At 50.0% G+C, this 71,856-nt stretch overlaps 1 protein-coding gene across 26 annotated transcripts; it reads left to right on the top strand.

Moving 5' to 3' along the window:
• Positions 1–1,493: 1,493 nt before the first annotated feature.
• Positions 1,494–42,753, top strand: LOC149336551 (uncharacterized). Of its 26 annotated transcripts, none has more exons than XM_089552982.1 (12): positions 10,671–11,681; positions 16,305–16,441; positions 19,064–19,179; positions 19,548–19,665; positions 20,036–20,152; positions 20,519–20,636; positions 21,481–21,597; positions 22,479–22,563; positions 23,225–23,335; positions 25,822–25,898; positions 36,863–36,930; positions 41,248–42,753. In XM_089552982.1, exons 1-12 carry the CDS (start codon positions 11,538–11,540, stop codon positions 41,264–41,266), a joined length of 1,227 nt encoding a protein of 408 aa, XP_089409108.1. In that variant the 5' UTR covers positions 10,671–11,537; the 3' UTR covers positions 41,267–42,753. The 26 variants fall into 26 exon arrangements, 22 of the variants coding, with proteins under 22 accessions (XP_089409109.1, XP_089409108.1, XP_089409111.1 ...); XM_089552985.1 differs by lacking the exon at positions 41,248–42,753 and adding an exon at positions 25,305–25,384; XM_089552983.1 differs by lacking the exons at positions 36,863–36,930; positions 41,248–42,753 and adding an exon at positions 1,494–1,616 and having other exon boundaries at positions 11,578–11,681; positions 22,447–22,563; positions 25,822–26,913.
• The last annotated feature ends 29,103 nt before the right edge of the window (positions 42,754–71,856 follow it).

The following is a 71,856-nucleotide window of genomic DNA, read 5'->3' on the forward strand; positions in this document are numbered from 1 at the left end:
GGTGTTGTACAAAATGAAAAAGTAGGAAAGCTCTATGATGCAGCTACATAGCACAGACGTTGGCCAATTTTTAAAAATAGGCTTTTTGAGTCAAAACAGCCCTTTTTTCGGCATAACAATTCCGGCGGTGTAATGCATCATAGTACAGTCAAGACGTGCTATTTAGAAGGCTGTTATCTAATATTGAGGAGTTAACATTCAAGCTATTCCTGTTAGGCTCCTTAATTATTGAGAGGTGTTTAGCGCTCCGTAAGTAATTTTCATATTAGTTTTTAGAATTTCGAAAACGCGGTTACCCTTGTCGCTGTGGCCCAACAACTTTTGCCGACATCGCGACAAAATACATGCGCTTTCGACGAGCTTGACGACAAAGCAACCTCTCCAGTGCACGTAACTGTTCGAAATAGCTAAAATTCGCAGGACAACAGCGCCGAGGGTAACCGCGTTTTCGAAATTCTAATAGCAGGCTGAGGTGGATGTTACTTACGGTGCGCTAAACTCTCCTCAATAATTAAGGAACCGAATAGTAATAGTTCAAAAAGCTAACTGCTCAATATTAGTTAACCAGCCTGCTCAATATTAGTTAACCAGCACGTCTTCGTAGTACTCTGATGCATTACACAGCTGAAATGCTACGCCTACAAAAAAGCGCTTCTAACACACACACACACACACACACACACACACACACACACACACACACACACACACACACACACACACACACACACACACACACACACACACACGCACACGCACACGCACACGCACACGCACACGCACGCACGCACACGCACACGCGCACGCACGCACGCCCGCACACACGCACGCGCGCACGCGCGCACACGCGCGCACACACACGCGCGCACACACATGCGCACGCACACACGCGCACGCACACACGCGCACGCACACACGCGCACGCACACACACGCACGCACACACACACGCACACACACGCACGCACACACACGCACGCACACACACGCACGAACATACACGCACACACACACACATACACACACACACACACGCGCGCGCACGCGCAAAAATACTTTTAAAAATTGCGGAAGGTCTCAGGTGAAACAGCCTTGTATTTTGTGTTACAGCCCTGCTCTAATGCACGTCGCACCGTCTTAAGTCTGCAGTGAAGCTCCGCCCACATTCAGCCTCCGCGCACAGAATCCCTCCACGACGAAAAAATAGTCCACTGCTTAAACATTTCGCGTTACCTAAACAAGAAGCTTATGACAATAAAAAAAATTATGAGCTCTAGAATTTTGATACGTGGATTGTTTGATATAGTCAAACATTAAAAACCTGAATTCGTTTACTGTTGCGATTAGCCAGCGGAGTAATACAGAACGCCGGGGACCGCGGCCCAGTGTTAGCAACTGCTGCTTTTTTAAGTTGTATCCTACTATAGCAAACCAATTTCCCTGAGTCAATCCGCATCTAAAAAAAGTGGAAACTTCTTTCAGTTTCTTCGTTCGGGGGTGTCGCTGCAGGTGGCCTCGCGGACTCGGCCACCGACATCGCCGCAGGGAGTTCGGCGTGTGATCATCTATCGCCCACTCCGCCGTAGCCTGACCTCATCCTCACTGCAGGCCGGCAAGGTTCGTAGCCCTTCACTATCGGCACAATCCGTTCGTAACAGCGCGTAATATTGGCTTTGACAGAGCGGGAATTAAAACCTCAGTCGAAATCTGGTCGGCATCTTATTTTAAGGCCAAAGCCTTTAATGGCTGATGCTCGCGGTGTCGGTTGGTTGCGACTGAGAGAAGGATGAAAAGAAAATTGCACGGGCCTGCCAACTGGCTCAAGCCGAGCCACCACCGCTGCCTCGTGCAGATAGAAGAGAGTTAGAAAAGACAAGAGGACAGAGTAAAAGAGAGAGTATAGACGCGCGTCGCAACAACCGCGTCCGCCGGGACGGACGCTGGCTGAAAAACGGATTCGCGGTGTCCATGCTCGCGGCGTCCGTTCAGGCTCGCGGCGTCCGTCCATGCTCGCGGTGCCCATCCATGCTCGCGGTGTCCATCCTAGCGCTGGAATCGTGCCAACTGTGGCCTCTCCTCAGCGCAGCGGCGCAACCTCCTCCGTAATTTTTTATCCTCTAATTCATTTTCTTCGCTACGGGCCCTCTTTCTGTTCCTCCCTTCACTCCCACTTCCTCCCTTCCTCTGCGAACGGATGACGGGTGTCCACCGAGAGATGCCGGACAGTTACGGCGCAATTTCCTTCCCTCAAATAGAATTTTCATTTTCTTCACTACGGCCCCTCTTTGTCTTATTCTTTCCCTCCAGCTTCTTTCCTTCCTGTACGGTGCGGTTCGGGTGTCCACCGGGGTGGTTTCTAGGCAACGGCTCTTGCAGCCGCAACAACAACGCAAAAGCACAAATCAGGCGTCCACTGACCCAGGGAGCCAGTTATGAGCGCTTCTTTTCCTTTAAATGATCGGAGTGTAAAACAGCAACGCCAGCGCTAATGAACACAATGAACGCCGAACGAACAACGGCGACGGTGACGCCGCGAAACGGGCGCCAAAGAGCTCGCTTTAAAACACTGCAATCAAAATAGAGACCACAGTCACCAAAGAAAAAATTCAGGGGGGTACTTTGTTGACCTAAAGTGCGGTGAGGCAAAAACCTTAAGAGCGGTGTTGCTGCTTGTGTCACTGATGTGTGGTTAAGATGTTAAGCTTCGCCTCTAAGAGCGGAATGCAACAGCGTCTTGCAACGCTGCCAGATAATTTAACAAAACTTCTGTTTGGGCTAGATGGTGCATAGCTTATTTTGAAACGAATTCAAGCGCACAACAACACGCACACAAGAGAGGAAAGACACAGGACAGGCGCTAACTTCATCTGATTTATTCGCAGGTAAGATAGCAGATTATATACATAAATGGAGACATGCGCAGTAAAGAAACACATCGTCAGTTCACAATGCGTGCTCGAGATACCTGTACTCTGCGTGCAAAATATTAACAGACGTGTTACTCACACAGTCATGCCCCCTCTTCCTGATGTGAAAGGCTTCTAATAGTTCACGTGCCGTCTTATCACCGCCTCTGCCAAGTATCTTTATCTCTATCAGCCGCGGCTCGCACGCTCTGCAGTTCGCACAATGCTCTGCCAAATGTGTCCCTCCGCCCCTTAACGCCCGCAAATGTTAACCCGCCCGGTCAATGACACACCGCCCGGTCTGGCCTATGTAAGCCTTCCCGCAGGTCAACGGTATCTCGTAAACGACACCGGTACAGCAGTCGATATACTTTTTTGAGTGCTTCTTCCTGCAGCCACTCTTCTTTTCCGCGCACGAAATGCGTGAGCAAAGTTGGGCAAGTTTCTTCAGTGCACGGAGAACACCACAGGAACGCCGTGTCGGCCTGCCACTTTTTTCACATGATGGGCAACCTTGTGAATATACGGTACCACAACCGGTTTAACCGAGTGCCTTTCCAGTGTTTTCGCTTTGCCGAACATGACCTTCTTGGTTTTCCGAAGTAGGGCCTCGGCCAGAGAAACAATGACCGCGCAGGGGAACCCGGCCGTAAGTAGCCGGTGTACCTGCTTATTAAAGCTACACTGCATAGCATGCGGGCACGAATTCGAGAGAGCAGACCCAAGGCATTGGCTGGCTATAGACCTCTTGACAGTTTTTGAGTGAGCGGAATCAAAAGGTAAAAGCTCTTTCTGTGCCCGCGCAGCGTACTCCCAACATACATGATCAACCCCTAAAGTAAAATTGGCGTCTAAAAACTGCAACGATCCTTGTAAAGGGAGTTCGTGCGTAAACCTCAATTCCCTCCCGTTCTGCTGAAAGCTTTCCAACACGCTGCCAACCGCTTCGGTGTAAGAAATGTTATCTAGTTTTTTCAAAACAATAAGAAAATCGTCTACGTACCTAAAAACTTTCAGCACTCCCTTCCCATTAAAGCTTTGCTCAAGGGCGCGGTCAATAAAAGCTAAAAACAGGCTACAAAGCACGGGGGCTACGCAGGACCCAATGCAGATCCCTTGTCTCTGACGATAAAACTTATTCTCAAAAGAGATAAAAGTAACACCCAAATAAAACTCAAGAACGCGCATAAAATTGTCCACAGAAAGCCCACATGAGTTCTGGAAATCCACATCTCCGCTTTGGTGATGGTGGCCGCGGCGGCTGAATTTCTTTGGAGGAGAAATTCGAGGCCCGTGTACTGTGCGATGTCAGTGCACGTTAAAGAACCCCAGGTGGTCGAAATTTCCGGAGCCCTCCACTACGGCGTCTCTCATAGCCTTAGTCGCTTTGGGACGTTAAACCCCTGTTGTGTCCCCTTATTGCTTTTGTGTGTGTGCGCCCTCGCATCCTCCTCCTAACGACCACTCGCATCCTCCTCCTAACGACCACCCGCATCCTCCTCCTAACGACCACTTGCCCCTCGTCGCACGCTGTCGCCAGATGCCCCCCCATGGTGCGCCCCCGCATCCTCCTCCTGTTTTGGGAAGCCACTCCCTCCCGTGGACGCTTCTCCGCTCCCTCCTTTCTTCGGGCGGCCAGTTCGGCTCCTGCCTCGGTCGACGCTGGTCGCACCCTCATCGGCTTTAAATAAACGAAGTCTTAAAGTACCGTGTGCGTCTTTCGCTGCATTCAACACAGCGACCGGACACGACAGTGGCGACGAGAAAGTGGATTCGACCCGCGCTACGCAACGCTATTGACAAGCCATGGCTAGGCGAGGGTTTCCCAATCAGATACCAGAGTTCAACGGCTCATCGTGGTCATCGTGGGTTGGACGCCTTCAGTTCTACTTTGAAGCTAACAACATCACAGACCCAGCCTTGAAGAGGGCCAACCTGCTGACGCTGTGCGGGGAGCAGACCTACGATACTGTCTGCGCCCTTATTCAGCCAAGCACACCAGCGGCAGTGTCTTACGACGACATCGTAAAAGCGCTGCAAAAGCACTACGACCCAAGGCCATCCGAGGTCTACAGCCGGGCTCGCTTCCAACGACGAGATCAACTGGGAGGAGAAACTGTGAGCGCCTACGTAGCCGCGCTCAAGAAGCTCGCTGCCGACTGCAATTTTGGAACGCTGTCGACAACAGCTACCGGGCAGGAGGGAGACGCAGCTTCTTCTGCTAACACCACCATGCTTCCCTTGGACGTGATGTTACGCGACAGATTTGTGTGCGGACTGAGTGACGAGTCACTGCAGCAGCGCCTGTTCGCTGAGAAGGACCTCACATTCAGCAAAGCTTACGACATCGCCGTTCGAGCGGAGAGCGCCGGTCACCAGCAGAGAGGGATTCGCCGGAACACCGAGCCGGTACACCAGACAAGCAACCAGGTGCGCAAGCCTTCTGTTGTTGTAAAATCGGTCAAAAAGGCACAACGCTGCTGGCGGTGTGACGACCAACACAACCCCCAGGGATGTCGATTCCAGTCAGCCACGTGTAATTTTTGCCACAAGCGAGGGCATATCGAAAGAGCATGCATTACGAAACGGAGACTTGCCAAGATAAAGTCACCTTCCCAGCCTAATCACAGCGTCAACGCCTCAGAGAATACGCCGCTATCTGATCTCCATGGAACAACATCAGCAACACCATCTGTGTTGTACGACCTGAACACCATGAATCTCGGCACGCGACCGAAGATTTTTACAGAAGTAAGCGTACATCACCAGCTGATTAAGTTCGAGGTGGACTCCGGCGCAGCCTGTACTCTGATCAGTGAGGACACGTTCCGAACTTCATGGCCATCTGACGCACCCGCCCTGCAACAAGACGACACGCACCTGCGAACGTGGTCAGGACAGAATCTGCCACTATTGGGCTCTGCCAACGTGCAGGTTAACTACAACGGCCAGACCCATACGCTACCTCTGCTTGTTGTGAAGGGCACAGGATCAAGCCTTCTAGGGAGAAACTGGTTTTCTCCACTAGGCGTGATGATATGCGGCATACACCAGACGCCGAGCCAGAACATGGTTGAGCAACTGCAAGAGAAATACGAAAGAGTATTCTCGGAAGAGATTGCAGGAAACGAAGGGCCCCCGGTCACACTGGAGTTGTTGGACAACGCGCAACCCAAATTTCTGAAGGCCAGGCCGGTGCCGTTTGCTCTCCGAGATTCAGTTGAAAAAGAGTTGGACAAACTGGAGCAGCAAGGTGTCATCGAGCCGACGCAGCATTCAGAATGGGCCACACCACTTGTCGTAGTTCGCAAGAAGAACGGAACCATACGCCTCTGCGGAGACTACCGGAGCACCGTCAATCTTGCGACTAAAGCGTCCTCTTACCCGCTACCGACACCTGAAGAAGTATTCAGTGTACTACGTGGCGCAAGAGTCTTCAGCACATTGGACCTCACCCAGGCGTATCAGCAGCTGAAGGTGAGCGAGTCAACTGCTGAATTATTGGCAATTAACACACTGAAAGGCTTGTACAAAGTCAAGCGACTGCCTTTTGGCGTAGCTGCAGCCCCGGCCATATTTCAAAAATTCATGGAGACAGTGCTTCAGGGCATCCCAGGAGTTTGTGTCTACCTTGACGATGTCATCATCAGTGGCACTTCCACTGAAGAGCATGCAGTGCGCCTAGAGCTCGTTCTCGAAAGGCTAGCAAACGCTAATTTGTGCATAAGCAAATCGAAGTGCTGTTTTGCGGTGCCAGAGGTGCAATTTCTGGGACACCGAATTGATGCGGAAGGCATTCACCCTACCGAGGACAAAGTGCGAGCGATCACAGAAGCACGAGCTCCAACAAACAAGCAGGAGCTACAGGCTTTTCTCGGACTCTTGACGTTCTACGACCGGTTCTTGGAACAAAGAGCTACCGTGGCCAACGACTTATACCAACTCCTTCGGAAAGATGTGACATGGACATGGTCGCCACGCCATCAGCAGTCATTCGATGCCCTGAAAGACCTGATTCGAAGATGTACAGTCCTCCGCCACTACGACGAAAGGAAGCCTCTGCTTTTGGCTTGCGACGCATCACCGTACGGAGTCGGCGCGGTTCTATCGCAAACTGACGAGCAAGGAAGGGAAGCTCCCATCGCCTTCGCCTCACGTACGTTGTCGCAAGCAGAACGCAACTACGCGCAACTTGACAAAGAAGGGCTAGCCATCGTCTACGCGGCGACACATTTTCACCAGTACATTGCCGGCCGGAAGGTGACCTTTATAACCGATCACCGACCGCTATTGGGCATTCTGGGACCACAAAGGCCTATGCCACCAACTTTGTCTCCGCGAATGACACGTTGGTGCATCAAACTCTCAGCGTACGACTACGCTCTGGTCTACCGCAATGGGAGTAAACATCAAAACGCCGATGCGCTAAGCCGTCTGCCACTAGACGCAACTGTTGACGAACCATTTCCACCAGGAGACGTTCTGATGTTCGAAGCACTGCCAGAACCTCCGCTTACAGCAGGCACAGTTGCAGCATCTACGCAGAAGTGCGCAGCTCTCCGGCTAGTTTACACAGCTGTTCAACAAGGCAACGTGCATAAACTCAAAGGGGACAACTTCGACGCTTACCGCAGGCGAGCTACAGAGTTGAGCACCCATCGCGGCTGCATCATATTTGGGTCCCGAGTTGTGATGCCGAGAGAACTACGCGCACAAGCTATGTCTCTCATCCACGCCGGACATCGGGGCATCGTTGCAATGAAAAAGTGTGCCAGAAGCTACATGTGGTGGCCTGGCATTGACAACGACATCGAAACAGTGGTGCGAGAATGCAAGCCTTGCCAGAGCAGCCGGAGCACCCCGCCGAAAGCTCCTGTCCCAGAATGGGAAAAGCCAGACACACCATGGCACACACTGCACATTGATTTTGCAGGACCAATTGAGGGCTGCACTTTCCTTGTGGTCGTAGATGCCTACACAAAGTGGCTTGAGATAAGGCAAATGGGACAGACGACTTCGGCAGCAGTCATTGACAACCTCCGATCACTATTTGCAACGTTCGGCCTGCCGCGCAAGGTAGTGTCGGACAACGGAACACCGTTTGTGTCTGCGGAGATCCTCAAGTTTTATCGCGACAACGGGATCTCATCAGTTACATCGGCCCCCTACCACCCAGCGACAAACGGACAAGCCGAGCGCTACGTAGCCGAGCTAAAACGCGCCCTTGAAAGAGATCAGACAGGCTCGCTGCAGCGCCGCCTTGCGCGCTTTCTCTTCAAGCAGCACACGACGGTTCAGAGCACAACAGGCGAGACCCCCTCGAAAATGATGTTCGAGCGTGAAATGCGAACCCAGCTCACAGCCATCCTCCCCGAGCCAAAGGCAGAGACGTTCCGGGAAGAAAAAGCAATTCCGCGCTGCGGCACGCTTAATGAGGGGCAGCGCGTCCTCGCCCGACAGTTTCTGAAAAAGCCACGCTGGGAGGAAGCTACAATTGTCAGACGCATAGGCCTGCGCTCTTGGCTCGTCAACATACATGGCACAGTAGCACGCCGACATCTCAACCAGCTGCGTAGATTTACGACGCCGTCTGAGAGCTGTCCGCCAGCGGAGAGAACACGTGCACCATCTTCCCACATAGCCTGGCACCTCTTCCCGGAAGAAGAGACTTCGCCCAGGACAGACCTAGGAGACACAGCGAACAACAGCCAGCCTACAAGTGTTTCTCCCCCGAGCGCACAAAGCCAGCGCGCCTCCACGCGTGAGCGCCGACCCCCTGCACGATACCAGGCAACTTTCTAAGGGGGAAGGAAGTGTTGTGTCCCCTTATTGCTTTTGTGTGTGTGCGCCCTCGCATCCTCCTCCTAACGACCACTCGCATCCTCCTCCTAACGACCACCCGCATCCTCCTCCTAACGACCACTTGCCCCTCGTCGCACGCTGTCGCCAGATGCCCCCCATGGTGCGCCCCCGCATCCTCCTCCTGTTTTGGGAAGCCACTCCCTCCCGTGGACGCTTCTCCGCTCCCTCCTTTCTTCGGGCGGCCAGTTCGGCTCCTGCCTCGGTCGACGCTGGTCGCACCCTCATCGGCTTTAAATAAACGAAGTCTTAAAGTACCGTGTGCGTCTTTCGCTGCATTCAACACAGCGACCGGACACGACAACCCCATAATCAAACAAACAAACAAACATCTCCGCTTTCCTCAATCGCACTCCTAAGAACACTGAACAAATCCTCGTGGGGCACAGAATAAAACAAACCTTCCACATCTACAGAGAACATATAACCAACTGAACAATTACCCTCGAGAAACCGTGCAACCTGTAACGAGTTTTTTACAGTGAAGGGGTCATGGACCTGTAGAGAGCCTAGGTGTTTTTGCAGGTACTTACTGAGGACATGCTGCCATGTACCGTTTTCGCTAACTATACACCTAAACGGTGCGTCTGCCTTATGGGTTTTAGCTGTAAAAACCACAGTGAGGGCATTAAACTTAGTGTCAACAATGCTATTCGCTAAGCCGTTCAGCTCTAATTCCCTGCACATGGCCGCCGCCTTACATTTCACTCTAGTCGCGCTAGATTTCACTGTCCTGAACTTCTTAGCGATAGCCTCTTCCGCTCTCTTCTGGTACTCCTCCTCGGCCACTACAACAAAGCCTCCCTCCTTGTCCGATTGAAGCAGTCGCAGATGATTCTGTTGGAAGAAGGTAACCACTTTTCCCAACCCGTCCTTGGAACGACTAGTGGTGGTCCCACTCGTAGCCTTCATCAGCACATCTACTCCATCAAGCAGACAACGTTCTTGATTTCCATTCGTTGCTTTTCTTGCAATCTGCCGGTTCAAAGCGAGCAACTCATGTGCAGGAACACTTGGTTCTTTGCTGAATTTCGGTCCTTTTTTCAAAATATCGCTAACGTACCCCGGAACAACGTCAGCAATAATTGTCAAATTCTTTTGCGTCAAATTCTTTTGCGTTTGGTTCGATTCCTTAGCTCGACCAATTTCTTAATCGGTTTTATTTATTTATATGGTCTGACTAGAAAGGTTAATTAGGCTAATTGGTTACTTAAGCAATTAACTAAACTCAGTCCAACTTGCTTGGAGCATCCTTTTACGATCCCTTTAATTGGTTGCATGGTTACTAGGCAAAGTACAATTGTCCCCGTTTGAAATTCGCGCACACTGACGTCACGAACATTTCAACCAATTGAAAAGCGTTACATTTCTGTCGAGAATTCCTGCTTACAGCTATGAGGCATTAAAGGCTTTCGCCTTAATAAAAACCACACATGCGGGAAGCCCGCCACGCGCCAAGCGGCTCGGAAAAGAGGCGGTGGGTTGACCACAATGCTTTCGCCAAGCACAGTTTAGAATTTCCAAAGTGTCTTCGCTAATTTTTGGATATCGAGGGATCCTACGAAAGAGTTTTTTTTTTTTTTGCTGGCAGATATGACGCTGATTGCGATTAGAATATGCTATTCGCAACTTTCGCGGCCTTTAGGGGGCGCCACTGGAAATCCAATATGGCGGCCCGAAAGATGAGCCGGTGGCCGCGTTAGCCTTCTTCTGCGCTGCTCGAAGCTGTATTAAAGCGTTCGTGCGAGCGTGCTGTCTTGTGGGGGGGAGGTGGTGACGAGGAGGCGCGGCCACGGCCGCTTATCCGTTTTTCTCAGCCAGCGTCCGCTTCGGCGGCCGCAGTTGTTGCGACGGGCGTCTTTTCTTTCTTATTTTCTTTCTTCTTATTTTTCAAATCTCCTCTATCTGCAGGTGGCAGTGGTGGTGGCTCGGCTTGAGCCAGTTGGCAGGCCCGTGCAATTTCCTTTTCATCCTTCTCTCAGTCGCAAGAACGCAACAACAACAACAGCTGCTTTAATCGAAGCTCGCAGTGCGGACCCTGCTGTGTGCTGTGGCGCGAATGTATGCACGTTATCGTCTTTCGCTGTAAAAGCCCTCTGTGCGCCCGTATAGCGAGTGCGGCAGAAGCCACGCGGCAGGTGTGGCTGGCCTGGTATGCAAAACATCCGGCTGCTGACGAAGTGGTAGGGAGGGTGCGACGCGCAACGAAGCGGCTCTGATCCCGACAAGACGCAAGGACTGCGGGCAAACGCGCGCGCCACGTGCGCGGAGAGCAGACACAGACGCCGAGAAAAATTTCGACTCTTATCCGACTGACGTTACGCGCTGAATAGTATTTAAAAAGCCAGAATGTTGCTATGTACGCAAAGGTATACATATTTCCCTGCAGGGTTACCTCTGCATAATCGCACAGAATTACGAGCAATCGCCTGTACGCCCTTTCGTAACCAGATAGCGTCAATACAACAAGCTTACTGTAGAGCGGACACACGACTTAGGAACACTGACACATGAACTGTTAAAACTAGAATAGCACATCTACTACAGCATTGAAGTGGAGAATTGTCAAAAATACACAACCCAAGGGGTTGGCTTCTTATATGCGTAAAGGGGCTTTGCAGCCTCCGTGGAATTCCTAAGCTGTGAATGGTTGAGGGCGATACCTTCTTTCACCGTCTAAAGAAATCGAACACTAGCAACGTTAAACGAACCACTCTGCATGTTCCAGAAGCGAACTTGGCAGTCCGTTTTCTTCTGAAGAAAGCTGTACACTATGCTCATGGCGTCATTTACATGCCACGGATGGTACGCAGTGACGAACAAGAAGACAACAAGAAGTTCCTGCTGCCCCTGGTCTTCTGCTGTTGTCTGCTCCTGGCAGCGTTGGTCGCAATGTCCAGGGCTGGTGTTTTCAATTGTGAGTACAGAGCTAAAAACAAATTTCTCAGGGGCTGAAGGTCGCACGAACCTTCTTTCATGACTTCATTATTATTGTCGACAGATCGAGCTAACATGAGGCACTCGCACACTCCACTATGGTTCGCATCAAAAGTGAAAACAAAAAAAAAAAATCTCTGCCTCTCCCGTAACCGAGAGTAGAGTGAGCATGAACTGTTTACGGGCATAACACATTGGTTGTGGATATTAGTAGTCAAAATCTTGAAATCGCTCTAGTGTTCAACGCACCACACCACACCACACCACACATACTGTGCACTGGTCCATGTGGACGCAATCGTTTCCTGTGAGTGTCTTCCGCCTTGCGTCGTCAGCTGAATCCGGTTTCTCTTTGCCTTTCATCTTTGTAATCGTTGTTTTCATTCCTCGGTTATTTGTACCAATTTGCCTATGTGACAGTGGTGACATCATCACTGGATTACGTCACAGATAAGCGCTGATGAAGTAATGACAATTTACTAATTAAATTGGTTTATGGTTGGTTTATGGGGTTTAACGTCCCAAAGCGACTAAGGCTATGAGAGACGCCGTATTGGAGGGCTCCGGAAATTTCGACCACCTGGGGTTCTTTAACGTGCACTCACATCGCACAGCAGACGGGCCGCTAGAATTCCGCCTTCATCGAAATTCAGCCGCCGCGGCCGCGATCGAACCCGCGTCATTCGGGTTAGCAGCCGAGCGCCGTAACCACTGAGCCACCGCGGCGGAGCCAATAAACCAGCCTTGCCCTTTGAACGCGACGCTTTTTTAGGAAAGAAAATTACGCAGTAATTCTCTGTCATCTCGGTGAACACCCGAACCGCACCCTACAGGAAGGGAGGAACGCCACCACCCGTTCGGTGCGATGCCTTTCCCTTTGAACGCAACGCTTTTTGAGGAAAAGATTGGATTGGAAAACATTTATTCCGTCAAAAATGCAGATGCAGACGGTCCGCGCTAGATGGCCACGAAACCATGGCTGGCGGCGACCTGAGCGGCCCACTCGGTGGCCAAGGCTTGAATGCCCGGCTCCGAGCTTATCAGCAGGGCCTCCCATCGCTCAACAGAAGGAATTCGTACTAGATCCTCCGGTGGAGGTTCTTCTTTACATTGCCATAGTATGTGGTCATACGTGGCTGTTTCGCCACAGAACCTGCACTCGGGGATATAGTCATCCGGGTACATTTTTGATAATAGATAGGGGGCAAGAAAGGACCTCGTTTGGAGTCTCCTTCCTCCAGGTGGTCTCTTGCGCCTTACCCAACGTTTTGTCAGGTGGTGGAAATTTGTCTTTCCAATTTGTAATGAGTTGGAATATTATGAAAGGATGCATGCCAGCGCCTCCTTGGAGTAATCCATGGATACGGACGACCCACCGACTCCGTTGACGAAACCTCGAGCCATGTTGTGGGCCGCCTCGTTTTCCGGATTCCCCGAGTGAGCCGGCACCCATATCACCTCAATTTGCTTGTAAGGTTCCCTGGTCAGTTTCAGTATTCGCTGTGCCACATTCGAGATTCTGCCCCCCGCAAAACTACGGACGGCCAATTTGGAATCCGAGAAGATCGTTTCCGCGTCAGTGCTAGCTATGGCTAGCTCCACAGCCGCCTCTTCCGCTGTTTCCGAAGATTTTGTTACTACCGGCCCCGAGGCCCGCAGCCGTCCGCGCGCGTCCACCACCGCCAGTGCGGACGCTCCGCTTGATCTGTATTGTGCCGCGTGTACATAGACAGCTCCTGCTTCCGTATCGTATTTTTGTGCAAAGCGAGTGCCCTAGCTTTCCGCCTTCCTTCGTGGTGGGAAGGGTGCATATTCTTTGGTAGTGGTTTGATCCTCAGTCCCTTCATAATGAGTTTGGGTATCTGTGTTTTCGCGGCCGCGGCTGGAGGTTCCACGCCTACGCCTAGGCGCTCTAGTATTGTTCTGCCTGCCTTGGTGCGCTTAGGTCTTTCTGTTTGCATCGTGAGATGGGCCTCCTTGACCTCCTCCAGAGTGTTATGTATTCCTAATCCCAAGAGCCGTTCTGTCGACGTGAAGTTCGGCAGTCCCAAGGCTGCCTTGTACCCTTGCCCAATTATCGCCTCGGCTTTGCCTTTCTCCGCGGCATCTAGCTTAAGGTGTGGTACTGCATACACCATCCTGCTCAGAACAAATGCCTGCACTAACTTGCAGAGGTCTCTTTCTTTGACTCCCCTTTTGCGGTTGGCGATCCTTCTGGTTAACCTAATTGACATATTAACTGATGTTTTCAGCTTTTCCAGGATTTCTTTGTTTTTCCTGTTGGCTTGTAGATACAGCCCCAAGATCCTTATTGACTGCACTTCCTTAATGATAAGTCCCCCAACGCACACGTTAAGTGGGGGTGCGAGCGCTTGTCGCCTTGCACCGGGACCTCTGGGCTTGTCTCTGATGACCAGTAGCTCCCATTTTGAGTGTGAGCATTTTAGACCTGGCTGACCTGCCAGCTCCGCGATAGTGTCTACCGCGCGTTGCAACGTTTCCTCTATCTGACCGTCGCTCCCGCTGGTGGTCCAGAGGGTGATGTCATCTGCGTAGAATGTGTGTCGCAGCCCGTGTATGGCCTCTAGTCTGGGCGGAAGTTTTATGAGACAGACTGAAGAGAAACGGAGACAGTACCGATCCTTGCGGCGTCTCTCTGCCCCCTAGCCGAAAAGGCAATGACTCTGAAAAATTATGTTCTATTGGTTTACACGAATAATTGTGTGAGATTAGTATACAGGACATTAATATGGTTGAACCTCGTAAAGAGGTCTTTTTTTCTCGGTTTTTCGGGCCTCTGCTACTTTGGCGGAAGTAAATTCTTCTTGTTCAAGGTAAATAAAATTACCATAGGACAGTATGCATTTCAGATAGAAATATTGAGTAAGAATGTGAGATTTTAATTCTGTGACACAAACTTTCGCGAACACTGTGGTACATATTTTTATATTTTGGGCTTATAACACAAAGAGAAAAGGTATCCTGAAATTCTAACTGTACAAAAAGTTGCAACTTTGAATGCATGAAGTACGTGAAAATTTCAGTGCTTCTAGTGACAAACACGTCGAGCTTCAACGCGTTTTTTTTCTTCCTGATATTATCTATTTTTGCTTGTGAGTGATTGAAACTAATAAATGGCGAATTATGAAAAGAACAAATATTGCAAATATTGTGAAAAGAACAAATATTGTAAAAATGAAAAATCTAGTAAGATCAGCGCGAAACTTGAAGCGAAATTTTCATATAAGGAAAGAAAAATATGGACTAATATGTATATCTGCGCAAAATAGTTTCGAACTGAAGTGATCCAAGGATACGTGTAAAAAGGGAGTTGCTCTCAAGTAATGTTTGCGGTAACAAAAGGAAACCCTCCCTTAGCAAATGCGCACACGTTACTACGCGAAACAACTCCTAAGTGTTGAGAAATGCGTTCAAACACCCAGCTAGGAAAAAGGAGCAGGACAAAGCCTTTGGGACATCAACGTGCGAAGAAAAAATTGGCAGCGGTTTAGCTCTGGTTAAACCACAAGGATTGCTAAAGCAACGAGGAGAGAGAGAGGGACGTCGGAGAGCGCGCGGCATCGGCGGCGGCCCCAGCACGCTAGCTATGCGCCGCTACTGCGCATGCGCAACTGGCGAGCGCGGCGGCGGCTCCTCTGAGTCACCCGTGCAGTGACGATGGCGCCGCGCCAGTTGTGCGCCATGTGACGTCACTGCTCCTCGCGCATGCGCAGTATGGCCTTTCGTCAGCGCCGCGAAATGGCTCGGCGACTAGCGTAGTGTTGCTTTTGCAAAAAAAGTCTAGAAAGCTAGAACGAATTTCTCCGGTGGCGATGACGTCATGTGACCTCGACGGCGTCCTTGGAAATTAGCAAGGCATGGTATGACACGCCGATATTGTTGTGGCTTTTTTTATGGGCCATCGAATTAATCGAGAAGTTTTCTCTTGAATCCGGGCGCACTTGTTCGTGTTGACTGAAATTTTATTGCCGCTGTTGAGGAAAAAGAGCCGGAAAACTTCGTTGAGTCTCGTCACCTGTATGCTTCATCGCATCAGTTCTATTGGCTTCACTGCACAGCGAACTACTACGGGTTCTTTTTCAGAGCACAACGGCTGTATCTATGAAGATGGCGATGCCGAATCCTGGCCACATGATGTAGACGTAGAGCGAATAGTGTCCATATGTATAGAACATCCTTATTACGTCTTAGGTGGCACAAAAGATTAGTACAGTGACAGCAGGTAGAAAACAATGCTCCCTAATGAGCAGCAGTTGAAGTTTTAAGCAGGTTTCTTAAAGAAGTCTTAGTTAAAACTTAAAGAAGACTATCTGACATCATCCTGAGGCTCACTTATACTACTAGAGTACAAGAATGTGTCGCGGCGGGGAATAAAAAAACCACAAAGTCACACCATCCACATAAAATGGAGTTTTCGTGCTCACTAAAAAAAACTGAATCTCTTCCAATACGGAATAAACAGGTTCAGCTTCCTTACAAGAATCAGCGGCGCTGTCGGCCGCTGTTCACTTGTTCCTCTTCTCTCGAAGCTGCTACTGTGACTCGTGTGCAGCTCCACCGCTAAACTGGATCGCCCTTTCAGTCGACCTTCAGAAAATTCCTTCTCTTCTCCCGCGGCAGCCATCCCGAGGCCATCCGTCGTCACCTGCGCCCGCTGCAGCCTCTGTTGGGCAACACACACCGAGAGCAGCGGAACGCCCTGGCCAAGCAACAAAAGGGGTGAGCCTTTTGAAAAAATGGCCTGGCTTAGCTTATGGTTAAGTCTAGGATGCGAAGCATAGTCGGCATCGGTGAGACATTCTTGAGTCTGCAGTAAAACCATTTCTTCTGCGCGCTGCTCCTTTCGTTTCTCACGTTGCTTCTTCCGGTAAGCACGCTCCTTTACAAGGCGCTGTTCCCGCTTTTCAGGAGTTTCTTCTGCACGCATTTTCCGTTTGGTAGCATTTCGCCGCTCGAACCGAGTAGAAGTACTCGAAGCTTCATCCTTCACCTCGGCATCGGTTGTAGAACGCTGCCGTCTAGCTGCATACTGTGCACGTCGCTTGGCAAGCCGTATTTCTCGTTCTTCTCCCGTTCCCGTGGCTCTTTGTAACTTGCGCTTTGCGGTCTGGCGAGCCGCCCTCTCCCTGGCCGACATCTCGCTGCTCAACTGACTCAACGAGTGCGTCGCCTTTTGCGTGACGTCAGTATCTCCTAGCGGTAGGAGCGGCAGTTAGGCCGCCGGCGGCGGCTGCGCGTCCGCAAGCGAGCGCACGAGGCTTCGGCTTTCACAGCTCTTGTGACGTCATATCACGTGGCGCGCCGATGAAGGTCAAGTGGTAGCTACGCGGCCGTGCGCGGCGCAGCAAGGAAGAGCTCGGTTGTGCGAGTAATATGCTTCGCATAAAAGCGCTCCACAGAAAAGTGAACGCAGCAGCCAGATAACTGACAATGCTAATCGGACCACGATTAATCCTTTCCCCTATTATGAATCGGTTCCTTACCAGTGCTCTGCTTTGCGATCTTCATGCTGTGGCACTTCACTGTTGTATTGGAAGCGGTTTTATGCGAAGCATATTACTAGAGGTACACTACAGCCCTTCGCCGTGGTTACGCGCCGTGCACACCACGTGCTACAGTGACGTCACACCACGTGACATACCACGTGACACATGACGTCACGACAGAGGAAGACGGAGGTACACTACAGCCCTTCGCCGTGGTTACGCGCCGTGCACACCACGTGGTACAGTGACGTCACACCAAGTGACACATGACGTCACGACAGAGGAAGACGGAGGTACACTACACCCCTTCGCCGTGGTTACGCGCCGTGCACACCACGTGGTACAGTGACGTCACACCACGTGACATACCACGTGACACATGGCGTCACGACAGAGGAAGACGAAGGTACCCTACAGCCCTTCGCCGTGGTTACACGCCGTGCACACCACGTGGTACAGTGATGTCACACCACGTGACATACCACGTGATACATGGCGTCACGACAGAGGAAGATGGGGGTCCACCTCGCGCCGTCGTCGTGGTTGCACGCCGTGCAGACCACGTGGTACAGTGACGTCACACCACGTGACATACCACGTGACACATGACGTCACGACAGATCGCCGTCACGCGCTGGGAGAGGGAGAACGATGCCATCGCACAGACACCGGAATGTCCTCGAGCGGCATTCCCGCGCATTTCGAACGCGCGTTCACACTCGGTGTAGGTGAAACGCTCGCTCCACCAGGCAGGCGGACGCGGCTTCCGTGGCAATCCAGGCGCCCACCCAACGCGCGTCTCGGGGTTAGTCGGCGTTCCGCTGTAGCCATGCCGTTGTCTTCCCCCAGGACGAAGGCTTCTAGTGGTTGTATTAAAATTACCAAGTATTCAACCAAGGAAAGCCATGTATTACCAAGCCTAGCCATCAATATGCTTCGCATCTGACCAGGGTTAACCAAGTTAAGCCTCAGCCATTTTTTTATTTGTTTTATTCAGAAAATATTCCTGGACACTGTCCTGCAAGAAGTGAACACAATACTCATACAGTGTGCAGGGTGCTTCAACTAAGACTGTACATAATATTTAAAAATATGTTCTTTTAATTAGAAGAGCGCTTTTTTCGGTATAGCATTGCCAGAGGTGTAGTGCATCAGAATACAGCTAAGACGTGCTAACTAGCGGGCTGTTCAACTAAAGTTGAATAGCTAACTTTTAAACAATTGCTATTACGCTCCTTAGTTTTTGAGAGGCGTGTAAGCGACCGCAAGTGATGTCTACATCATTTTTTATAATTTCGAAAATGCGGTTACCCAGGGCCTCAGTGGTTTGTAAATATGAGCAGATTTTGGGGACGCTTATCGAACAGTGCTTGCAGCCTCTACACGGGAAAGTCAAAGCGTTCTTAGTGATGTTCGGTGTGTTCTAAAAAAGAAAATCACTACAAAGAAGTTCTGCTACACACAGTAAGTATGACAACGTGACCTGTGGGGTGGCTGCGCGGTCTGTGCAGAAATATATTGGCACGCATTTTTACTTTTACAATTTACAAAGGACTGGATGTAAGCACAGATTCTGTAAGCTTTTCGGAGCCCTTCAAGATGGGGACGGACGCGACGGTGGAGGAGGGGGTTGCTAGCAAAGTGCAGTCTTGGGCCAGTTGGTGATTCATGATTTGCACGTTGGCTTAGCGCGAGACAAACCAGGAAAAGACACACGGGGAGGGATGTTGCTTGGTGTTCGTCAGTTGTGTCACCCTTCTGGGAATTACGCACCCTTGCCCCCCTGCTTTCCCTGCCTCCTTCTGTTTCCCAAGAAGTGTGTACACTTGTTTAATTTCCTTGTTCTGGGGTGTAGATGCAGGTGGACAAACAGCCTGCGCCATGCAGGACGCCGCCCGTCTTCCGGCCAACACCTGAGGCGTACCGGCCGCTTCGGCGCAGCCTCAGCACGTCAGCGGTGCAGCCGGCAAAGGTTCGTAGCTCTTCGGCGGGAGCACAACACAATCGTAGCAGCGCGTTTTCCTAGCATTGAAAGAGCGAAAACGAACAGAAAAGCCAAACCTGGTCGCCACCATTGTTTAGTTTGGAAGCAGATGTGACGCTGGCCGCGTATAGAATTTACTGTACGGCGCTAACACAATGTGCACTGTTATTAGCAGTTGAAAGTGTGACTCTTCCAAACGGCCACTGAAGTGGTTTTGGAATTCGGTGAGCTTAAAGGGAAACTTGCACGTGCATGTGCAGTCTATTTGTGCCGACTTGTCCCCCTCATTTTTTCCTGCCTCCTTCTGTTTCCCAAGAAGTGTGTACACTTGTTTAATTTTCTTGTTCTGGGGTGCGTTGCAGGTGGCCAAACAGCCTGCACCATGCAGGACGCCGCCCGTCCTCAGGCCAACAACTGTGGCGTACCGGCCGCTTCGGCGCAGCCTCAGCACGTCAGCGGTGCAGCCGGCAAAGGTTGGTAGCTCTTGGACGGGAGCACAACGCATTCGTAGCAGCGCGTATTCCTAGCATTGAAAGGGCGAAAACGAACAGAGAAGTTAAACCTGGTCGCCACCATTGTTTTGTTTTGAAGCAGACGTGACGCTGGCCGCGTATAGAATTTGCTGTAGCGGCGCTAACACAATGTGCACTGTTATTAGCAGTTTAAAGCGTGCCTCTTTCAGACGGCCACTGAAGTGGTTTTGGCATTCGGTGAGCTTAAAGGGAAACTTGCACGTGCACGTGCAGTCTGTTTGTGCCGAATTGTCCCCCTCATTTTTTCCTGCCTCCTTCTGTTTCCCAAGAAGTGTGTACACTTGTTTAATTTCCTTGTTCTGGGGTGTAGTTGCAGGTGGCCAAACAGCCTGCACCATGCAGGACGCCGCCCGTCCTCAGGCCAAACACTGTGGCGTACCGGCCGCTTCGGCCCAGCCTCAGCACGTCAGCGGTGCAGCCGGCAAAGGTTGGTTGCTCTTGGACGGCAGCACAACACATTCGTTGCAGCGCGTATTCCAAGCCTTGAAAGTGCGAAAACGAACAGAGAAGTTAAACCTGGTCGCCACCATTGTTTTGTCTTGAAGCAGATGTGACGCTGGCCGCGTATAGAATTTGCTGTAGCGGCGCTAACACAATGTGCACTGTTATTAGCAGTTGAATGTGTGCCTCTTTTAAGCGGCCACTGAAGTGGTTTTGGAATTTGGTGAGCTTAAAGAGAAACTTGCAGGTACATGTGTAGTCTTTGTGACGAATTGCCCCCCTGTTTTCATTGAATCCTTCTGTTTTCCAAGAAGTGTGTACACTTGTTTAATTTCCTTGTTCTGGGGTGTAGTTGCAGGTGGCCAAAGAGCCTGCACCATGCAGGACGCCGCCCGCCCTCAGGCCAACAACTGTGGCGTACCGGCCGCTTCGGCGCAGCCTCAGCACTTCTCCGGGTGCAACCGGCAAAGGTTCGTAGCTCTTGGGCAGGAGCACAACACATTCGTAGCAGCGCGTTTCCCTTGCATTGAAAGAGCGAAAACGAACAGAGAAGTTAAACCTGGTCGCCACCATTGTTTTGTTTGGAAGCAGATGTGACGCTGGCCGCGTATAGAATTTGCTGTAGCGTCGCTAACGCAATGTGCACTGTTATTATAAGTTGAAAGTGTGCCTTTTTTAAACGGCCACTGAGGTGGTTTTCGAATTCGGTGAGCTTAAAGGGAAACTTGCACGTGCATGTGCAGTCTATTTGTGCTGACTTGCCCCCCTGTTTTTCCTGCCTCCTTCTGTTTCCCAAGAAGTGTGTACACTTTTAATTTCCTTGTTCTGGGGTGTAGTTGCACGTGGCCAAAGAGCCTGCACCATGCAGGACGCCGCCCGTCCTCAGGCCAACTGTGGCGTACCGGCCGCTTCGGCGAAGCCTCAGCATGTCAGCGGTGCAGCGGCAAAGGTTGGTAGCTCTTGGACGGGAGCACAACACATTCGTTGCGGCGCGTTTCCCTAGCATTGAAAGAGCGAAAACGAACAGAGAAGTTAAACCTGGCGCCACCATTGTTTTGTTTTGAAGCAGATGTGACGCTGGCCGCGTATAGAATTTGCTGTAGCGGCGTTAACACAATGTGCACTGTTATTATCAGTTGAAAGTGTGCCTCTCTTAAACGGTCACTGAAGTGGTTTTGTAATTCGGTGAGCTTAAAGGAAAACTTGCACGTGCATGTGCAGTCTATTTGTGCCGACTTGCTTCCTGTTTTTCTGCCTCCTTCTGTTTCCCAAGAAGTGTGTACACTTGTTTAATTTACTTGTCCTGGGGTGTAGTTGCAAGTGGCCAAACAGCCTGCACCATGCGTGACGCCGCCCGTCCTCAGGCCAACAACTGTGGCGTACCGGCCGCTTCGGCGCAGCCTCAGCACTTCAGGGGTGCAGCCGGCAAAGGTTCGTAGCTCTTGGGCAGGAGAACAACACATTCGTAGCAGCGCGTTTTCCTAGCATTGATAGAGCGAAAACGAACAGAGAAGTTAAAGCTGGTCGCCACCATTGTTTTGTTTGGAAGCAGATGTGACGCTGGCCGCGTATAAAATTTGCTGTAGCGGCGCTAACACAATGTGCACTGTTATTAGCAGTTGAAAGTGTGCCTCTTTTAAACGGCCACTGAAGTGGTTTTGGAATTCGATAAGCTTAAAGAGAGACTTGCAGGTACGTGCGTAGTCTTTGTGAGGACTTGCCCCCCTGTTTTCCCTGCCTCCTTCCGTTTCCCAAGAAGTGTGTACACTTGTTTAATTTCCTTGTTCTGGGGTGTAGTTGCAAGTGGCCTAACAGCCTGCACCATGCAGGACGCCGCCCGTCCTCATACCAGCAACTGTGGCGTACCGGCCGCTTCGGCGCAGCCTCAGCACTTCAGCGGTGCAGGCGGCAAAGGCTCGTAGCTGTTGGTCGAGAGCAGAACACATTCGTAGCAGCGCGTTTTCCTTGCATTGATAGAGCGATAACGAACAGAGAAGTTAAAGCTGGTCGCCACCATTGTTTTGTTTGGAAGCAGATGTGGCGCTGGCCGCGTATAGAATTTGCTGTAGCGGCGCTAACACAATGTGCACTCTTATTAGCAGTTGAAAGTGTGCCTCTTTTAAACGGCCACTGAAGTGGTTTTGGAATTCGATAAGCTTAAAGAGAAACTTGCAGGTACATGCGTAGTCTTTCTGAGGACTTGCCCCCCTGTTTTCCCTGCCTCCTTCCGTTTCCCAAGAAGTGTGTACACTTGTTTAATTTCCTTGTTCTGGGGTGTAGTTGCAAGTGGCCTAAGAGCCTGCACCATGCAGGACGCCGCCCGTCCTCAGGCCAGCAACTGTGGCGTACCGGCCGCTTCGGCGCAGCCTCAGCACTTCAGCGGTGCAGGCGGCAAAGGTTCGTAGCTATTGGTCGAGAGCAGAACACATTCGTAGCAGCGCGTTTTCCTTGCATTGAAAGAGAGAAAACGTACAGAGAAGTTAGACCTGGTCGCCACCATTGTTTTGTTTGGAAGCAGATCTGACGCTGGCCGCGTATAGAATTTGCTGTAGCGGCGCTAACACAATGTGCACTGTTATTAGCAGTTGAAAGTGGGCCTCTTTCAAACGGCTACTGAAGTGGTTTTGGAATTCGGTGAGCTTAAAGGGAAACTTGCAGGTACATGTGTAGTCTCATTGTGCCGACATTTCAATCAAACTATGTCGTAATTGTCGAATAAATTTGCGACGACATTCAGGATTTTCCGCAGCGCGTAATGAGAAGAAGCATAAATGTCGCAGCGGCTTTCAGCGCTGATTACTTTACCACCTTTAAGTGTAACGCCAAAATAAAAACAAAAATTGTTATGCTTTAGCTACATGTGTTATATATTGGAATTCTGCGTATTGGGGAGTAATCGATAAAGGGTTCATTTTCCCTGCAAGGAGCGACGACACTGACTACATATGTTCACGTGTTCCTCTTTCTGGAAGCGTGGAACTCTGACTCGTGTGCAGCTCCGCATTTGAGATGAATCCCACATTGGGTTAACCTTTTACAAACTCATTCTGCTCTCAAGCTGCAGGCAAGCCGTGCCCGGCCGCCGCAAACGTCCCCTGGCGTCGCCCGGCGGCTGCCAGGACAACTGACGCAAGAAGCGAGGTGTACGGAACGCCTCATGGAAGACTGGGTGAGCCTTTTCAGCCTACTCCTACAGTCGCCGTATTGTGCACCCCATTTTTGCTTTCCCTAATCTTTGCCGTTTTTTTCACAACTGTCCTGCTTGGCGGTCTTTGCAGCGTGCCGCTGCACTGGGGCAATGGCGGCAGTTATATATTGATTCGTAATAACAAAATAGTTCCCGTCAAAATGTCCCCAACGCAGGAGTGAACATCATATTATCGAGACAATGTATTTTGATTTCCCCGAATTAGAATGGAAGCGCGAAACAGCAAAATTAAGAAAACCTGCGGTGTGTTATTTAGAACCAGAACAACGTTTTCTAACTGCAAGTATTTCAGAAACACAGCATAAACATGGTTTTCCAAATGAAGATGCCGTTCTGAGAGCAGAAGCAGAAATAAAAGTATGAAAAATTTTAGGAAAGATAATTGGGATTGTTTTGCCACCGGGTGGGGCACTACAAAGAGAGTAGCGGCTGTGCCTTTTTCTGTTAAGAAAGAATGCCCGGCGTCAGCAAAGGCTCCATCTAAGGGCATGACGGCTTGGCTTTTGTGCTACTTACACGTGTGCGTGCACGCACTGGCTTGTAGCTCTGCAGCCTTTGAGAGGGTAACCGTTGTGAAAGTCACTTTTGGAGAAACTTTCTGTTCGACTCGACAGACAGTGGCATCAAACAACAGAAAGTTCCTGTTGAATCTGAAGCTGCTAAAAAAAAACTTTATCCGCCGATTTACCTCGTTAAACTAAATGCGTCGTAGGTGCGCTAGTACAGCCACTTTACTTAACTTTGTGTACCTTCGATAATCTTGGTGATTGTGCTGCCGGCGTTAAATCGGGGGTTAAATTTATAGCAATCAATTTTATTGATGCAGTGGAAATGCAAAATCGTGCACCCTCACGGATCCACTTAAGCAGTAATGGGGCTCGCATCAAAGACGCGTTTTATCCAGGTTTTTCGTTTTATCCGTTTTTTTTTTCATTATATCTTAGTCTTTTGTCTCTTCTACCGCTCTCCTTCAAGACAAAATGAGAGTTTTCCCTCTCTCTATATATATTTCTCCACCTGCCAAATGTGATGGGTTCCTGTTTCGTTAATTAACCCCAAAAGAGGACTGCTATTGTGATAGCGAGGAACATGATCCAAATACGAGTTCAGTGCTCATGCACTTCGTTTTTCACTTCGGTGTAGGTTTTTGGTTCCAATGTGCACAGATGAAAGTTGGTGAAGGCGGCGACGGGTAAAGCACAGCGCAAGGGACTATCAGATAGCACGCGGGATGTTAGGCTACGGCGATAGTCAAGAGGCAGCGCGCCTGACTAGCATCGCGGCGATATTGAAGTGTAATAAAGAAATAAAAAAGCGGCTATGGGGCCGTAGTCAAACGCAAGGGCCAACAATGCGGATCTGTTTGCGCCGTCCCGGGTGCGTAACCTACTCGCGGCCGTGAAGTGTTTCATTTTAGTGTTTTTCTCTCCGAGGATTCATCCCCAGACGAGGCAAGTGCAAGCGCACTAAAAGCAATTCCAGCTGCAGACTGTTCAGAAATCACCACTCAAAAAAGCTCCAGGTTTGGTTACTTGCATAGACGTCCATAGTTTGAACTTTGAATGGTTTTAGAACAAAAGTTATTCAAGGCATCGAGACGAGGCTACCTTTGATTTGTGCGAGAGACCACATATAAAATCTAAATGCAGTGAAAAAAACCCGTCTGTTATTTGTACCGTAAAGAGCAAAATGGGCAGTGCGGCAGGTACACCAGCAGCGCACGGTGCGAGATTGTTGGGTTGATGACCGGAGCTCAGGCTATCATTGTGGCTAGCTGTCTTTTGGCTGTTTTTTCTGCAAATCTTGTTACAATTTGAGGGAGGCGCTGGGCACGTCCTGGAGCTTCGCAGCAGAACCATCGCGTCAACTTTATCCATCGACGCTGTCCACTGATCTGCCCCTTCGCCTACGCCCGTCGTTTTCCCTGCAGCTCTCCGACAGCGGGACCCTGCCATCTTTAGCGAGTCCGATGACCACGACGTGGAGGATTGGCTTGCCTCCTACGAGCGGGTAAGCGGCCACAACCGGTCGGACGAAGCCATGAAGCTGAACAACGTTTTGTTTTACCTGTCGGACGTTCTTAGCACCATTATTTGCGAAAATTATTCCTTGATCCAAAAAACCATCTGGCATTCTTGAGCTGCCTTAACACGCTCCAAAAAAACCCCGTAGATCCACATACGGTGGTAGATACACTACAGGCACTATTTTGAAAGCTTGTATGAATCCACTCCTTATTTCTTGAGATGTCTTGAATTGGTGCGTTTCCATAAAATGTCCGCGTCCTGTGTGTTATTTTAACATCAACCTTATTGAGAATTATTGCTCGATGCAAACAACAATCTGGCATGATTGAAACAACGAAAAAAAATATTGCGGAGAGAGCAAATCGAAAAATAAAAACTGAATTTCCCTAACGGCACACATTCTACTAAATTTATTCGCAGGAGCGGTGTGCTTTCCTGACTGCCATGACAGAAGCTGTGTTCTCGGCTCATTGACGGACAACGACCATTGTGCGAAGGTGATGAACACTACCAGAAAAGATCGATATCGAACACAATTCGTTCGGGCGGCAGACACGTGCATTAAAAGGAGATGCTCCGAGGTCCCAGCGGCGTCTGCGAATAACTACAGTAACAGAGAGAGGCGGAGCCACACAGGAGGATGACAGTGTGAGAGTCCTATGCGCTCTTTTACAACTGAAGACTCTCCAAGGTTAACTAGGCACAAGCATACGCGCTCTGGCGAAATTCCCTTCAATCGCGACACGTGTACTTTTACGCCTCCAGAGTCTGGCTGTGTCGCTCCACACGGTACTATGCACACTGGCGGAAGCCCGTTAAATCGCGACACGTGTATATTTGCACCTGCAGAGTCTGTATGTGTCACTACACGCGATACTTGCACACTGTCGAAGGCCCCTTCATTAGAGACAAATCCGCCTCTGGCCCAGATTCAGTATCCAACAAGATCCTCCGCAACCTAGATGAAGAGTCGCTACAATCACTGAGTATATGCAGAAATGCTGGTCGGAGGGCTCAATAACACAAATATGGAAAACGGCAGAGATCATTCTCATTCCAAAACCCGGGAAGGCACTCAGCCTTGAGAACCTCAGGCCAGTTTCGCTCAGGTCTTGTGTAGGTAAGCTAATGGAGCACGTAGTTCATACCCGCCTCAACCGGTTTATGGAGGAGAATGAGCTTTACCCCCCAACCATGATTGGATTTCGACCAAAACTTTCTACGCAGGATGTAATGCTTCAGCTCAAACATCAGATTATTGAGGCAAAAACGCGGGACACCAGAATGATTCTTGGACTCCACCTGGAAAAGGCTTTTGACAATGTCAGACATGATGCGATTTTGGAGAACCTTCATGAACTCGGGGTGGGAGCCCGCACCTTCAACTATATCGGCGACTTTCTCTCAGGTAGAAAAGCGCATTTTCAAGTAGGAGGTCTCCGCTCGCGTGACCTTCCCCTCGGCAACAAGTGCACCCCGCAGGGATCAGTCCTATCACCCTTTCTCTTCAACGTTGCAATGCTGAAACTTCTACATCAATTAGCGCAGATCCCGCTACTCCACCACAGCCTCTATGCTGATGATATCACCTTGTGGACCGCCGAGGGCAGTGATGCCGAAATCGAGGAGAGACTCCAGCGTGCCATCGATATCGTGGGGAACTATGTAGACCCCAGGGGGCTGCGGTGCTCTCCAGCCAAATCTGAATTTCTCATATTCCGCAAAATCAGATCCCTTGCGCAACCCACACCGGCCATCGAACTCAGTATTCGCGGAGTCCCCATTCCTCGAGTACCGAAAATTAAAATCTTGGGCCTAATTCTACAAGAACACGGCTTCAATGATAACGTAATTCAGAAGCTTCAGCGAACCTCGCAGCAAATTATGCGACTCATTCGCCGCATTAGTAACCGCCACTCGGGCTTGAGGGAAAGCAATACTCTCCGTTTAGTACAAGCCTTTGTGACCAGCCGCATTGCTTACGTATGCCCTTACCTACATCTTAAGTCAGCTGAAAAAGAGAAAGTGAAGGCCATAATCAGAAAATGCGTCAAACAGGCAGTTGGGCTACCCATGCACACAGCGACTGAGAAAGTGTTAGGTTTCGGTCTTCATAACACCCTAAGTGAGATTATTGAAGCGGTAACCGTCTCGCAGTACGAACTACTGACGGCCACACCAACTGTCAGACAAATTCTGTCCACACTAGGCACAACATACGAACGACAAGGCGGACCAACAACTGACCTTTCCAAGCATATACGCCAGCTTCTGGTCATTCCTCCAATACCTCGGAACATGCATCCAGATTTCGACGCTGAACGTCGTGCAGAGAGAGCCAAATCATTGGGCAAACGCTTCCTTAATGATACCTCTGTGGTATATGTTGATGCAGCAGATTCTTCGGCTGACAAGATGGTAGCTGTGGTCACCACAGAATGTGGTACACTCATAACTGGGGGAACTATACGCACTCAGCACACACATGTTGGAGAAGAAACAGCCATTGCTCTAGCCATTGCGGGATCCTAGGCAGGAACCATTGTCAGCAACTCAAAATTGGCGATACGTAACTACACGTTTGGAAGAATGTCTAACGGATTCTGCTAAATCATCAGCCCACGCGGCGCATTCGCCTATTCTGGGCACCTGCTCATGCCTCCCTTGCTGGTAATGAGGCGGCTCATAACCTAGCTCGAGAACTGTCCCGCCGAGCTGGGAAGTGCAGTCCACCCTCCCTATACTCCGGCAAGGACAGGTTGTTTTCTTACAGAGAAATCCTGCAGCACTACAGGCTTGCAAGGCTCAGATTCCCCCCAGCAGATAAAACGCTTTCCAAGCAACAGGCCAAAGCCTGGCGTAAATTTCAAACTAACACCTATCCAAATCCCCAATTGTGTAGCTTCTATTCCGATGGACTCTACTCAGACAAATGCAAAAATTGTGATGCGAAAGCCGATCTAAATCATATGATCTGGAACTGTCCGCAGTCCCTACCCGTGAGTCGATTCATTACCGACTCTGATCATTGGGAGGCTCTATTGCTCAGCCCCGACCCGGGGACACAGATCAAGCTCCTCCAGCTGGCTGAAGAAGCCGCCGCTGCCCAAGGGATAGCGGCCGCCGTTTAAGCGGGGGACGACTTCGGGTCGCTCCTCTATATCCGCTGGAAATAAAGTTCCACGATCACCACCTGTCCTTTTACAACTGCAGAGTGTAGAAATGTCACACCACACGATATTCAGGACCATGGCGAAAGCCCCTTCAATCGTGGCACGTCTCCTTCTAGACATGCAGAGTCTATAAATATCGCTCTTCACGATAGTATGCACTCTTGTGAGAAACTCTCAATACTGCGACATGTGCCCTTTTACAACTGAACGCTCTGAAACCTTAACTCGACACAAGAGTGCGCACACTGGTGAAAAACTCTTCGCGTGCGACATGTGCACTTCTACAACTGCAGTCTCTTCAAACTTAAGTCGGCACAAGGGAATTCACACTGGGCCGAGACCCTTCAAGTGTGACATATTCCCTTATGCAGCGTCAGTGCGGCACAGTTTAAAGCGTCATATGCTGACGCACGCTATCGCAGATGGATATCCCTGTACCCTGTGCTCATGCACGTGTTCAGATAAGGAGAGCCCCAAAGAGCACCTGTGTGGTCACGGCCATTGAAATCTTCAGACAGACGTGCCGATCTCAGGAATATGCTCCTGCCTGTGGTGTACAATCCCGTGCGCCATACCACATAATTAAGCGTCCACGATTAGCCGTCAGGCGGGACATATTGATTTTGGAATCAGAAGGACATCCAATATTAACGTCTTGGTTCCTATTGCAAGGAGATAAAGACAAGGTCTCGTAGATTTTATTCATTATAGCTGCATTGCTGGATTGTCTTGCTCATAAGTGACATATTAGAATAGGACTCAGCATCAGCGCTTCGATATTTGTCCGAAAAATCACTGCATTCAGTATTTGTATACTGAAGGAGGTATGCCGCAGAAATTGGGGAGGGCACTTAGGTCTACTTTTGTGCTATGAATGCCAAAGCATTGTTTGGTACTTTAATTTCTTTCAAATTTTATTTACCTTGTTATTATTTTCTCTTCCTTTGTAAAGACACACCTACTCATTACCACACAGTCGCAAGGCAACTAATAGAATACGTTCACCTTTGTTCGCCGAGCTTGGTTTTATGGCCGGTAGTTATTTGCTGACTTCGCAGTCTGAAAGACCTAGGTTCAATTCCCAGCACCTTGGGAAGAAAGTTTGTCTTTGATATTACGGTGACGTCATCGGAGCTTTTTGGTAGTACTCCTGATTTCGTCGACACCGCATTTGGTTCTGGATGAGCCATATAATCCTTTCGCAATGATAAACTGCAGACTAAAGCTGGCTTGGCCGCTCAGCGCATGCCCTGTCTCTAAGGGGGCGCCACTGGGTGTATAAGATCCATGACCACTGCAGCCGAAAGGATTGTCGGTAGGCAGCGCTCACTTCGAAATACTTGCTTACAGTGAGAATGGGAATGTCGGGCTGCTGACATTATACATGTTGGAATAAAATTGCCACAGCAGTTGGCCACGAGACTCGTGTGTTGAGTTCATCCTCTGTTGTCTGCTCTTGTATCTAAGCTGCTCATTTGCACTTGGACATTCGAATAAAGAACAAATTCTTCAGTACATGCCTCAGGAATGTGTTGAACTAAAATCTTCTGACCACTCGACATTGGTTGGATGTAGAGCACAGTTCTCAAACTTGCTTCAGTACACTATGCGTGTCCAGAACATCTATCTGCTAGCTTATGCGGGGAGCCAGTTGAAAGTGTAACAGGGATTCCCCATTGAAGCTAAATGAATAAGACCACAAAAATTGACAGATGACTGCTATAATCGGTAATGCGAAGTATGAGCTCAGCTCTTTACACGCAACCCGCCACCCCTGGAAGGTGGCCTATTGCGCTGCTAGCCACCCTCCGGGATCTTCCCGTGGCAGCCACCTTCGGGTTGTCCGTTCCTCCCCTTTCGCCGTGGCAGGTGGCGTTTCGCTCTGCTGCCTCACATATGCGGGTGGACACCCGAAACGCACAGTGTAAGGGAGGGTTAAGGAGGTAGCGAAAAAAGAAAGGAAGAAAGAGGTGCCGAAGTCGAGGGTTCCGGAAAAACACATTAAAGGCCACTGCGGAAACCCCATTGGAGTAATGCGAAAGTATTGATGCCTCTCCGCCGCCTTTAATTCTCCTCATTGCCTCTGTCTATTGTGACGTCGCGTCTAACCATCGAATCACATAGTTCACATTAAAATACAGTTAACTCATCTTCCTGCATAATTAATTCGCATTTAATTCACAAATTAATCAATTTAAATCACACTAAATTCATCTAATTCGCCATTTTGAGCATATTTCCTAATTTATTCAATTTCATTCACACTTACTTCGTTTATTTGAAATTGATCCATATAATAACTCATTTCCCAATTAATTTACTCTGATTCACCTGTAATTCATTGCATTGTATCATTAAGTCTCATTATAAAACCCCAGGTGATCGAAATTTCCGGAGCCCTCCACTACGGCGTCTCTCATAGCCTGAGTCGCTTTGGGACGTTAAACCCCGTAAACCAAACCAAACCAAACCAAACATTAATGCACCTTAACTAACTGATAATTAACTCACTCTAATGCACCCTAATTCACCTTCATTTACTAATGGCGTTTCTATAATTGTTATCATTGATTAGATTTCTATTAACGCCAAAGCCCCCATCGTTTCACCTAGGTATTCATTTCGGACATTCCAACTTCGCGCCGCGCGCTGGCTCTGCCCATCTTTCCGGTCACGTGGGGGCGACATGTGGTACGACGCTTTCGGCGATTCAAACTTCCCGCCGCTCGTGGCCCGACCACGCTCAGTTTTGGTCGCTTTTTTGCCTCTAATAAATTAAAAATTGATCCGATTCGCACCAAATTTATTGCCTGGCATCCTCACATCACATCACTAATATTATAACCACTTATAGGATATCTCTCTATAGATCCCCGCAACTGCTGCCGAGACGTTGTGTGGACACGAAATCGTCGACATATCCAAAAAAGGCTTTCGCCTTAATAATTTCGACCACATGGGGACCTTAACCGTGCACTGATATCGCACAGCACACGGGCGCGCCTCCATCGAAATGCGGCCATCGCAGTCGTGGTGGTGGTGGTGAAAACTTTTAATTTCTGAAATAGAGTTTGGGAGCCACAGAGTGGCCCCGCTACATGGTCGGCGTCCCTAGTCCGGGACACAGCAAAGGCCCCGTCTCTCGCCCGTTTCACCAGAGCCCTTTGGGACTCAAGCGAGGAGCAGTTGAGGAGGGCAGTCTCCCATGCCTCTCTGGAAGGGGTAGGGTAAGGGGGGAGGTGGGGATTTTGAGTACATGACCACACCATGTGGAAGATATCACAGGTCTCCCCACAGTGCAGGCATCGCCCACCCGTGTTAGGATCGTAATGCTTTAAGATTGCAGGACAGAGTAGAGTGCCTGTCTGCAGGCTCCTTAAAGTTCGCTCCTCCGTCTTACTCAGGCCCTTTGCAGGGGCCGGGGAAGATCTGCGGTTTAAAAAAAAAGGAAGCTGAGCAGAATTCGTTATGTGATCCTCACATTGCTTGGGATATTACGTTTGGTAAAGCGCTGCGAAGCCGGCATCATCATGCCGCCGGAAAAAAGATGGGCCGTTGCGTAGCATTTTGATGAAAAAATACTCGGGCAAACCGGTGGTTATTGCGCTGCTCTGTTTCTCATGGCATCAAAATACCTTCCTTACCGCACCTGCTGCTACTAGGATCAACTCCGCACTCCGAAATGGAGCACTGAATAAGGTGCTCGGTTTGTGAGCCCGAGGATTCGGCTTTAATCCCGGCCTTGACGGCTGCGTTTCTTTGCAGGTGAAACGGAAAAAGACCGGTCGGGTGTGCGATGTTTATTGTACGTTAAATATATCCGCGTGGTCCAAAATATTCGGAAGCCCTCCACTACGCCACCTGTTTGTTTCTTTGTTTTTGCACCGAATGCATTGTCTGTGCAAGTCAAATACAGAAATATTGTTTTTACTTCATTTTTATTACGCACTTTGCTGTACTTTTAAGCACAGGAACGAGAACATTTCGGGAGAGATCTGCCTGGTCGTGATTTGATTATAAAAGACTAACACTCCGACCGAATCGCCATGAAACGACTCCCGTCCGGTGCCGACTCGGCGTCTTCTTTAGAATAGGTAGGGCAGGAGCGGAAGACTGACTTTTAATGCCAAAGTATTCCTAATCCCATTACAAAAAAAGCTAGTGGTGTGTGCGCGTGGGTGTGTAGCGGTGGCTCAATGGTTATGGCGCTCGGCTGTTGGACCGAGAGAGACGTGCTTGATCTCGGCCGCGGCGGTCGCATTTCGATTGAGGCGAAATACTGGAGGCCTTTGTATAGTGCGATGTCAATGCACGTTAAAGAACTCCAGGTGATCTAAATTTCTGGATGCGTTCACTACGGCGTCTCTTATAGCCTCAGTCGCTTTCGTACGTTAAGCCCCATAAACCATAAAAATTCCCAACTGCAGCAGTAGATCTGAGTTCGGGTATGCCGGCAGATGTAGGGACGCCTTATGTGCTATTCTAATGATGCTGTTAAGTGCCTCTTTGTGCATGCAACGCAGATGATAGTACGAGCAAGCGTAAGTTATTCTACTTATCATGAAGGATTGCATGTTACTGCACAGGTCGGCTTCTCTCATGCCCCTGCGACGGGTGGCCATGCGCGTCACCAGCCCGACAGAGTGGTGCGCAGTGAGGGGTGGCCGGTGTATCGCATTCATGTGGTACTGAAGCGAAAGGTTCACTACGGCTCCTCATGCTTCGATCGCCGGGTGCCTAGTTTTGACCTTCAGCTCAGCTAGAGCTCAAACGATTAAAAAGAGAAAAAGAAATTGAATAAATATCCATGGCTGGGAGTCGAACCCGCGGCTGCGAGAACTGACCTCCTTTAAGGGCCGCTGAGCGAGACCACTAGGCGATCGCCGCTTTTTTTTTCTTTCATAGTATTTATTTACATGGTTTTGTACAGAAAGTATATACATATGTGTGTGTGTAAACACACACACACGAAAAAATCTATTTACAGAGAACCTAGGTAGGCACTACAGGACAAACATTATAGTAAACATATTAGAACTAAGAGGCCGGTAAGGATATACAGCCCATCAGGAGAGGAAACCAATCCGGTAAAAAGTCCAATTCTTTGTAAATGTCCTTTACCTGCAGCAACATTCGGCTAAAATGAATTCTGGGCGAAACAACAGGTTCAACGTTGTGGTCTTGCATGCGCGTTTTCCAAAGGCTATGAAGTCCGATGAGACGAATCATATCATAGGGCTTTGAGTCAGGTTGTGAAACAACAAGGTAGCGCACACTGCAGGAATTTAGGAGAAAATCTTTCTGTAGCATCCTCTGCAACACATCTCTAAACAAAATAGTGTCTTTTCAGTCTATAGAACAATGTTCAATTGTTTCAGGAACATTGTACAAGCGGCAGTTTACACAAGACACAAAAATGTTTTTACTATCGAGCCACGAGTTGACAGGTAGAGCTTCGGTGTGTAATTTATAGAAAAATCTTTTGGTGCAAGGATACATTGGCATTTTACGCACTCGCTTTAAAACATCATGACCCATGAGCCCAAAGTAGACAGAACGATACAGTGGGGGCGGGAAGAGCGTCGATATCAAATCCCTGTACAGATTTTTGCGCGGAACAGAATATAAGTACTCATTTCAAAACCGAACTGTCAAAAAACGCAGGAAGGCATAAACTTCCTGCATAAAGCCTAGTAAACGGGCGCGTTCAGTAAAATTGGAAGAAGCTACTGAGTTCGGAAGTAGAGTCATGAAAACCTGCAAGAATGCTCTAATAATCGGATGATATCACGAAAAAAGAAGGAACGGGCAACCAACTGTCTCACATACAGGTGCTCTAGGCCCAGCCCTGCTGCACAAACAGGCTTGAAAAGGTTATCACGCAGCATGGGCTCAAATTTGGAAGACCAAATAAAAAATCAAGTGCGCATTACTGGGGAGAGTGAGTTCCGGCCGTTGAGCGTTATGCTCAGACGTTTCTACCGCATCGGTTTTCAATTTTTGGTCGAGCCAAGTCCTGCAACATCTTTCTGGCAACAAGAATTTATTACGTCCTCCATATCCTTCACTGCGCCAGACATTACATACAGCGTTTCCATCGTATATTTGCGACGTTTATTTCAACTAGGCGATCGCCGCATCCGACGCGCCTAGAGTTAAACAGCACCACACACTTGATGATGATGCTGCTGCTGCTGATGATGATGATGCCTCAGGCTGAATGGCACATACCAACGGCGAGGGATTGGCCAGGGTGCATAGGGACACACTTGCGCTGTGCATTGGGAGCGTCGTCTTTGTCAACTTCCATCTGCTTCGTCCCGTGGCACTGCCTGCTCACCTTCGTGTTTTACGTGGCGAAAATCCGTGCTTTCGCTCCGATTCGAATGAAGCAAACATTCTCAATTTTTTTTTGTAAATTCTGTACCAACATGATAAGAACCTTGATCGCGGCTATCGGGGGTATCGGACGGTTGTCAGTGTGCAACGCGATGGCTTCCCGATGGTCGGGTTCTGCCTGCGAGGCTTGTTTGTTCCTTAAAACTAAGAGTTCCGATTGAGCAAGTGAAATATCTAGGCCATTGTCCTGCCCAAAAGATTGTACCGTCTCAGTAGTTGGTTGTAATTACTCCGCTATCTCCGTCGGATCCGGAGTTGGTCGATACGGTGATATCATTGGCGTATACAGAAAATACGGAGAAAGAGGAGCCATCGAGGGGAAGCAAAGCAAAGGGGTCAGCGCGAGGCGAGTCCCCTCATCTCCCATCCGTGCACAATAGATCTGGAACACACGCCCATTGGAATGCACTCTTAAGATGCGTTAAACGACCCCATAGTCCTTTTGTAGTCTTCACTATCTTTCTTGCATTGTTTATTGAGAGGATATTAGCTGCCTCTAGAATATGTACCTGTGCACAACACTGTGCAGACGTAATAAGAGACCCACACGCGAAAACGTACATTATAGGGATATCAAGGGGGAAGCACTTCGATTTATATACTTCCCCTACGGAATACAGGTATCGGTATCTGACCTTCTCAGCCACTCCGGTTTGCCCACCTTGGAATCTCGTCGACAATTGCATCGTTTGATACTGTCGTTCGCCGACATCAATTATTGTACGAAAATAGAATTTCAGGTTTATATGCAGCACAACTGAACGCGACATACTCAGCAAGAACATGACGTAAACAATACTAATGCCTCAGTCAAGAACTAATGCAAACAAGCGGTCGTTTTTTTTCCAAGAACGATTGCCGCCTGGAATAAGTTATTTCGCGTTGTGCTCACCTTATCATCACCCAAAGCATTTTTATCTACAGTCAGATCAAGGCAGTAAGTTTTCTGTACTTCGTTTGATTCTTCGAGTGTAGGTTCGCGGCGCTTTCGACGCTTACGTGGGAATAAAACGCATTTTTATTTACTTTATGCGTTGGTTTGCTGCGCCGTAGCTTGACAGTTTGCTCTTGTGCTCCCTTTTCTAGTTGTTGTCTGTGATGAACCAAGCATTTTTACACATCGTGTATCCACAACTGCATTGGTCACCAGAACGCAACCGGCAGTATTGAATAAAAAAAATAATAAAAAAACGCAACTCACAGCCGTGTTCCTAGCGGTTGCCACGTGGTGCCACCACATGAAAACATGCGGGACGGTGGGCGTGGTGTTCAGACAAGCAGTACGGGGCGTAATACAGAAGCAGCGAATTTTTTAACACTTGTGACGGTGTCTAGCTGCTACACTAGCTGCTTAGTTGCGCAGTTTTAGCCCGGTGTGTGGTGTCCATATTACACTGGATTTCCTAGCCGGACTAGAACGCTGATGACCCAACTCTAGGAAGAGCCTGTGTGAGTAAAACTTATTTTGCGCATTGACGCTTCCCATTTTTTTTCCTTTTTTTACAGCCCGAGTCACGTTATAGGTTTTTTTTTCAGCGCCAATGTGTATTCCAGGTCGAATGGCGAATGAATGGCTTGGTCGAACTTACTGTGATTTCTCTCTATTCCTTCGTATGCCGACTGCTTTTCGCTCTCTTTTTTGAAGGAATAGCACCTATGTATAAAAAATTTACATCTGCAAAACGAGGCGTGGCTTAAAGCCCATCCCGCAATGTTGTTTCTTATTTCTTGGCCCTGGTTTGGTGCCACACAAATAATCGGGAGTGTGTGAGCATGCTTATAAGGCAACGCACTCGGTGCAGAAGACAAATAGTGATCTTTTTCCCTTTAGAGACTTATCTAGACACTTCACTGGCTGCCAACTCAAGCTGTTCTGCCTCGCTGTGCAGCGTCCACTTTACCTTGAACTACCAAGCAGGACTGAGACGCTGACGACGCAACTCTGGAGAGACTCTACGTGAGTACATTTCTTCTCTTGCTCATAGCTCGGCTGATGTTTTCCTTTTTTTTGTGCGAGTGACGCGGAAGCTACACGCTTTCTTACTTGCCCATAACTGGAGCCTATGTTCTAACTATATCCAAGCAACCTTCGTCAAATGTTACATTATCTGCACAAAATATTCCCCAGAAGTATTGTGGGGGAATTGAAGTTGAAAGTTCATGAAAATGCATTATTTCACTGTAGAACTGGCGCATCAGCTGTCGCTCAGCGAAGTCGGCGCAAATTTTTAGCTGTGGCTTGTCGAATTCAGGGGCGCGAGTGAACAGAAGAAAGAAGCTCCGTTATTATTAGTGCATCGATTACATTGCCGTCATGTTTTGTAATGTTTATTGGTTGATATCCCTCGTACGCGATGAACGACCATATTTATCGCGAATTATCACATTTACGCGCTGCTAGATACACATCATGCAATATTTTCGCCATTGCATTTTGCTCGTTACCTAGAAAGGTATCTCACAGCTTTAGATTTAGCACGGCTGAGACCAGCTGTCATTGTGTTCTTCGACCACTACAAAACGCGTTTGTTGCTATCCCCGCCGCCAAGCTGTTAACTACAGTCGCGATCATAATATTGCGGTGCTTGTGAAGGTGTCGCAAAACAACGTTCTCTGCCACCTAACGGCGCAAGCGCGTACTTTCTCCCCGTACAGTCATGTCTGTACCGTCACTCCTAAATTATGCTCCTCGTATACGTAGCGACTGAGGAACCTTTATGCCCGTAAACATAGAGTACAGCTCACTTATAACGACCTGAGTTATAACGAACGCTCACTTATTACGAACGAGGGTAGTGCTACAGTCAAAATGTGCGTTAGTGCAATGGGGACGGCATATCAGATACGACGAACGACCGGGACAGCGTAACTAAGAAAGAACGAATGCAGAGGCGCAGCTAATTCCGCTGCATGTTCGAAAAACTCGCTTATTTTGTAAGCGCGGAGTTTGAAGAGTGCCTCCGACCACTCAAGACAGCCGCCCCCTCTGAACAAATGCGGGAACGAAAAAATTCTCTAGGAAAGGCGACGCATTGACGACGAAGTGGCAGTTTTACCGAAACGTGCCGTCAAAAAAAATTGCCTTGAAAGGCCGCAACAGCGCTGGTGGAAGGCCGCGCAAACTTCCACGTTAACGAGGAAGAACGCTAGCGACAGGCGGCTCTCCATTCTCAACGTAGTCCAATCGACTGATACTTTGTGCAGTGCGCATTCGTACGCTACAGGCCGCATTGGGTGTCCTGCATAATGCCTTACTTTTCGTTCTAACCCGTGGAGTGTGCAATCAAGCATGAGTTTCATAAAGGCAATGCATGATTATCTCGTGGAGTGGCTTGTGGATTCATCCATGACATGGCAAAAAATATAGGAGCTTTTGCTCGTTCTCGACAAATTTGCGATGCACCACGCATTGTCTGAATATGGCGCCAATGCTCTCCCCGCAACTGAATTAAAAGTGCGAGATTCAGCCACCGGAAATGGGCGTCATTCACACACCCTTAAGGTGTCCCATCATTGGCGCTATATAGTGCGCATGCTCATACCAAAATGACGCTGAAGGCAGCGACGTTCACTTTGCATATCTTTATTCGCCGCTGTGGAAATGAATAAGGCCGTGTGGATGCGGCTTGCGATTGAGTGCGTAGCAAATTGCTTTCCTGAACCACAGTTCATGGGCCAAGAAACGACAGAAGACGCTCTTCAACATTCGCGTGATTTGAGACATGTGGTATCAAAACAACGCGTCGTTGATGGATAGATGCCGGACAAGACGTCGCCTGCGATTACTTCGAGGGGTGCGGATCATGACGACGACATTGCAAAGCGATACTCTGACGAAGACATTGTGCGCGAAATACGACCACTCCCCTAGGGCCAAGAATCTGCTGACGAGGATGCCGAGCTGCCACCGGTTGCCATGAACGCTTTCATCGAGATTAGTTTAATCGTGTTCTTAAATCTGCTTATTGCTTGGCCTTGCACGTAAACATACGTATGCCCGCTCTGCAGACGTTGGAAAGCGCCCAGATATGGTCTGCTTCGAGAAAGCCGACATGCATAACCAACGTTTCTGAGAAAGAAATGTTTGTTTCGTCGTACTTCGCATTCCTGTCTGAAAATGAAAGGTTCGTTCACTACGAATCTCGGATACAAAGAAGCGGAATCCGTGCTACCATCAGATCCGTTATAAGTGGGCTGGACTGTATTGTTCTCTAGAAGCTGCCGCACATGGAAGGCACGCAGCATGGAAGGTCCTGTCGGAAGAGAAAGCTCCGTCGCCCCAGTGGAATTTCTCTGTGAAGCGAAGCCAACCCCCGGATTTGCCGGAAAAGTAGTCCACTGAAGCGTGCCGACATCATTCAATCGAGCTGTGGTCATTGCACTTTTTTTTTAGAACGGCTGGAATTTACACGTTTAACCCAAATTGAGATTGAGTTATCCAAACTCGATCCCGGCATCGGTGGTTGAATTTCGATTGAGGCGGAATTTTAGAGGCCCGTGTGCTGTGCGATATCAGTGCACGTTGAAGAACCCCAGGTAGTGAAATTTCCGGAGCCCTTCACTATGTCCCTGCAAGCCTGAGTCTCTTTGGGCCGTTAAACCCAAATAAACCAAACCAAACCAAAGCAAGCTCGAGCGCGAGGTACTTTTTATGACCTGCCGCTACCTCCCCCGTGTAGCGTACCCTGCCCCTACGCGCTCATGACGGGAATGCGGCTCCATCTGGCGGCAGCGCCCAGTGATCCTCCTCAAGCTGCCGATGTGCACTGGTAAATGTGAAACAAATTACTTTTTTTGTGTCCATTCATGGGACGGAAACAAACGCTTGTACAATGCAATGGCTCGATCAGATCCATTCCGCCAAGCCTTTCTCAGATACGCAGAGAGTAGCCTTAAGTCCCGTTTCCTATTTCATAGATGTGTGCAGAGAGGTGCAAACTCCTCCGATGCAGATTAATAGCCAGAGCTTCTGGTGGTGCTAAAACTTCTGCGCCAGCCAGCTGCTCCCAAAACACCACCGCCTTTTGCCCCACCACAAAAATAAAAGCGCGCGAAATAAATCCTCATGCTAGAGACGCTATAGTCGGAACGTAGCATGTAATGGCGAGGGTGCCTAAATATGGAGCCACCATATCACAAGTTCCAAAATGTTAGCACACCTGAGCGGAACCCACTACCACTTTTGTAGAGGCGATATTATTCAGAAAAGGAATGCCCTCCTTGCTCACAAAACATGACGGATTGTTACCAGTTTTCAATCCGTTATGTTTGAATACTTACTTTCACAAGCAACTTAACGACATTCACAAAGAGCCAAAGTTTTAATTCTGAAGTTCTTTGACAGTGGCTCTTGATACCCTGATAGCGCGCATGCTTGCTAAAATGCTAGATGAATGATCTGTGTTTTGTACCTTCAGTTCCTTCTTCCTTAATCTTTCGATTCTTCCTGATAAGTTATAGCCACTTTTATACCTGCTCATTACTCAGATTTGCACAAATTTTTCCTGTGTGCTACTAATGCTGACTAGTTGTAATATTTTATACCTCTTGAATATGACTGCCAAATATTTTATTGGAGAGCTCGTGTTTAGTTTACGTAGTATATAAGCCTTGCGGGCATGATCTAAGTTTTGTGATGAGCAGATAGGTATCTCTAAGTACTCATTGTAATGGTGTATCCTCTCCTGAAAGAATGCTTTTCATCCTAAATGGGAAGTGTTCTTTTTTCGCGCGGGGGGCAAGGTTAGGGTTGAAGTGCAAGAAGAAAAATAATTCAAGTTCGTCGTATCAATGCTCCATATCATTGGTATGACACAACATCCTGCTCAACCCATGAACATTTAATCAGTTCAATCTTGAAGTGCTACAACCGTTACAAAAGACGTCCACGTCAAACTACAACATACTGCGGTACATTCGAGCACAATGTCAAGGATAGCGTTGCCTACATTGGGTATGGTATCAGTGCTACCTTTACACACAGCAACAAACCCCGTACATCAGCATACGTTGGTAAATACACTGCCTGTACTATTTTGAAAGCTTGCATGAATGCACTGCTGAATGCTCGAGATGTTGACGTAGTGCATTTCCTAAAAATCTCGGCGTCCTGTGTGCTATTTTAGCATCAATCTTTGCGAGAACTATTCTTCGGTGGAACTAACAATCTGGTATGTTTGAACCATCGCAAGAAAATATTGCAGATGGAGTAAGCGCGACAAAAAATAAACACTGATTTTCTCTAACGCCACACATCTATTTATTTTATCCGCAGAAGCGGTGCGCTTTGCTGACTACCATGACAAGTTTTCTTCTGGGCTCAATCGAAGACAACGTCCAGCATGGAAGGGCGGTGAACACAACTAGAAGAGACCCGTAGCGCCGTATCCAGTCATGGAACAGAATTCCTCCGGGCGGCAGACACCTGCATTGAAAGGAGATCTGTTCAGCTGCCCCTCCTGCGGCTACGCTTCAACAAACTTTGCCGATGTTACGAGACATATGCACCCTGAGACAGAAGGAGAGTCATTTAAATCCTCCAAGGACCCAGCGATGTTTGCGAAGTGTGACTCTAAGGGAGATATGCGGCGCCAGTCAGGGGGACGACCCTGTGAGTGTCTTATGTACCCTCTTACAACTGGAGGCTCTCCAACGCTAACTCGGCACGACCATACGCAAACTTGCGAAAGCCCATTAAATTGCGACACGCGCCATTATACAGCTCCAGACTCCGGAAATGTAACTCCACACGATAGTACGCACAATTGCAAAGCCCCCTTCTCTCAAAAAACGAGGCCTTTTACGATTGCAGACTCGGAAAATGTTACTGCACTGGGCAGTACACAAACTGAGGAAAGCCCCCTAAATTGCGACACATGTCCTTTTACAGCTGCGAACTCCGTAAATGTCACTCATTACAATAGAACGAACGCCGAAGAGAAGCCCTCAGAGTGCGATATGGAAATTCTTACAACTGCAGACACGTCAGCATTAATTCTGGACAAGCATATGAACTCAGGGGAAAGACCCTTCAAGCGCGATGTGTGCACTTTTGCAGGTGGAAGCTCTACAAAACTCGCTCAACGCAAACGTAAGCACACTGGAGAAAGACCCTTCAAGTGCGATGTATGCCCTTTTACAAGTGTGTACTATTCAACCTTAACGCGGCACAAGCGTACGCATACTGGCGAAAAACCCTTCAAGTGCGACATGTGCCCTTATGGAGCTGCAACCTCTACCAATCTCTCTATACATAAGCGTATACACACTGGCGAAAAGCCGTTCAAGTGCGACAAGTGCCCTTTCACTAGTGCATTCTCTTCAAGCTTAATTCGGCACAAGCGAATTCACACTGGGGAGAGGCCCTTCAAGGGTGACATATGCCCTTATGCAACGTCTGATCAAGGGAATTTAAACCGGCATACGCTGACGCACGCTAACGCACAGGGTTATCGCTGTACCCTGTGCTCATTCACATGTTCAGATAAGGATAGCCTCAGAGAGCACGTGTCCGGTCATGGGCAGTGAAATGTTCAGATGGGTGCGTGAATGTCAGAATTATACTTGCCGCTGGAGTCCAGTCCTACGCGCCTTACCAGATTATTAAGCTCCCTCGATCAGTCGTGACGTGAGGAGCATTGTCTTTAAATCTTACGGGTATACGTATTGTATGACTTGGTTCCTAATGCAGGGAGATCAATGCAAGATTTTTGCACCTTTTATTTTTTATTCAGTTCTGCGGATTGCTGCATCGTCTTGATAAACGATATTTTAGAATGGACACAGTGTCAGTGCTTTGATTTTTGTGTGATGTGTAGAAGTTTGTATAGTGTAGGAGGTATGAAGCAAAAATTATGGAGGGCACCGAAGACTACTTACGGGCTTAGATTTTGTGGGCATTGTTTTTATTCTTATTTTATAATTTTTATATATATTTGTTATTTTCCCTTCCTTTGTAATTTTACCTATTCGTCACAATAAAGTCGTCAGGAAATGCGTACTCTACACGCGCCTATGTTCGCCAAGAAGCAGTGTGGTTTTGCGACCTATGGGTTGTATTCTCGCCTCGCAATCTGAACGTCCGGGGTTCAATCCCCTGCACCTTCGGAAGAAATGTCATTTTTCTGTGCACACCACGCTGATGTCATCTGGCAGTTTTTTGACCACTGCTGCTGGTGAACGCAGATCCCGCGTTCCATTCCCAATGTGCGGACGCCAACGCCCGAGCAAACGCCAATCGGGAGGCGCGCACAGAAGAAGAACTAGACGCAGTCACTAGACGATATGGAGCCATCTTAAAACACTGACGAGCCCTCCGGAGAACCTACCCTCCTCCCCACAAAGACCTTAGTAGAGAGCAGTCGGTTGCCTGGAGACAACTGGAGACTAATACGTACCCCAATCTCAGTTTACTCAGCAAAATCTATCCTTCCACATATGGCAACAAATGCACGCTATGTGGTCAACACCCAACGCTTTACCACGTTACATGGGCCTGTCAGAAAATGCAGGCAGCGCCGATAAACGACACACCAACACCGGAGCAGTGGGAGGCTGCGCTGTCCAGCTCGAAGCCTGAAGAGCAGCTCGAGCTGATCGACAGGGCTCGCAAGACTGCAAAGGCCACTGGGGCCCTGTATTGAGGGCTCCACCTACGCTGCGAGAAAGAACCCTTCTTGTACAATAAAGTTTTTCATTCGTTCCTGATGAGTCACATAATGCTTTCGCAATGATAAACTGCACACTACAGCTGGCTTGGCCGCTGAGCGCTCGCCCTTTTTGTACGAGAGCATAACTTGATGCAAAACATCCAAGACATCTGCACCCGAATGGAGTGTGGCTACGCAGCATTCGCTTCCAAATACTTGCTTACAGCGACATCGAGAAACTTGGACTGCCGACGTTTTGCATGTTGCAAAAAATTACCACATCACTTACCAAATTACAACGTGGCTCATGCGTTGACTTTGTCATTGATTGCCTGCCGTTTTATCTTCACTGCTCATTTCCACTTCGACATTCAAATAAAGAACTATCACTTCATGTGTCAGGAATGTGTTGCGATAAAATCATCCGACCACTCGACACTGCTTGAACATGGAGCAGTTTTCCAACTTGCTTCAGTGAACTATGCTTACCCAGCACATCTGTCTTCACAATAAAGTTTCTATGATGATGGTCTGTCTTCTGGCTTATGCGGGGAGCCAGCTGAAAGCGTACAAGTGATTCGCCGTTAAAGCTAAATAAAAAAAAATGCAGGGGGGCACTTCGTTGACCTAAACTGCGGTGAGGCGAAACCCTTGAGCGCGGTGTTGCTGCTTGTGTCACTCATGCGTTGTTAAGATGTTAGGCCTCGCCTCTAAGAGTGAAACGCTACACCGTCTTGCAACGCTGCCAGGCAGTCCATAGGACGCCATCGCCCGTTTGATTCTACGCCTTGCTCGTCGGTAAATTGGTTTTTGAGGAAAGGAAATGTATCTGTCCCGCACATCTGGGTGGACACCTAAACCTCGCCGTAATGGGAAGGGAGGAAGATGGGAGTGAACGAAGACACCGTATTGACTAGACGCGCCTTTGTTCATTCCAAACCATTGAGCTGGCATGGCAGAGTGGTAAGCATGCTCGTCTCTCAGGTGGCCTCGGATCGGGGATTCACGAAGGAGCGCATGCACACATTCAGTGAGCTGACCCAGGCATACAGAGCCTCACGCCAGCTCTACCCCCCGCCCCACCCCTCCCTAGATAACAAACACGCAACACTCTGGCGCAGACTACAGACACACACGCTCCCCTCACCTGTTAACCTAGCCCACTGTCATCCATCCTTTCCCACTCCCGCATGTGCCATATGCCCAGAACCCTTCGCTTCTTCCCTCCACATCCTTTCCCTCTGCCCGGCGGACCCTCCCCCGCGGGACCTAGAGAACCTCAAGACCTTGGAGGACTGGGAGACCCTGCTGCGCTCGGAGGACCCGGCCGTGCAGACCATCGCCACCGGCCGTGCTGCCGGTTTTATGGACCTCAGGAACATAAACACTTTTCAGTGGGGTCGTGCGGGGACCCTGGGGCGTGCCCCGATTTCCTGTGTAAATAAAGTTTTTTCTCTCTCTCTCCTGTCGCACTGCGGAGACCGGGGTTCGATTCCTGAACTCGACCAATTTCCTACTGGGGTTTATTTATTGATCTGGCCAGAATAGAAGGGTTAATTAGGCTAACTGGGTAATTAATCAATTACCTAAACCCAGTTCCACTTACTTGGAGCATCACTATACGATCCCTTTAATTGGTTGTATGGTTACTAGCCAAAGTACAATTGGCAGCGTTTGAAATTCGCGCACTGTGGCGTCAGGACCATTTCGACGAATTGAAAAGCGTGACATTTATGTCAACAACTCTTGCTTAGAACGACGAGGCATTAAAGGCTTCCGCCTTAAAATTGACGGGCGACTGCGATAGTCGGTAATGCGAAATTTGTGCGCAGCTCTTCACACGCCACGTGCCACCACTGGAAGGTGGTGTGTTACGTCGCTAGCCACCCTCCGGACTCGTCCCGTGGCAGCCACCTTGCGATTGTCCATTCCTCCGCTCTCGCCTGGAATATAGCTGTCGATGCGAAGATCCAACTCCACGCAACCTGATTTGGGCCCCCGGTCACCAGGGACTCCAGGGAAACGAGCAGGCCGATCAGGCCGCCCGCTTACTCTCTCCCCGGGCTACCTCCCTGTCCTTGCAAGGGCACTCTCAATCAGACAATCTGGCCCTTAGATTCAAACAAATCACCGATTACTACAAGGAGGAGCACCGGCGCTACCAGGCCCCTAGTAAGGGTCTGATCGCGCTGACGAGCGCCTCCTCATCAAAATTCTTACTAACACTGTACTCTGCCCGGCGGTGCTTAAACATTTCAATACGTCCTTTGATGGCGCGTGCCAGTTCTGTGGGGAGGTGGCTGACACCTTCCACATGGTTTGGGCGTGTCAATCAAACCCATCTATCCCCCCAACCTCACAAGAGAGGACTGGGAGGCGGCCCTTCTCGGCTGTCAAGACCTAAAGAGCCAAAAGGCTTTGGTTCAACGGACGCGGGCGGCGTTGCTTGCCAATGGGGCACCGGAATAGGGGCTCCACCCAGTACTGTAAGAAGAAAGGGCCAATAGGGTCCTACCCCAATCACCTTTCTTTAAAAAACTTTAATTTACCATAAATGTTTTTCACCACCACCACCGCTCTCGCTGTGACGGTGGTTTTACGGTCATTATACTACCTGCCATGGTTTCAGGTGGTCTGTTAAGCCAATGTCGACTCAAACGACTACGATGACGAATCCAGGAACAGCGGTCAAAAACCTTCGGGCTCAAAAAGCATGTTGAGCATAATTCCTTAGGCATGCCTCGCATTGGTTGGGCTTTCGGTGAAGCGTTACGAAGCAGACGTGCATCATTCCGTCCGCACCAAGAAGGGCCCGATTTGTGCAGCATTTTCATGAACAATTGTTTGCGACAGCCGTTGGTCATTGCGCTGCCGGGTTTCTCATAGCGAAAAAATACCTTCCTTGCCGAACCTGCGGTGGCACTAGCATCCCTTCCGCTCTTGTTTTAAGCATCCCTTCCGCTCTTGGAAGCCCTCCACTACGGCAACTGTTTGTTTCTTTGTTTTTCCACCGACTGCATTCTTTGTTCAAGTCAAATACAGAAAAGTTGTTTTATTTAATTTTTATTACGCATTTTGCTGTACTTTACAAGCACTGCAACGAGAACATTTTGGGAGAGACCTGGTCAAGATCTGAATTATTAAGAGACTAACACTCGGAGCCAATTGCCATGAAAGAACTGCCATCCGATGCGGACTCGGCACCTTCTTTAGGATTGATTCGGTAGGAGCGGAAGACGCACACTTAATGTGAAAGTATTACTATTCCCATTGCAAGAAAAGCTCGCAGTGTGTGCGTGTGTGTGTGTCACGGTGGAGCTACGGTTATGGCGCTCGGCTACTGGCATGAAAGACGGTGGTTTGATCCCGGCTGTGGCGGTCGGATTTCGATGGATGCGAAATGCTGTTGTAATACCCGCCGCGGTGGCTCAGTGGTAAGGCGCTCGTCTACCGAACCGGAGTATCCGGGTTCCAACCCGACCGCGGCGGCGGCGTTTCGATGGAGGCGAAACACAAGAGGCCCCCGTGTGCTGTGCGATGTCAGTGCACGTTTGTGATGTGCACACTTAAAAAGGGTTTTTGGAACGCTGCGTGTCGGCAGTGGTGATGATGATGTCCTCGGGCAGTGGTGCTTCGGACAGCGGAGCGCGGTGTGTGACAGCCCCGCGTTGCGCGTGTGCGCGTGCGAGTGGTGTGCGCGAGGCAGGCACGAGGAGCGTAGAGCTACGTGTCAGCAAACCGAGGTGTTGAGGAAGACACCGCAGCTCAAGTCTGGTTGCTCAAGCGTGGAAGTGGCAGCGGTCGGACGTTGGGTTCGAGCTGCCAAGGCTTCCCTTGAATCATCGACGCAAGACCATTAAGCCTCATTCAAGCGTCGAGGTGGCAGCCGTCAGACTTCGGGTCTGTGCTGCCAAGGCTTCCTTGGATAGGCTGCACAAGCTTACGGCGTTTTGGAACGCCATCGAGAAGACCTGGCCACGGTTTTCCTGCTGCTGCTGCCCAGTTCTTGGGGGCGACTGACAAGAGTTCGTCAGAGTCTCCCGTGTCCTCTCCGTTCCTCCTCTCCTGGCTCTCTACCACCGCCTCCCTGGACACAACGCCAGCGACGCATCGCAACTCGCCAACCCGCGTCTGTGTCACCTGCAAGGCCTTCCCGCTCGAACTGGGACGCTTTGTATCCGGTGAACTCTCTCCTTTCTGTCTCTAGTGTTGTACGCGTTTCTAGTGTGTGTTTTCCTTGATGTTTTTTCTTGATGATCTTTTATTGGCTCCTTTCCTTTAAAATATAAACACGGCTTCGTTTTGTTTTGTTTGATTTCTTTGTTCCTTTCCTCGAACCTGCACGTGAAAGCGTTCCCCTTCAGCAGTCGGGGACGCGTCCACCCGATTCGCGACAACGTTAAAGATCCCCAGGTGGTCGAAATTATTCCTGAAACCTCCACTACGGCACCACTTTCTCTCTTTCTTCTCTCACTCCTACCTTTCCTCTCTTCCCTTACGGCGCAGTTAAGGTGTCCGCTGATATATGTGAGACAGATACTGTGCCAATTCCTTTCCTCAAAAAACCGATTTACCAATTTTAAATGCTTTAAGCCCGTGTATTGTGCGATGCCACTGCACGTTAAAGAACTACAGGTGATCGAAAATACCCGGAGCCGTCCACTACGGTTACCCTCATAGCATGAGTTTCTTTGGTACGTTAAACCCCCATAAACCATAAAAATTCCCAACAGATGAAACTCCTGATCTATCACCTCTATTCCATTGACCTCTAGATTCCGCAAGCGTCGAAAACTAGAAAATTTTCAAAGAAAGCCATGATATGCAAACTCAAGAATCCTGCAAGTGAAAGAACAATCAAACTGACTGTAGATGCACATGCCACAGAATGAATTAAGAGCAAAATTCCAGGGTGATTTATTCTGCCCGTGATCTTCGAATACGCGTCCTGAATACCTGGCCCCTGTTACTTTGCTCTCATAACTATGCTGCGAAATGTCACCGGTGCAATGCTGTTAGTCTCTTTATGCTTTCTGAAGCGTAAATACGAGGGGGTACCCAAAAGAAACCGGACTAATTTTTGTTTGAACTTATTTGTTCACATTTTCAGCACAGACCTTCAATATCCTTCAAAGTACTCTCCACTTACGTTTGTCGAATATTTCATTCCATTTTTCAAAACATTGTTTAAATTCATCTTTTGTGATGCTTGACAGTCACTCCGTCGTTTTTTTCTTCACCTCAGCAACATCAGCGAAACGCTTCCAATCACCTGTCTTTTCATTCTACGAAACAAAGAAAGTAGCACGTGGCAAGGTCGGGTGAGTATGAGGGTTGAGGAACAGAGGTGATGCCATTTTTGGTCCGAATTTGTCGTAGAGACAGGGCTGTGTGAGCAGGGGCATTGCCGTGGTGGAAGAACCAGTCACCCGTCTGCCACAAATCAGGCCGCTTCCACCGAACACTGTTGCCCAATCTTTTCAAAACATACAAGCAGAAAGCCTGGTTAACTGTCTGACCCTGCGGAAAAAATTCTGAATGGACGACTCCTCTCACGTCGAAAAAACAAATCAGCATTGTTTTGAAGTTTGATTTCACCTGACGAGCTTTCTTGAGGCGAGGTGAATTTGAAGTTTTACATTGGCATGACTGCTGCTTTGATTCAGGATTTAATTCAGGAACACTTGAGTTGTCCCCATAGCATCGTCCTTGAACGTCTTTCTGAATATTTCAAGTTTCCGTTCCACTTTTTTCGAGAAAAAATCTTACTTTCACCGGCGCATGCTGTTCACGAAAATCAGCCATTGCAAAAACGACACTCACACAAAACAGTCGTCACTCTAAAACTCTGCCTAAACTAGTCTGACCTCCATTAGCGACGGGACTCGGCTTACTGACTTTGAAATGTTCGTTCTATGCACTCCTAGCGGCAAAATGCGGTACCACAGAAGCTGTGCCGATTCAAAAGATTATTCCGGTTTCTTTTGGGTACCCCCTCGTAAACTACCCACATTCGTGCAGGGCAGAACTTATTCGCACTAATTAGCGCAAACTTAGCGCGCAGGTAAGGCGTGGACATATTGGGAACGTTTCGCGTACACGCGCATGGCACAGGTGAGATCACGCTGGCGGGGTGGGTGGTTAGCGCTGATTCGTGGACCGTCAGCTTTCGTGAACGCACGTCGCCTTAAGAGCCAAGGCTGCCGGACAAGAGGCACGCACCTTGCTTGCCGGCAGGAGAGCTCGTATTTCCCTAGTAACTAATAATCCATCAAAAATTCAGCTGAAGTCCAGAACGTTCCGGAAACCGCGCTGCACACCACTCATGGCGCTATGTCGCGGTGCTACACAATACGCTCAGACTGCATACAATGCAGGCAATAGAAGCCCGCAGAAGCTCGTAAACGTGGCCATTAACCAATGACGTGGAACTTGTCAGTCCGTTCATTTACCAAACGTTACAATAGTCGGATGCAGCTCATATGCCCTTAATGGAGGTCCTCCAGCCAATGGTGTCGGCCGGTATGCCATCACGGTTAACCACATTTCACGGAGGCTGGAAATGACGAGCGGTGATAGGGGCCATCGTATATCTTATTGGACTGACGCACTAGACTCGTGACTTAATCAGCACTATCAGGATATTTTATCACTGCATCATTGCATCGAGACAAGAAGAGCAGTTATCATACAAACCCTTCATCGCAAACATTGGCACTAATCCCCTGCCAATATAAAGCGTCGTGTGTCTCCTCGCATCAGCCACGCAAGAACCTGTCTGCCCGCGCCCTTCTTCACGCCAGCACGGCCATCAGCCGTCCATGATTTCTCCCTCTTGTAATATTCTTTCGCAGGGTCATATTTGAATTGTATCACAAGCAGAAAAATAACCATTGCAATTTGTATTTTGATAGCAAACAAATATTCACACTTTAATAGAGGTCTTCAGTTATCGAAAACAGCCTTCCTTTGGAGTTGTCGGAATCACCGACAGCTACCGCAACGCAAAAACCTTTCTAAAATCGCCTTTCCTGGGAGCAAGAAATGATCTCGGGTGATTATTTAATCTGCTCCGGCTTATGGGGAGCAATCCTACGCACGCCGTTCCCGAGTCGCCCGAGTGACGCGTTTTTCCACGCGTTTTTTAACATCACAGCTGCGATTGTTTAAAGAGTTCTGTCAAGTTATGCTGACGGCATGTAAGGCAACAGGCGTAAATAACAGACAACCATGTTGGCGCAGAAGTCGAACGAACTAATCCTTAGGCGTAGTTGAGCCCGCAAAAAGCAGGTCAGCGGGTGAAGCAAATGAAACTACGCGCTCCGTATATACACTCTGTGTCGGCGCAGGTGAAAGGATTAGGCAGGCACTAACCGGGATGCAGCTGCGGCTCCTTCTGTGCGCCGGTGTCGACCTCCACGGGCCCTCTTTATTTTTTGGCTGCGCCCTCCGCGGTTGCTTCAGGAGCAGTAACCTCTTCCGGTTGTGGAGCAGCCTTCCTGGTTGCTACTCCCTTAGACCCCTTCGCCTTCCTGCACGTGATGTGGACGATGGGAATGATGGTTCACATGAGGTGCCATCGCATGCCTGACGGGCTTTCGTTTATCAGAAAAAAAATTAACACTTCGTGTCAGTTTGATTCGTTGCTGCTGAAGTTGAACCTCTGCAGTCAAACTTCAAAGTTTGGTTCATTGCTGCTGAAGTTGAAAGCACTTTGGCTATACATTCGAGTGCCTATGATGTAGCTGCTGGAGTGTGCTGGAATGATGTAGCTGCTGGAGTTCCCTGGAGGAGCGACCACCAGAGTTACTTCAAATGTGCTAATCATTTCTTCCCCTACTACTTAAAAATCTGCTTTCTTCAAAAGTGGCGTTTCATATATTTCTTCATTCTGATAATTTCTTCATATTCTTTTTGCAGCATGCATTGTCATAGGAATATATACATACACACACGAGCCTGAAATTCTCAAAGAAAGAGGGGAGGCGCCTTTACCATACAGGTCACGAACAATAAAAGCCAGCATGTTTGACTATTGGCAGGTTGTGTTTGTTACATATCGCGTCCCTATACACTACGCAGGGCTGGCATATGTGAAATAATTGTTTTCACTGACTGCATCAGAGTGTTTCCACCCGCCGCTCGCACTTGTGGCCCCGGCGATCACCAGGGCAAGGCGACTACCGAGGTCGTGATAAAGGACGAGGAGGGATGGAATCGGGGGTGGATGGTTATTTTACCACTGATTACATATCGGAATGCCTTGGTGGTTGTATCTCACAAGGCAATCATCATCTTGGAAGTCTTCTTCTCTTCTACGGCTGCCAGAAAGTTTCCAATTTTGTAACTTTTGAGGAAAGACAATGCAAGAGCGGTGTTGGACGAAGTTTTAGCGTATAGCACCAAACATATTGCTGTCTGTGGATATCTAATGTACAGGGTCTTTTACATAAGGATTTACGCAATTTTTATAAATAGGCTTTCTGAGGCTTTTTTTTGGCATAGCATTGTCGGTGGTGTAGTACATCAGAATACAGGTAGGACATGCTAATTAGCAGTCTGGTTTACTAAAACTGAATGGATAAGTTCTGGACTTTGTGGGGTTACTGGCACGGTTCGGACCCTGAACTCAGGGCCAACGCCACTCCGCTAGCTCGACCACACCTGTGGCCGCGAAGAACACACCTCCGAGGAATAAGCCCGCAGGCAAAACCTTTAATTGGGATGTCCCAATGTCTTTCCTCGGTCGCGCGCAGGCAGCAGCGGCAGGCAAGAGGCACAGGACACAGGCACAGGAGACAGGCACAGAGCAGTTCAAGTCACCTGGGCCGCCGCTGGGGTCGCGTCCGCTCTCTCTCAAGGCTCGCTGTCAACTCTCCGTCAGACTGTCCCGTGTGCGCGGCCCGCGCGGCAGCCGAAACCGAGAGGGGTGGGTAAGGAGGGCTGCCCACGTGACGACGCGTAATCGCGGGCGCCTCCCCTCCGCTCCCTCCACCGCTGCGCCTAGTCGGGGGCCATGTCGGGGACCGCCAGAGGAAGAGCCGCGGTAGGCCACGAGAGAGAGAAGGGTGCATCCGGCGGGCGAGGGGCAACGTGGATCCCCACACCCTCCCTCTCTCAATAGTGACCTCCACCCGCTGAAGCGAACTCGGCGGATCAGCAGGTCCATGCCGCCTTTCCGGAGACTGGGCCCCGGGATGGTAGCTCTGCGCCTGGGGCGCGGGCCAGACCAGGATGGCGCCCGCGAAAGCCGGCCTGCTCCGCATTCAGGCCGCCCATCGTCAGCTCGCCCCGCGCTGTTCCGGAACCGCCGCCGAGGCCCCGTGCGATGGTGTGGGGGCGAAGTTCGGCGGCTCGACCCCGGCCGCGCGCCGCTCTCCGTGCCGTCGCTGAAGCCAGGGCCGTAAATCAGGGCAGCCGGAGGGGGCTCAGCTCCTCCGAGAGGGCGTCTTGCAGTGTTCCGGGCACAGGAACTACACCGTCTTGTGTATCCACACAGGCAGGGTGGGCACGAGAACTCTCGCACCAGGCTTTGCCGTGGTCGGCATGGGTCACATTCGGCGATCTCGCCCAGTTCGGATATTGTGACGTCGGGGGCAAGGATCTCCTTGCATGAGGTCCACCGTGCGCGATCTCGCGCGTCTGGCGTTCCTTCGCCGTTTGCTCGATCTCGAGCTGTTTTGGCAACCGACGCCGCCGTGTGCGTGATCTCACGCTTTCGGCATTCTCCCGTTGCCCCAGCGAGCTCGCTGGCTTCGGGTATTATAGCGATGCCTGTAGAGATCTCTCTGGGCTTCTGCACAATCCTGCGCGGGTGGCGTTTCTGCTTCCACAGCAACCTCCCTCTGGAAGTACTGTTTCAGCTCTCCCACGTGAATGGGTCCGCTGATTCGGCCCGATCTCGGGTCTTTCAGCCGGTAGTTGAGCCGCGAAAGCTTCTCAGCGATCAGGAAGGGTCCCACCCATTTGGGCGCTAGACTGGCCGCGAAACCTCCGGTTGCATCGCTGAGTGCGTGATTGCGCTTGAGAACGAGGTCTCCCATCTGAAAGTCCACGTCTCTGTGTGCGCGATCATAAGTGGCCTTTTGACTTGCCCTGGCCTTCGCGCGGCTGCGGTTCGCCTCCTTAATGGCATTTGCCAAACGCTCGCGCAATCGCCTTGCGTAGTCGTCAACATCTGCCGTGACTTCGCGGACACTCTCCCCAGGCAGCATAAACCGTTGGCCCAATATTGGGAGTCTGTTGGCTATGTGTGGCCCTATACAGGGCCAATGTTGCCTTCATTGTCCCCATATTGGCACTGCCACAATGTGCCATTTCCAACATTGGCCCTACTTGTCCGATGTTTTCCCCATATTGGCAATGCCGCTTAGTTACACCTCCAACGATGACCCTACTTGTCCGATGTTTTCCCCGTATTGGCAATGCCACTTAGTTACACCTCCAACGATGGCCCTAAATGTCCGCTGTCGTCCCCATATTGGCAGTGCCGCCTCATTACACCCGCAACGGTGGCCCTACTTGTCCGCTGTTTTCCCTGTATTGGCAGTGCCGCTACACGACACACCAAAGGATGTCCCTGTGATTATCTGTGGTTTTTTCTCTCAATCCGTTTTTTTATATTCAAACTTGCTTATTTATTTATTTTTTATGACCAACAACAGCGCTAGCGTCGAACTCTGACGCGAAATTACAATAAAAAGCGCGATGTAATTGATCGCGCGAAAGTGAGCAGAGGTCAGATTCATTCACCAAGGTATACGAATTTTGAAAAGCGGCGTCTTTTGTAATTATGGTATGCAAAGAAAAAAAGGAGAGAAAGAGGTGCCACAATCAAGAAAATGAAATTTTGATTCGAGGAATGGTATAATAACGCACTAATTAACATACTGCCTCGCATATCTCTCGCATACCTCGCATACCACAGCCCCCGATTATAGGTTGCCGGTTAAAATTCGTGTCCCAAGATATAGGCTCAACTTAACTAATAAGTTTATGCTGCACGAAACGCTGAATCGTATGACACAATCCGGAACAGAATGCCTCACCCACAGGATGCTCACCCTAGAAAAAAACAAATAAATCGCCTTTTCCTCTACTACAATTGAACTAGGTCTCAAATTATTGCGTGGCGCATTTGGAGAGAAGCAACGATCTGAGTAAAACGGGATTTTGGTTTTATCGCAAATAAACAGTTGACGTGAACAACTTGCTGCACATTTACTGCGTGAAGAAGCAGCAGACGGGAAAGAAAATGTAGATGTATGTTAAATTTAAAAAAAAATAAGCGTACAAACGGCTCTGCTTCCTGAAGCCGCGAAGCTAAGGTGGCTAGGTTTTTTTAATGTCGCAAATTGTTTTGTTATTCTGCTGTGTTTTTTGGGTATTCTATAACGACGGCTCTAGCATACGTTCTTGCTTTAAATTATCACGTTTATCAAATTAAAGATCGCAACTTTTTCCCGGTCACATTTCCACTAGTTTTTTTTTGCCTTTTGTTTGCGCGTATCCTTAGTACCAATGAGCCACAACAGGTGCATTGCTGAAAAGAGCACCGCGTCATTTCGAGCTAGCGCAGACACGCACGGGTGGGCCGCATGACTATGGCTTAGACCGACCTGCCTACACTGGTGTGTATTAAATGTAGGGTATTCGTCGCTCTAGAAGCGAATCATTGGATTATATTGATGAATGGTGTTGCTTGGACGTATGTCATCCTACTTTGTCCGCCACACGTATCATATATGAAACACTCAAAGAACACGCATTGTTCCCGCTAATTTTATTTATTGTTTTATATTTTCGGTATTTTCATGGTAACACATTTATCTCAGGATCTGAGTATATGGATCTGAGTATATGGATCTACGGGGTTTTTTGGAGCGTGTTAAGGCAGCTCAAGAATGCCAGATGGTTTTTTGGATCAAGGAATAATTTTCGCAAATAATGGTGCTAAGAACGTCCGACAGGTAAAACAAAACGTTGTTCAGCTTCATGGCTTCGTCCGACCGGTTGTGGCCGCTTACCCGCTCGTAGGAGGCAAGCCAATCCTCCACGTCGTGGTCATCGGACTCGCTAAAGATGGCAGGGTCCCGCTGTCGGAGAGCTGCAGGGAAAACGACGGGCGTAGGCGAAGGGGCAGATCAGTGGACAGCGTCGATGGATAAAGTTGACGCGATGGTTCTGCTGCGAAGCTCCAGGACGTGCCCAGCGCCTCCCTCAAATTGTAACAAGATTTGCAGAAAAAACAGCCAAAAGACAGCTAGCCACAATGATAGCCTGAGCTCCGGTCATCAACCCAACAATCTCGCACCGTGCGCTGCTGGTGTACCTGCCGCACTGCCCATTTTGCTCTTTACGGTACAAATAACAGACGGTTTTTTTTCACTGCATTTAGATTTTATATGTGATCTCTCGCACAAATCAAAGGTAGCCTCGTCTCGATGCCTTGAATAACTTTTGTTCTAAAACCATTCAAAGTTTAAACTATGGACGTCTATGCAAGTAACCAAACCTGGAGCTTTTTTGAGTGGTGATTTCTGAACAGTCTGCAGCTGGAATTGCTTTTAGTGCGCTTGCACTTGCCTCGTCTGGGGATGAATCCTCGGAGAGAAAAACACTAAAATGAAACACTTCACGGCCGCGAGTAGGTTACGCACCCGGGGCGGCGCAAACAGATCCGCATTGTTGGCCCTTGCGTTTGACTACGGCCCCATAGCCGCTTTTTTATTTCTTTATTACACTTCAATATCGCCGCGATGCTAGTCAGGCGCGCTGCCTCTTGACTATCGCCGTAGCCTAACATCCCGCGTGCTATCTGATAGTCCCTTGTCGCCGCTACACAGAGTAGCGGCGACAACGATTCGGTTGTGAAGCGAGAGGCCCCGCTTCGAACCCGCCGCGGTGGATCAATGGATACGACGCTCGCCTACCGAGCAGGAGTACCCGGGTTCGAACCCGACCGCGGCGGCCGCGTTTCGATGGAGGGGAAACGCAAAGCACGCCCGTGTGCTGTGCGATCTCAGTGCATGTCAAGGATCCCCAGTTGGTTGAAATTATTCCGGAGACCTCCACTACGGCACCTCTTTCTCTTTCTTATTTCATTGCAACCTTCCTCCCTTCCCTTACGGCGCGGTTCAGGTGTCTACCGAGATGTTCGAGACAGATACTGCGCCATTTCCTTTCGTCAAAAACCAGTTTACCAATTCACCCCACTTGAACAGGCGCCGCCAGGCTTGCTGAACATAGAGCGGCGTTGCGTTGAGGCGTTCGCCGCTAACGTTGATGAAAGGTGCGCTTTGCGTTCTGCGCATGCGCATTTCGGCACCCCAGACGTCTTAGGCGGATCCCAGCGCTTGAGGCCCCCGATTCTAAAGCTCCGTTGTATCGCGAAACTTGCACTAAAAAATTAGGTTTTGGCTTAGCTCTAGTTAATCCTTGATGTACAAGCGAAAAGCTGCAGTTTTGCTCGGTTTGACTTCATGGCTGTCGCAGTTGGCGCACAATGCATTGGGAGCAAGCACCACTAAAACGGTAGAGGCGTTCGGCCGTCCACACACTGCCTGTACGGAGGCGGAGGAGGAGACGCGCATGAAGCGAATACGGTGCTGGTTTGGTTTGGTTTAGTTTATGAGGTTTAACGTCCCAAAGCGACTCAGGCTATGAGAGACGCCGTAGTGAAAGGCTCTGAAAATTTCGACCACCTGGGGTTCTTTAACGTGCACTGACATCGCACAGCACACGGGCCTCTAGAATTTCTCCTCCAAAGAAATTCAACCGCCGCGGCCGGGATTGAACCCGCGTCTTTCGGGTCAGCAGCCGAGCACCATAACCACAGAGCCACCGCGGCGGCTGTGTTCACCTATGCTCTTGAGTTTTGCTATAGTAGAGTCCGGCCTAAGTTTGTTATTGATGAACAAACCCAGGATCCGGAGCTCTGCCACTTCTCTGATGGGACCGCCCGACAGAGATATGTGTAGAGACGTGTTGTCCTTGTGGTTTGTCCTGACGTGTAGAAGCTGTGATTTGGCGGGAGCACATTGGAGACCACAGTCGGCAGCATATGCTTCGACTATGGAGGCGGCCTGCTGAAGGCGGTCCTCCATCTCCCCAAGGCTCCCCTCGGTGGTCCAGATTGTAATATCGTCTGCGTAGAGTGCGTGTTTTATGCCCTCCACCTGAGCCAGTCGGCCGGGCAGGTGCATCATGGCGATGTTGAAAAGGAGCGGTGATAACACCGCCCCCTGTGGTGTACCTCGTGTACCCAGAGAGTCCTCGATCCGGAGTAGTGCCTGACGCGCAAAGAGGAAGTCTCTGACATAGGCGAAGACCTTCGCCCCGCAGTTAGCGGTGTTCAAGTTAGAGAGTATGGTGCCATGTTTAACATTGTCAAACGCCCCCTTAAGATCGAGGGCGATAATGGCCTTGTCGTTTTGTTGCATGGCTGTGGGTCGTATTATGTCCCTGTGTAGTTGGAGTAGGACATCCTGTAAAGACATGTGCGGGCGGAACCCGAACATAGTGTCTGCAAAGAGGCCCTTACCCTCCATGTATGAAGAGAGGCGATCCCGAACCATCGTCTCCATGAGCTTTCCCACACACGAGGTTAATGAGATGGGTCTCAAGTTGTCCGTAGTCACGGCTTTACCTGCTTTCGGGATGAACGTTACAAGCGATGTTTTGCATTCGAGTGGGAGCGGACACCCATCCCAGATCTGATTTATGTATTGTAGCAAATGGAGGTATGCAGAGTCGGAGAGGTTCGCCAACTGTTTCACTGTTATGCGATCCCGACCCGGTGCCCCACCTCGGCGCATTTTAGCCACGGCCGCCTTAAGGTCATGCAACTCAAAAGGGGCGTCTAAATCCTGATTTGGCTTGCCGGAGTACGTGTATGGTCCAGGGTTGCTGGTCCAGGCTATCGCTGGTCAGGGCCTCCTCCCACTGCTCGTGCGGCGGGTGTGGCACTATTGGTTGGTTCATTGGTTTAGGGGGTTTAACGTCCAAAAGCAACACAGGCTATGAGGGACGTCGTAGTGAAAGGCTCCGGAAATTTCGACCACCTGGGGTTCTTTAACGTGCAATGACATCCTTCAGCACACGGGCCTCTAGAATTTCGCCTCCATCGAAATTCAGCCGCTGCGGCCGGGATCGAACCCGCGTCTTTCTGGTCAGCAGCCGAGTGCCGTAACCACTGAGCCACCATTAACTTTGCGTCCGGTTTGTCCTGCCATTCCCAAGATCTATGGCAGAACCTGGTGCTTGCTCCGCACCGAGGACAGTAACTTGTGTATTGTGTGGGCTCTATATTACGTAAAAATTACGAGGAACTTTAGCGGCTAAAGTGGTGAAAGGCGAAAGCCTGAGTGCTGCATTCTGCTACGTGATTGTTCACTGCACATTTTGTTGGTGCATTAATTAACTGCCAATTAATGACGCTTAAGCTCCGCCTTTAGGAGTGGAAGGCGACAGCGGGTTGTAGCCCTGCCACGGAGTCCAAGGAACGCCACCACCCGTTCGGCGCGATGTGTTGCCCTTTGATTGACCCCACACGCACCAAATCAGCAACACAGCACCACGTTACACGCCTCACACACGAACACATTGACGATCCCGACACCCTCCTAGACACACTTCAAACCATGTAGGCCTCTCCAGGTGCACCCACACCTCTACCCCATTACACAGGACAAGCAAATCCCACACTCGACACCGATATCACAGAGACGGAAGTCAGAGCGGCCCTCCTGATTCTCCGCGCCAACTCCGCACCTGGTGTAGACCAAATCACAAACTCCATGCTCCGTAATCTGGACGACCGATCGATCACCCAGATTACGAAATACTTCAACCAGTGCTGGAGGGAGGGTAGCCTCCCGCAGTCGTGGCGCCACGCGAAGGTAATATTCATACCCAAACCCAACAAACCACTTACCATTCAAAACCTTCGCCCGATTTCGCTAACCTCATGCCTCGGGAAGCTCCTCGAGCATGTTGTGTTAGCGAGACTCACAAGTCACATGGCGGACAACAGTCTTTACCCGCATAGCATGGTGGGATTCCGCCCCCATCTATCCGCACAGGACGCCATGCTGCAACTCACACACGACCTTTTTGACCCGCTTCTTCCAGGTCACACCAAGGCAGTCTTAGCTTTGGATCTTTCCAAAGCTTTTGATCGCATTGAACATCAGGCGATCATGACTGCCCTATCCCCATTGAATGTGGGTGTGCGCACGTATGCCTACATTCAAGCATTTCTCACCGACCGCACGGCTGAGATACACTTCGGACCTTTGTCTTCCCCTTCCTACACGCTTCAGAGTATCGGCACCCCTCAAGGGTCCGTCCTTCCCCCCTTTCTCTTTAACGTTACCCTCATCCCCCTCGCCCGAAAATTGGCAACTATTCCCCATCTGAAGCACACTCTTTATGCCGACGATATCACCCTGTGGACCACCCACGGCAGTCACGGCGACATAGAGAACACCTTACAGGAAGCAGCCACCCTCACCCAAAATTACGCACGGACCATCGGACTGTCTTGCTCCCCAGAGAAGTCCGAACTGCTCCTCATCCGTCCTAAGAACCACCGCTGTCCCCACTCCCCCATTGCCATTGAACTGAATGGTGACCCGGTGGTGGTGGTGAAAAACATTTATAATACAATAAATATTTACAGAGAGGTGATTGGGGTAGGCCCTATTGGCCCTTTCCCCTAACAATACTAGGTGGAGCCCCTATTCCGGGGCCCCATTGGCAAGCAACGCCGCCCGCGTCCGGTGAACCAAGGCCTTTTGAGTCTTTAGGTCCTGACAGCCGAGCAGGGCCGCCTCCCAGTCCTCTCTGGTGGGGTTGGGGTTGGGGGGGATAGATGGGTTTGACTGACACGCCCAAACCATGTGGAAGGTGTCAGCCACCTCCCCACAGAACTGGCACGCGCCATCAAAGGTACCTGACGTTGGCACCCTCCGTGTATTGGGCCTGCACATCCAGAACGATGGCAAAAACACTACCACTCTGAAGAAACTCAAGCAGGTTGTAGGCGCGATATCGCACCTCATCCGCAGGGTTTCGGGACATCATAGAGGCATGAAGGAGTGTGACCTATGTCGCCTCATTCATGCCTTTGTCCTCAGCCGTGTGCTGTACACTATCCCATACTTACAACTATCCAAACATGACATAAACGCTTTGGATGCTTTGATTCGCAAGGCATTCAAAGTAGCACTTCATCTTCCTCAAACACACCCACTGACAGATTACTAGGCTTGGGCCTCCACAACACGATCGGGGAACTGGTGGAGGCCCACCGACAGGCCCAATACATCAGGCTCACAAAAACCTCCACAGGTCGGTATATCCTTGACTCCCTCGGAATCAGAATACCTGCCAACGACCCAACCCTCCTCGCCATCCCACGATCCCTTCACCGGGAGCTCCTCATCAGGCCGCTCCCGAGGAACATGCACCCGTCCCACCATGAGCAGCGCCGCAGAGCCCGTGCGAAGGCACTCCATCGAGCGTACGGCTCCGAGCCGGACGCCGTATGGGTGGACGCTGCCTGCACGGGTGATGAAGCGACAGCAGCTGTGGTGGACTCCTCTTTATCTGCCCTCATCACACTACCTCTCCCTCCCAACACCTCCCCAGAGGCTGCAGAGGAAGCCGCCATTGCACTCGCAATCACCCACACGGAAGCCCGGTACATTTTCAGTGATTCAAAAACTGCGATTCTAAATTTTTCTCGAGGCCGAATCCATGCCCCTGCTTTTGGCATACTGGACTCGCCCGATGCCCCCCCGCCCCGCCAAGTGGAGCTGATATGGGTGCCTGCGCACTCCGGGAATCCCGGAAACGAGGCCGCCAACCTTTTAGCCCGAGGTTCTTTAAACCGGGCTCAGGTGGCCTCGGATGCGGGATTCACGAAGGAGCGCATGCCCTCATTCAGTGAGCTGACCCAGGTATACAGAGCCTCACGCCAGCTCTACCCTCCGCCCCACCCCTCCTTAGATAACAGACACGCAACACTCTGGCACAGATTACAGACACACACTCTCCCCTCGCCCCTTACCCTAACCCACTATCATCCCTCCTTCCCTACTCCGGCATGCGCCCTATGCCCAGAACCCTTCGCTTCTTCCCTTCACATCCTTTCCCTCTGCCCGGCAGACCCTCCCCCGCGGGACCTAGAGAACCTGAACACCTGGGAGGACTGGGAGACCCTGCTGGGCTCGGAGGACCCGGCCGTGCAGACCATCGCCTCCGGCCGGGCTGCCAGTGTTATGGACCTCAGGAACATAAACACTTGAGTGGAGTGGGGTCGTGCGGGGACCCTGGGGCGTGCCCCGAATTCCTGTTGTAATAAAGTTTTCTCTCTCTCTCTTGCCCTTTGAACGCAACGCTTTTTGGGGAAAGAAATTGGGGCTGTAATTCTCTGTCATGTCGGTGGACACCTGAGCCGCACCGTACAGGAAAGGAGGAAGTGTGAGTGAAAGAACAAAGAGGGGCCGTAATGAAGAAACTGAAAATTTTATTTGAGGAAAGGAAATTATATATTTCGGTGGACAGCCGGCAAAATTCGAGCGCGGTGACGTCACGACAATTTGGACCAATCTGAAACGCGGACAAATACGCCTTGTTCGTCGGTAAATTGGTTTTTGAGGAAAGGAAATGTATCTGTCTCTGATATCTCAGTGGACACCTAAACCTCGCCGTAACGGGAAGGGAGGAAGATGGGAGTGAACGAAGACACCATATTCACTAGACGCACCTTTGTTCATTCCGAACCATCGAGCTGCCATGGCGGAGTGGTAGCGTGCTCGACTCGCACTCCGGAGACCGGGGTTCGATTCCCAAGCTCGGCCAATTTCTTACTCGGTTTTATTTGTTTATCTGGTCTGACTAGAAATGTTAACTAGACCAATTAATTAAGTAAGCAATTAACTAAACTCAGTCAAACTTACTTGGAGCATCACTATACGATCCCTTTAATTGGTTGCATGGTTAGTAGCCAAAGTACAATTAACCCCGTTTGAAATTCGCGCATTGTGACGTGACGACATTTTCGACCAATTGAAAAGCGTGACAGTTCTGTCGACAGCTCCTGCTTACAACGATGAGGCATTAAAGGCTTCCGCCTTAAAATATGAAGACTTGGTTATGTGTTTTTTTTTTGCATTCTCCTCCAATCTGTGGCATCCGAGGGGCACAGTTGCTTGTGTGGCGGTGAGAAATGTCTTCTTTCTAGCCCAAGGATTTCTAGCCTTTCGCCATACGGTTACTGGAGGGGTGTGGGGTACGGATGGGGATCTGGCCGTTTGTGACAGCCCGGGCTTGATCATTCGCGACCTCGTCTCCGGCTAGGCCTTCGGGACCAGGTGTCCATGTTATTCTGTGTGAGTGTGAGAGTGTACTTAATATCGTGCTCGCCCTTCCGTGAGGTTTTCCAGCAAGGTAGTCTCTGCAGGCTTGTTAAGAGTCCGTAACTACGTGCGATGACTTTCCCTGTTGGCCTTGAGTCTTGATGGGGATGGCTATGGCCAGTGATTCCGCTGCCACAGGATCCTTGGTAAAGATTGAAGCTCTGATGATTGGTCTCTTCTGGTTGCCGACCGCGGCAAACGCGAATCCGCAGCAAACGCGAGGAGGCGCTTTCTCCTTCTGCCTCTTTATTGCCCGCTTCACCTCTGCTCGAATCGCTAGAGACTCCCCTTAATTGGAGTCCTGCAGACTTTAAGTACTGCGTCACAGAAAAATTACCGACGATTACGTTACTTCCTAATGCGAAATTTGAGCGCAGCAAATAAGCTGTTTCACCTTTTCGATAGATTGAGGCAAAGAAATCGAGCAACACATGTATGCGCTATCACAGAATTTTTTTTTTATTTTTCACACGTATTCCTTTAACAAAGACTCCACTAACAGTTCTTGACAGTCATGAAGGAAGCTTTGTGGTCGGAGAAATAGACTGATATATGGTCGACTTGGTACACCAATGCTTGATTCTCAAAGACGAGATCTATACAAGTGCCTCGCGAGGTTGTCACAGCCGTGGGACGCGTTACGAGCGAGAGGAACGGGATGTTCTCCCGCATAAGTGTTAGGAAATTGCTGTTTGTCTTTATTTCAACATTAAAGTCCCCCACTACTAAGATCGGTGTGGATCGATGGACGGTTAATGCGAGTTGCAGGAAGTGCACGACGTCTTTCGTGAGTGCGGTAGGGGAGAAGTAGGCAGCTACTACCAGCAAGCCGTTGGGCAACTTTGCGGCGCACAGTTCGCCAACTTCATGTGACGTGGCAAACATTTCGACTGGTATTGCAGAGAGACCTGTGCGCAAGTAGATAGCGACTCCCGCCGCTCTGTTGTGGTCTCTGCGAGCACCACAGCAGTATAGGAAATCTATGATTTCGAGAGGCTCTTCGGGATCCATCCAGGTTTCAGCAAAGCAAAGTACAGAGGAATGGCGCAGAATGTGATCGTGGTGTACGTCCTTGGCATGTGCGGCAAGGGAGCGTACGTTAAGAATGTGGTTGTGAATGATGAATCAAGTGCTGCCAGCGAATGACGCGTCCATTGGCTGTCTGCGTGTGTTACTGATGTGTGGTTAACATGTTAAGCTTCGCCTGTAAGAGTGGAACGCGACAGCGTCTTGCAACGCTGCCAGGGAGTCCACAGAACGCCATCGCCAATTCGGCTGTACGCCTTGCTGGACGGTAAATTTATTTTTTGAGGGAGCGAAATGTATCTCTCTCGCATATCTGGGTGGACACCTGCACCTCGCCGTAAGAGAAATGGGGAAGATGGGAGTGAACGAAGACGCCGTATTAGCTAGACGCGCCTTTGTTCATTCCAAACCATTCAGCTGGCATTACGGAGTGGCTAGCGTGCTCGTATCGCACTCCGGAGACCCTGGTTCGATTCCCCAACTCGACCAATTTCGTTCTCGGTTTTATTGATTTATGCGGTCTAACTAGAAAGGTTAATTAGGCTATTTCATATTTATATTATTGCATTTCTATCCATCGTGTTCTGTCATTAACCTGTCAATTGCTGGAACTGTCTAGGATGTTCGACACAACGTATATGAAACGAGCAACGTCTTACTGAGTGGGAAGTGCGTGGTGGTGGAGGGAACGCGGCTTCGTACTTATCTGTTTTTTTTCAGTAGCGTCTCCTTCCGCGGACGCTGTTGTCGCTGCGGCGCGCGTCTTTTCTTTTCTTCTGACCTCTTCATTCTCCTGTATATTAATTAGGCTAATTGATTAATTAAGCAATTAACTAAACTCAGTCCAACTTAGTTGCAGCATCACTATACGATCCCTTTGATTGGTTGCATGGTTACTAGCCAAAGTACAATTGGCCCCATTTGAAATTCGCGCACTGTGACGTCACGAGCATTTCGACCAATTGAAAAGCGTGACATTGGGGGCGGAGCTGGTTACGAGGCCGACGCCGACGCCGACGACGACGCGAAACCCAGGAACGGACGCCAAAGAGCTGCGCTCTAAAATACGAGCGCGTTTTAAAGTAGCAACACAGGCGCCGCTTAATTGCAATGTCGTTCACAGCTGCGCCCCTAGCGGCAGCTACCCTCCATGTATAAGACTTCCGTGGAAGCTTCAAGACGTGGGGTCTGTGTAGGGTGTGCAGCCTTCGGGCTGCGGCCGTGTATCTGTTTTTTCAGCCAGCGTCCGTTTCGGCGGACGCGGTTGTTGCGACGCGCGTCTTCACTCTCTCTTTTACTCTGCCCTCTTTCAACTCTCTTCTATCTGCACGTGGCAGCGGTGGTGGCTCGGCTTGAGCCAGTTGGCAGGCCCGTGCACTTTTCCTTTTCATCTTTCTCTCAGTCGCAACCAACCAACCAATCAAGACGTGGTGACGAGGAGGCGCGGCTACGGCCGCTTATTCGTTTTTCTCAGCCAGCGTCCGGTTCGGCGGACGCGGTTGTTGCGACGCGGGTCTTTTGTTTTCTTTCACTGTTTCCTCTTATCTTTCAACTCTCCTCTATCGGCGCGTGGCAGCGGTGGTGGCTCGGCTTGAGCCAGTTGGCAGGCCCTTGCAATTTCCTCTTCATCCTTCTCTCAGTCGCAACAACAACAACAGCAAAGACCAGAAAACATGTATTGAAGTTCTCGGGCGCCGCCATTCCCCATTCACTGTTTCTCGGAGCCGATCGCTCGTCGTCCATGACTACATCGGCAGGGCGGCGGCACTTTTCTCTCGGTCTCCATCCTCTGTCTTCCAAATCAGGAGCTCGGGGAGGCGGTTTTGTACGGTGAAAAAAAAATGGCTGAGGCTTAGCGAAGGTTAAGCCTAGTCATATGCGAAGCATATTGGTGGCTAGGCTTGGTAATACATGGCTTTCCTTGGTTGAATACTTGGTCATTTTAATACAACCACTAGAAGCCTTCGTCGTGGGGGGACAACGGCACGGCTACAGCGGAACGCCGACTAACCCCGAGACGCGCGTGGGGTGAGCGCCTGGATTGCTACGGAAGCCGCGTCCGCCTGCCCGGTGGAGCGAGCGTTTCACCTACACCGAGTGTGAACGCGCGTTCGAAATGCGCGGGAATGCCGGTCGAGGACATTCCGGCGTCTGTGCGATGGCATCGTTCTCCCTCTCCCAGCGCGTGACGGCGATCTGTCGTGACGTCATCGTGTCACGTGGTGTGGCATCATCGTGTCGCGTAATTTGGAGGCGCACAACCACAGCGACGGCACGAGGTGGGCCCCTGTTTCTCCACTGTCGTGACGTCATCGTGTCACGTGGTGTGACGTCATGTATCACGTGATTTGGAGGCGCACAACCACAGCGACGGCGCGAGGTGGGCCCCCGTTTCTCCACTGTCGTGACGTGATCGTGTCACGTGGTGTGACGTCATGTATCGCGTGATTTGGAGGCGCATAACCACGGTGAAGGGCTGAAGTGGTAGCTAAAGTAGTATGCTTCGCATAAAAAAGCGCCTAACCGCGACAAAAGCGGGTAGGGATATCCTGACGACACTGGAGCTATGGCAGGCACTGTGCACTAGTGAGAGCAAGTCCCAAATTCCAACGCATGTAAGAGAGTAAACGACCGCGGTGGCTCATTGGTTAAGGCACTCATCTACCGAGCCGGAGTAGCCGGGTTTGAACCCGACCGCGGCGGCCACGTTTCGATGGAGGCGGAACGCAAAAGGCGCCCGTGTGCTGTGCGATGTCAGCGCACGTTAAAGATTCCCAGTTGGTCGAAATTATTCCGGAAACATCCACTCCGGCACCTCTTTCTCTCTTCCTTCTTTCACTCCCACCTTCCTCCCTTCCCTTACGACGCGGTTCGGGTGTCCATCGAGGTATATGAGTGTGAGGACTCTGTGAGATTGCAGGTCTTATTTTAAATAAACACAAAAGTACAAACAATAAACGAGGCGGATTTTATCAAAAAGGAAACCAATTTCAATATGAGCGAGAAAAAAAAGGAAAGGAACAAGAGAACAACGCAACAACACACGGGAAAAACACACGGCGAAACAGAACAAGGTGCTTACGAAAAATGCAGAGAAGAGAGTCAGAGGAAAGTCACACTACTTGTCTTATTCGAGCAACGAGCGGAGAGGACTGGCTGGGTGTCGGGTAGTCAAGGAGTCTCTTGGCGTTCCAACGTCGATGCAAGGCTACCGCAGCGTCAGCGTTCGTGGACTCCCGGCACGGTTTCCAGGTCTGGTATCCCGGAAAAGTCACGTAGGCGCCCGAAGCGGCCTATGTAGAGCAGCTGACGGATGGACGGAGAAGAGTAGCGCCTGAGCCTGGTGGTTGAGGCTCTCGACGATGGAAGTCCAGGTCTGGTGGCCCGGACGTCTGCGGCTAAGGCCCAAGCCCGGAACTCGGGGAGCCAGCAGAACTCGTCCACGTCCGTCGCCCACCGCGCTCCTCTCTTCTCTGCCACGTAATCCTGTTCGACCTGTCCCGGCGTACCCCTCAGCACGCGCTCCTCGTGCTTTGTCTTCTCCTCACGAACGCCGCTGGGTGGCGCTATCTCCTTACAGAAGGCCCCCTCTTCGGAAGTTTTTTCCAAGGGAAAGAACTCGACTTCAGGAGAGCGACACCAGACGCGTTCGACGATCGCAACACAGAACACCGCACCACAGCGCGCACACTACACATCACACACAATACGACGGTCGTCAATGTTCGAAGCGTTCACAGACCTTCGCACACACAGCACAGAGAGCACATGGAAAGTCAACGTAAAGCGTCCATAGAGGGCGAAGAAACACGGAAAGCATAAAAATAGATAGCCGACACTCAAAAACAAACATGAACAAACAAAAACAATTCCAACAAGAACAGGTGTGGGCTACATTCTTCAGTATTCCATTGTTCACATCAAACCACTTCACCGTCGCGAGAACTTTTCCGGCTAGTACTTCCGTTTTCCTTTGTGAAACCGTTTTCTCCAAACCGACCTCGGTTTCCACCATGATTTTACATGTTCCCGTCCTATGATGTTATTCACTCTGTTCTCCCTTGCCTTCGACACAGTCTGCTGACACATGTCACACGATCTGACATAACTCTTAATGTCAGCCTGTACACCGGGCCAGTAAAACTCACTGAGCACCCTAGCTATTGTTTGCCGTATTCCATGATGGCCGGATAATGCACTCTTATGTGCCAACTTAAGAACTTGCGTGCGTAAGCCCTTCGGTACCACCGCTTGCTCAACGACTTGGCCGGGACACACTTGGTACGACCGGAAAAGAACACCGTCATCTGTATCAAAGGAGTGGGCGGTCTGTCCCTTGCCATGAAATATTTGCCCCAACTTCCTGCGACACACCTCTAAGGTCGGGTCTTCTTCCTGTTTGAGGCGAAACTCCGGCCGTGACAAGTGGAGTGTGTTCAGAGTGGGGCTTTTACTACTCTCTGAAACCTTTGCTGTCACCATAAGGGAAGGAACATCGACCGCACCCGTCATGGCAAGGGAAACTGCCTGATCAGTGAGAACTGGCGGGTCAACCAAGAATGGAGGTTTAGCCCCGGGGACATTGCCTATTATAATGTCGTATAAGGGTGTAGACAAGCAGCGCGCGATGGCCTTACCCGAGAAGTATGGAGAAGAAATCACCACCTCCGCTTCCGGAACTTCTACACGGGTCCCATTGGCCAAGAATAATGTAGCCTTTTTCCCTGTTAGTGCCGCTGGCGGTACAAGAGACTCACGCACAACAATGCCGGTGCTGCCCGTATCCCGTAGTACCGAACCAGGCTGGCCGAACACCTCACCGTGCGCCACGGGCATAGCAGTTTCCACCGGGTTGGAAGGACAGACCATCTCCCCCAACTGGCCCTCTACGCGCGTTACCTCTGCAGGGTTATCGGGATGTGAATGTCGAGGTGTCATGCAACAGGAGGACTCCTCACGGTCTCCTGGCCTCTTAGCTTTGCACGACTGGGCATCATGTCCTACCTCGCGGCACCAGGTGCAATACGATTGCTTCGGCTTCGTCCGACAATCCGCCGCCTTGTGCCCAGTCTTCTCGCAAAGAAAACACCGCAGGCGAGATTGTGAACCTGAAACCTCGTCCTTGGCTTTATTCATCGTATGCTCCCCCTGTTCTTTGAAGAACAGCAAGTTATTTTGCCGCTGTGCTTCAAGAAAATGATCGGCAGCCTCCGCCAGCTTGGCAACTGTCTTGCCCTCCCGCTCACGTAAGAAAAGGGCTAAACGAGAATGACAGTTGTTCAGAAATTGTTCGCTCACGACCATCTCGCGAACCACCTCAAAAGTGCGGCCTTCTCCCCGCATCTCGACCCAACGGTCAAAGAAGCTAAACAACCTGGCAGCATATTGCGAGGCCGTTTCTCCATCCTGGGGCTTGCTCTGGCGAAACTTCTCTCGGTACCCTTCCGCGGTGAACCTAAACCTCTGAAGCAAGGCAAGCTTCGCTTTGTCATAATCCACGGAATCCTCAGGCGAAAGCCGACCGAAGACCCTAAGTGCTTCGCCGCCAAGGCACAAGCTCAACGCCGTTGCCCACTTTTCTTTTGGCCAACCCTGCCCCGTGGCCACATGCTCAAACCTCTTTAAGTAGGCATCGAGGTCATCCCGCGCTTCATTGAACTGTGGTATGAGGCTGTGCGGGTTAATGGAGCTGGTCGATGAGACGCTACGCTCTCCACGGTCACTCGGAGGATTTGCGCCACCCTCCATGAGCCTTATTTGTAGCTGCAAGTTCCGCGCCTCTAACTCCAAGCGTTCCTTCGCAGCCTCTCGCTCAGCCTCTAAATTCCGTGCCTCTAATTCCAATTTCTGCTTCGCAGCTTCACGCTCAGCGGCTCTCTCTTCCCGTGCCTTACGAAGCTCGTCCTCCACCCACGCTCGTAACTCCGCGCCGCACAAGCCCATGCGCTCGCCTAAAGCAACCAAATCTGAAGCGCTCATATTGTTCCTAAATTAACACAACAGGCAAATAAATAAAAACCGACCTTGTCCTGTCGTAGTGGACGCCAAATTTGTGAGGATCTGTGAGAGATTGTAGGTCTTATTTTAAATAAACACAAAAGTACAAACAATAAACGAGGCGGATTTTATCAAAAAGGAAACCAATTTCAATATGAGCGAGAAAAAAAAGGAAAGGAACAAGAGAACAACGCAACAACACACGGGAAAAACACACGGCGAAACAGAACAAGGTGCTTACGAAAAATGCAGAGAAGAGAGTCAGAGGAAAGTCACACTACTTGTCTTATTCGAGCAACGAGCGGAGAGGACTGGCTGGGTGTCGGGTAGTCAAGGAGTCTCTTGGCGTTCCAACGTCGATGCAAGGCTACCGCAGCGTCAGCGTTCGTGGACTCCCGGCACGGTTTCCAGGTCTGGTATCCCGGAAAAGTCACGTAGGCGCCCGAAGCGGCCTATGTAGAGCAGCTGACGGATGGACGGAGAAGAGTAGCGCCTGAGCCTGGTGGTTGAGGCTCTCGACGATGGAAGTCCAGGTCTGGTGGCCCGGACGTCTGCGGCTAAGGCCCAAGCCCGGAACTCGGGGAGCCAGCAGAACTCGTCCACGTCCGTCGCCCACCGCGCTACTCTCTTCTCTGCCACGTAATCCTGTTCGACCTGTCCCGGCGTACCCCTCAGCACGCGCTCCTCGTGCTTTGTCTTCTCCTCACGAACGCCGCTGGGTGGCGCTATCTCCTTACAATGAGGCAGATACTGCGCCATTTCCTTTCCTCAAAAACTAATTTATCAATCTTTAAGAGAGGATGTCTATGTAGTTCCGATACCCGGACACAAACGCCACGAGCGCAGAGGGGTAGAAGGAGAGCCAGAGTCATAACACTGATAAAAAAACTATCAAAAGAACCGGAAGCGGTATACGTGGACATCGGGGCCTTTGTCGAGCCAGGCAGATTCGCGTTTGCTGCGGTCGGCAACCAGAAGAGGCCAATCATCAGGGCTTCGATATTTACCAAGGATCCTGTGGCAGCGGAATCACTGGCCATAGCCATCCCCATCAAGACTCAAGGCCAACAGGGAAAGTCATCGCACGTAGTTACGGACTCTTAACAAGCCTGCAGAGACTACCTTGCTGGAAAACCTCACGGAAGGGCGAGCACGCTATTAAGTACACTCTCACACTCACACAGAATAACATGGACACCTGGTCCCGAAGGCCTAGCCGGAGACGAGGTCGCGAATGATCAAGCCCGAGCTGTCACAAACGGCCAGATCCCCATCCGTACCCCACACCCTTCCAATGACCGTATGATGAAAGGCTAGAAATCCTTGGCTAGAAAGAAGACATTTCTCACCGCCACACAAGCAACTGTGCCCCTAGGATGCCACTGATTGGAGGAGAATGCAAAAAAAAAAACACATAACCAAGTCTTCATATTTTACGCAATGTAGGGCCCACACAATACACAAGTTACTGTCCTCGGTGCGGAGCAAGCCCCACGTTCTGCCATAGATCTTGGGAATGGCAGGAGAAACCGGACGCAAAGTTAATGGTGGCTCAGTGGTTACGGCACTCGGCTGCTGACCGGAAAGACGCGGGTTCGATCCCGGCCGCAGCGGCCGAATTTCAATGGAGGCGAAATTCTAGAGGCCCGTGTGCTGAATGATGTCAGTGCACGTTAAAGAACCCCAGGTGGTCGAAATTTCCGGAGCCCTTCACTACGACGTCCCTCATAGCCTGTGTTGCATTTGCACGTTAAACCCCACAAACCAATGAACCAACCAATAGTGCCA

The sequence above is a fragment of the Amblyomma mixtum genome, chromosome 7, assembly GCF_055824585.1.
Source record: "Amblyomma mixtum isolate Tamu chromosome 7, ASM5582458v1, whole genome shotgun sequence".
Taxonomy (NCBI): Eukaryota; Metazoa; Arthropoda; class Arachnida; order Ixodida; family Ixodidae; genus Amblyomma; species Amblyomma mixtum.

Excerpts from the sequence above, each read along its gene's own strand:
- LOC149336551 (XM_089552974.1), top strand. The coding sequence starts at position 11,538 with ATGCTCATGGCGTCATTTACATGCCACGGATGGTACGCAGTGACGAAC. Across the intron at positions 19,666-20,035 it reads CAGCGGTGCAGCCGGCAAAG|TTGCAGGTGGCCAAACAGCC; the intron begins GTTGGTAGCTCT and ends TCTGGGGTGTAG. Across the intron at positions 20,153-20,518 it reads CAGCGGTGCAGCCGGCAAAG|TTGCAGGTGGCCAAAGAGCC; the intron begins GTTGGTTGCTCT and ends TCTGGGGTGTAG.